General features: G+C 34.2%; 1 non-coding gene across 1 annotated transcript; it reads left to right on the top strand.

Moving 5' to 3' along the window:
- The first annotated feature begins 41,944 nt into the window (after window positions 1-41,944).
- Window positions 41,945-42,051, top strand: LOC120226009. Its single transcript, XR_005526921.1, has one exon. It is a non-coding gene; the product is annotated as a U6 spliceosomal RNA (small nuclear RNA).
- The last annotated feature ends 30,038 nt before the right edge of the window (window positions 42,052-72,089 follow it).

The raw sequence follows: 72,089 nt of genomic DNA, 5'->3' as shown, positions 1-72,089 counted from the left end.
TCTGCCCCTCCCCTGCTCATGCTCTTTCTGTCTCTCTGTTTCTCTCATTCTTTCTTTTTCTTTCTTTCTTTCTTTCTTTCTTTCTTTCTTTCTTTCTTTCTTTCTTTCTTTCTTCTCTCTCTTTCTCTCTCTCTCAAAGATAAATAGACATTAAAAATAGTTTTTTAAAAAAGAAGTAAGCAATTCAATGATGATGTGAAATCTGTGAGTGACGATGTGTTGATAGCAGCTTGAAGGGAAAAAGAAAGAGACAATAACTTGATGGAAAGCAAGAAGAGAAAACATGGTTTTTGTTTTGTGGTTTGTGTTCTTTTAGCTATTCTATTTAAAATTTTCACCATTTAAGCATTGTATCTTTCACTATAATTTTTTCTTCAATGTTAGTTTGTTGTGGATGTGAAATCTTAAGACATCAGATCTTTTTCTCAAATATTATTGCTTTCACCAATGATAGCCAAAATAATTTTATTTATGCGTCTAAATTCTTATGGAACTGTAGTTTCCATTTATATGGAAACCAATAAATTTCCCATCTATGGAAAATCTGTTCTTGGTAGGATTTGGGGAATCTATTAACCAGACAAATCACATTTGATAAATTATTAACTCCATACATATGGAACCACATAACTAAAATTTCAAAATGCAAATCACCTAGAATTTAGGAAATGTATCTCTCTATGATTAAGACAATTTTATTTACATACTTTTAAAAGTTGTCCAGGCTGTTGCTTGAATAATATTCAAACATTGAATGTGTTTCTCAAACCACAGAGAATTCAAGACTGTGGTTCAAGATTCTTGAGCTGATCATAGACCTAAACATAAGCCCCAAACTATAAAACTTCTATAAGAAAATTTAGGAGAATTTTTTTTTTTTCTTATTGGAGTAAGCAAACATTTCCTTTTTTCTTATTGGGTTAACAAACATTTCTTAGGACACAAAATCACAAAATATAGAAGAAAAACTGATAAATGAATAAAATAAAAATTAATGAGTATTGCTTTTAAAAATACAATTCAGAAAATGACAAACAACCCACACACTTGAAGAAAATATCTGCAAAACATGTATTGATAAAGGACTTATATCCAGAATACATGATGTATATTTCCAACTTAATAATAAGACAAATGACTCAATATTAAATGGGTGAAAGATCTGAACAAATACATTGGTAAAGTAGATAAATGATGGGTAAAGCACATGGAAACATGCTCAACATCATTAGTCATTGAATACAAGTTAAATTAAAATACAAATTAAATGCAAATTAAAACGAAAATTAAATGTCACTATACACCCATTAGAGTGGCTCAAATTAAAAATCATGGCTCTAGTAAGCAATGCATACTCTCTTATATTGCTGGTGGGGATGAAAAAATGGTACAGCCAATTTAGACAACAGTTTAGCAGGACATTTCACAGCTAAAATACGGTTACCAGAGTACTCAAGAACCCTATTTCTTGGTATTTACCCAAGATTAATTAAAAACTACATCTACATAAATACTTATGAATTTTTTATAGCATTCTATTGATATTCACCCCAAAAAGGAAAACAAATGTCCATCAACTCATGAATGGATAAAATATGTGATGTTTCTATACAATTGAATGTTGGGCATCTATATAATTGAATCTGTTCATAAACAGCTAAAAAAGTTACTGATACACAAAATTGCATGGATGAAACTCAAAAGCTTTTTATTTTGTGAAAAGAACAAGGCTCTTAGATGAATATATAGCATATGGATCCATTTATATGAAATTTGACAATAATTATAGTGCCAGAAAGCAGATTACGCATCTCCAGGTGGGTGGAGTGCATAGATTTACTGATCATGGCTACAGGATTATGGATGTCTAAATGTTTACATTTGTCAATAGCCTTTGAATTGTATACTTTAAAGAGTATATTTTCTGGACTAGAAAATTAAATTTAATAAGCTGTCTAAAAATATTCATTAAATATATTGGAAATATTAGTGAACAGGAATCCTTTATAGACAGAGTAATCATCAGTTTTATGCAATTATTATTGCTTCATAATTCATTATGCTTGATTTGAGAAGTTAAAAAAAGAGAGACTCAATAACAGGAAAAAATTACTGGGGCGCCTGAGTGGCTCAGTCGGTTAAGCGTCCAACTTTGGCTTGGGTCATGATCTCATGGTCCGTGGGTTCGAGCCCTGCATCAGGCTCTGTGCTGACAGTTCAGAGCCTGGAGCCTGTTTCAGATTCTGTGTCTCCCTCTCACTCTTCCCCTCCCCAGCTCCTGCTCTCTCTCTGTCTCAAAAATAAGTAAATGTTAAAAAAACAGGAAAAAATTACACGTAGAGGGACAAAAATGATACAATTTTATTCTTTTATATATCATCCAGGACATGGACTAACAAATTGCCTTTGATAAATCAAATATTCACGATAAAATTTCTAAAATAACAATTAATATAAAGGATTGTGTAATATAGCTACTATCATATAAAAGATAAATAGAAGGGGAAAATGTAAGAAACTTAAAAGCAGCAATGATATTGAAAAAGAATGTAAACATTTCCCTGGGCGCCTGGGTGGCTCAGTCGACTAAGTGCCTGACTTCAGCTCAGGTCATGATCGGGTCAATGAGTTCGAGCCCCACATTGGGCTCTGTGCTGACACACAGGCTCAGAGCCTGAAGCCTGCTTCAGATTCTGTCTCCTTCTCTCCCTCTGCCCTTTTTCTGCTCATGCTTAGTCTCACTCTGTCTCAAAACAAACAAAAAACCACTAAAAAGAATGTAAATATTTCCCTTACCGAAGTAAATTTAAATGGACTAACTAACTGTGTCAAGTTAAAGATCAGTATTACCAAATTGTATATTAAAATCAAGTTACTTATAAGATGTGCACTAAAATTGTAATAATATAGAAAGTTTAAAAATAAAGGCATGGAAAAGACATATGAAGAAAACAATAAAACAAAGCAAAATCAAGAAAAGTCAAGGCTATTACTTTTTTTTTTTTTTTTTTGCATTCCAAATGCCTGTATTTTATGAAAGGCTGTGTTATTGACCAAGGGGAACTAAANTCATACCCTCTGTAAAATTCCTAATGTTTTTAGTCTTTAAAAAAATAATAAAATAAAAAGCCACAAGCTAGAGTATGAAATACATAGACTCCATTGTAATCTTTAGTCTCAGGCCACCCTACCCCCTATTAACGTTTACCCCAACTGTTTTTAATCTCATTCTTTAACCCATTCACCGCTATCTTTCAAATTCTCCCAAGATTCAAAAAAGACAGTCTTCCTAATTTACAGCTCACAGAACTCTCCTAGATTGCCTATGTTTTCTTCCTACAGTTTTATTCTATAAATTGAGATATACTTATATATTACATGGTAAATCATTTTAAAATCAACATTTTAATTGGTATTTTGTCAACTAACTTAGAAGAAATTCAAAGCCTGATGCTTTTTCTATGTATGATTAGAGCACCAAAACATACTCCAAGATGTATTTTTTTTTTAAAATATGGCTTTTTCATTGAAATAGAGCAACTGTACTTATCCACAGTTAATCAAGTGGCCAAAGGTAAAGTATAGAGTGAGGGGAATTCAGGATCCAAAAGAATCACATTCCAATCAGTAAGATATGGATCTATATGCATTCCAAATGCCTGTATTTTATGAAAGGCTGTGTTATTGACCAAGGGGAACTAAACAATTATTAAAGAACAAAGCTGCTAATTCTAGACTGTGGATACATCTCTGAGTCTGTTCCCATCTGTTACTTCTCATCCTCTCCTTACCAGGGCTGCTGCAGTATAAAGGGTTAACAGGTCTTCCATTTTTATCAGAGCAGGCTATTGCTTGAAAGCGCATGCCTTTTCCACATTCTTTGCTTTCTCCTTGTACCCGAAATCCTCCTTGTTGAGTCTCCCTTCTACCTTCTGGAAGAATGCAATCTGACCAGTTTCCGTAAGGTTGAGATATAAATACATCACAGGGGCATAGTTCTGTTTCCACAAGAGGGTACAGGTACAAAAGAAAGGGTACAAAACTTTCAAGTAACTATTTCAACAAGTAATAAAATAGCCTAAGAGTCTATGAATCTTTAATAGATACAATTGTAGAAAACATGACAGGTTCTCCATTACATTATGGAACTGCATCATATTTTTAACTGCTTGTGTTTTGCAGATAAGATCTTAATGAAAATACAGATTTTTTTCACCAAATAATGACTTTCATTTACTGCAAATATGTAGAACTATCAATACAATAATTTGTGAATTACTTGAGTACACATGAAAAATTTGCAAATAACTTGCACTTCTTTAAATATGAGGCAAGTTCTGATAACTATCAAACATTAACACTGATATAAAACTTATTCTGTGATGATAATAAAAGTAAATTTGATGCCAATAAAAATAAGAAACATAAAAAGAATATATGTACTTGAAAATTTAAAGCACACTGCTCAGAGAAATAATTCATGGTAATAATTTATAAAATAATTAGAAATATATATGCACACCAATAAATGTGATGTACATGTATAACAATACATAGAGGGAAGTTATTATCATTAAATCTTGTAATAAATATGTGGACAATAATGAGCTTATTGTTCTAACTTAACACATTACTAAAATAACAAGGAAATATATTTTTTTAGAGAAGAAATCAATGATACAGAAGACAAAGATATAATAAAAGATTTTGGCAATGCTAAAAGTTAACTCTTTGATGTAAATAATTAAGTTAAAAAATATTTTGTTGGGTGTAGTCAAAAAATAAAATGAGAAATCTTAAGTGAAATAAGAATGTAAAGTGTTGGCTATTATTACAATTTTACCAAATATCTAAAAATATAAGAGAATACTATTGAAAACTGGATGGCAGTATATTTTTAACTTAGATAAAATGAACATGTTTCTAGGAAAATACAGTTGACCCTTGAAACACATGAGTTAGAACTGTGTGGGTCCACTTACACACAAATTTTTTATAGGACAGTATGTAATTTCTCTTCCTGTAATTTTCAATCTTTTATTTTCTCTAGCTTACTTTATTGTAAGAATACAGTATATAATACATATACTATACAATATACGTGTTATTTACATTATCAGTAAGGATTCTGGCCATTTGTAGTCTATTAGTAGTTAAGTTTTGGGGGAATCAGAGTTTATAGACAGATTTTCAACTTTTCTACAGTAGATGCCCCAAACTCCTGCATTGTTCAAGGATCAACTGTATAGTAAATTAAGTAAGTAAATTTTTTCAAGAAAAAAAATGCTTGAGTAGTGCTATAACCAATAAAAAATTGAATCAATTCTAAACATATTTTTTGAAAGAAACAAATTGATATTGTATGACAGGGAAACTCTGTTAGAATATCAGTAAATAAATCATAAATTTTATTTAAATTTCTTTTTCATAGAATCTGAGAGAAAGAGAGAGAAAGAAAGAGATTGAGAATATACCCAACTCTATTAATGAGGTCAGTAAAACTTCTCTAACATTGGACAAGTACAAGAAAAGAAATATTTTCTAAATGATTGTATCCATTCATTGGTATAGATTTAAAAAGTCTTAAACAAATGTTAACAAAGAAAATCCAACCATGTGCAGAAATTCAATATATTATGAGATACTGGAGTTAACCTGGGGATATTGAAGCAGTTTAACAAAATAGATATTTTACCATATTCACTGATTAAAGTAGAAAAACATATGAACATCTCAGTAAATGAGGGAAAAGCATCAACAAATCTCAACATTTGTTTTTGAGAGCAATTCAGTAAAAGTACTGAGCCTGATAATATGTATCTACTCAAAACTTTCAGCGTTGTAGTTCTCAATTGTAAAATTTTAGAAGGATTCAAATCAAATAAAGAACAAAATAAAAATGTGTACTTTCCTTGCTCTGGACCCAGCTATCATTGTGAGTAATGAAAATAATATAAATATTGTAAGAATGATAAAGAAAAACAAATCTGTGAGTATTGTTGAAGACATTATTATCTGCACTGAGAATCCTAAATAGTTATGGATATATAATTGAAAATAGTAGATAAATGTAGCAAATGTCTGCTTCAAAATCAGAATAAAATTTTTGTTCAATAATAGGAATCATAAATACTATAATATTTGTTGTATTAAATAAGATCTCAATATCATTACCATGTCACAAAAAATATAATTTCTTTGTTTTCTTGTTTTTTAGACACAATACTATTTCAATTAAAATTCCAGCAAGATTTCAGTTACACTTGACAAATTCTTTCTAATATTTATATGCAAGGAAGATAGAATAAAAAAATGAGCCTCAGATAAATGACAGAGAAAATCAAATGGAACAATAAAACGGGAAAAAACCCTCTGAAACAAACACACTTGTATGAAAATTTGAATGTTGTAGACTTACCTTTGTATAACATTAGGAAAATGATGCTAGAATAATTTGTTATTTTTAGAGGAATATAGAAATTAGATGATAAGTTTTCACTGTATGCTAGAGAATAATTGCTGATGGATTAATCCCCTAAATAAGATGCAACATTTCTAATCATTCAAAAGAAAGTAGTTTTTGTGTGTGTTCTCTTAGGTATATTAACCACAGTATTGAAATTATTATAATAATGCAAGGATAGAGAGAAAAATTATAAAATAAAGAGAAATGCATCAAGTGAGAACAGTGGGACGGGTTGCATAAAGCTTTCCCCAAAGTTATCTCCTTTAAGCTTAATGACACACCATGGAAATTAGTAAGGAAGGTGTTCTTTTCCCAATTCTAGAAGATAATGTGGTAGAAAAATTCCCCTGCCTGACAAGGATAACCAAGTCCTAATTCCCAGAATCTGTGACTGTGAGCTTGCATAGACTTTGCAGATGCCCTTAAATTACAGATTCTGATTAGGCCCAGTGTAGTCACATTGCCATTATGGGAGAGAAGTAAGAGAGTCAGAGTCCTGGAAGGAGATGTGGAGATATAAGCAGAGGGTGGAATGAAACAGAAAAGGGACACAAGCTGGAGATTGCAGGCAGCCTCTAGAAACCAAAAAAGGCAAGGAAATGGATTGTCCCCTGGAACTTCCAGAAGGAATGAAGTCTTGTTGACACCTTGATTTTACCACTTCTGACCTCCAGAACTAACTAACTTGAGTTTATAGTTTACCACTTAGTTCATGGAAATTTGTTAAAGCTGAAAGAGACACCTACAACAGATTAGAAAAATAAGATTCAGAAATTGTAAATAACTTCACTCCAAATCTCAGAGCAAGTACATTATTGTGCCTGGTTCTGAAGAACCAAAAATTAAGTCCTCCATTAAGAGAAACCTCGGGCTGCACGTAGCCCCAGTCCCAGTCCCAGGAAAAGCCTCAGACTGTTCAAGGCTAAAGCCATCCTCGGACCGCCCTCATTTCAGTTAATCAAAAAGAAAAAAAAAAAAAAGAAACATTCCTATGGTCTGAGTCAAGGCTGGGAACTGCAGATACAAACTAGCCAATTTCTCACCACTTGTCTGAACCCCACGTGGGCCCTTTGAACGCACTTCACAATTGGTCATTTTCAAAGGATTCTCAAAAGTCATGATTGGGTCCCACCAAAAGTAATGAACACCTCACAGAATCTGAATGATCAAAGCTGCAATTGTAATTGGTGCTTATGTGATGATGCTACATGTACTGTAACACCCCCATCCCTTACTCCTTAAAAACCCTGTTCGCTATTGTTCTTGGCTTCACCTTGCTTCCATGACACCGGCAGGCTGGTGAGCCCCTGCTCGAGCTTGTAATAAAGACCCTTTTGTACTTGCATCGGTGCCGGCTCCTTGGAGGTCTCTGGGACTCGTGATTCGGGCACAACAGTTCTAACCTAGAATGTTTTGACTTGTTTTTAGGGATCATCCCATTATACAAATAGAACTTGTATAATACAGTATAACGTAAAGAAAGCTTCAAGGGTTCCAAACAGACCTATTTTGAAAAACTTCTGTTAGGAGATGTCAAAATTACATAAATAAGAAATAGCAAAAACAGGCATTAGAAGAGCCCTTCCTGAATCAATCAGGATGTGATTATTCACAGGAACATTGATAGATGCAAAGAAGAGCATTTTAAAAAACTGATAAGAGTCATGGGGCACCTGGGTAGCTCAGTCGGTTGAGCGTCCGACTTCAGCTCAGGTCATGATCTCACAGTTCGTGGGTTTGAGCCCCACGTTGGGCTCTGTACTGACGGCCAGCTCAGAGCCTAGAGCCTGTTTCAGATTCTCTGTCTCCCTCTCTCTCTGACCCTCCCCTGTTCATGATGTCTTTCTCAAAAATAAATTTTAAAAAATTAAAAAACAAAAACTGATGGAGTCAGAATTACTTTTGAAGTTTCCCTAAATCACCAACAAGGTAAAGCTAAAGCAAATATACAGAATTTGTTCTTTTTTTTTTTTTTTTTTTTATGTGATGGTCAATCAGGTGATGACACAAGAGGAAACAGAGAAGAAGCTCAGGAAAACAAAGTTTATTATGATTACAGATCCTTGAGAAGGAGATCACAGTCCTTGCAGGGCCACATAAGGACACCAAGGGGTCAAGAGGCAGAAATTAAGAGGGAGGAGAAATCAATAGACCAGAGCCTTTATTGGAGTTTCTATGAGAAATGCAAGGCAGGACAGAACAAAGAGAGTGTAAATAACTTTACCCCAAATACATTACATTTACATTATGTTTACATTACATAAGGAGAAATCATTAGACCAGAACCTTTCAATTATTTGCTTGGGTCTTGGGACACAGGGGTTGTCCATAGTTGCCTGGCCCTGGGGAATTAGGACAGAGGGACATTGCCTGGTGGATTGTATAGGCCCCATAGAGGAGAGATGGCTCTGAATTGCTTAGTTTGCATGTCAAAGGTATGCTCCCAGCTGAGTCCTAGGCTATCTCAAAGAATTGGCCAATTGGAGAGGAAGTTTTGCCTCAGCCGGAATTTTTTTTCAGATGCCAAAACATGATAATATACCAAACAGATTAAAGATATAAAAGAATACAGTATGGTAAGAAATCTTTATGATAACAAGAGGAATTGTTACTAAATGTGTAAACCACAATTTACATGGGTTATTAAAACCAACTATTCCATTCATCAAAAATCTTTTTAAAGGTTGTGGAAAAGTAAGTCAGTTGGAAAAACCGTGTGCCAATGGTCTTGAGCATCCCTGCATGTACTCTCTGAGCATGGTAGAACGAAAGCTCTCCTGGTGCTGGGTGGTTTCTGTAGCTGATCACATAGGCAAATAGGTAGGTCAAGGAAATCAGTGTGGGCTACTGTGGAACTTGATTGCTTCACTGGGTGTGGAGAGCAGGTGAAGCAGAATGGTAGAGTGCTTGCTCTTTGGTCAGCGTGTGCTTGGCTCTTAGCTCTGAGGATCTCAGCTGGGAATCCTATCTACTTTACAAGTAGTGTGTACTGTGTGAAACGGAAAGCTGAATGCTATGTGAAGTAGTAAGGACTGATTTTAATCATTATATATTACATTAGAATGTATAATCATTCTATATTACTGCAATACACAAATAAGCCCAAAGTGAACTAAACTCAATTTTGATTTTACAGAGGTGACTCAGGATTTTAAAGAGGGAATTGAATGAATGAATGAATGAATGAATGAATAAATAGGTATATAAATAAATGTAACGTGAAGGAATAAAAGAAGGTGAGCTTGAGGGCAAGATGACTGATGTAAATATGCCAATACTCATGCTGTTTGCTGTGCTTTGAGTAGTGGTCTCTTCTCTCTCATTCCGGAACTTTTCTTGTTTTGTTTTTGTCTTTTTAGCACCCGTGTTACTGTGGTAAGCTAACATATGAACTTGCAAGTATACTCTCAGGGTACAATCTCAGACCCTTCACATTTCTTGACAACCATCAACTTAAAGAAACTATTTGTTATACCTTGAACCAACAAACACTTAATTCCCATATATATAAATATATATATAAAGAATTCCAATATAGGTAAATAATTTTTGTATATATTCCAATATATATAAAGAATTCCTGTGAATCAATAAGAAATGTAAAAACAGCAAAATAAAAATAGGCATAAGACAGGATTGGTCATTTGAAATAGGAGGGAAAATATTGAATAAACATATGAAAATATACTCTTAGCTTCATTTGTAATCTGTGAAATGGTAAATGATAACACAATAAGATAGAATTTTATACTCCCTAGTTTGGCCACAAATAAGATTTGTGACATGCAATTTCGGATAGGATATGGAATATAGAGAAAATTTATAATTTGTTATTGTGAGCATATATGGGTAAAAAAACACCTTGGGATGGAATAGCATTCAATACTCCATAATTCTGGATTAGTAGTATTTTGCAAGTAAAGGCTGGCAGAATATGTCAGCCCCAAATACGCCCTTTTTGTATAGTGATTATTTTGAGCTGTAGACTCTTGAAAAATAGCCAGTGAAGAGAGAGGCTTTCTATGATATTGAGAGGACAATTGAAATCAGCACGACTCAGAGCCAGGCAAACTTTGTAACAAACTAGTATATCTCCCATTTCTTATTTAAGGGCCCATTCCTAAAATGATTTCCTCTCCTGAATATAATTTCCTCTCCTAAAAAATAATTTCCTGTCCATAAAATTTCTAACATTTCCCCTGCCCTTTTTCTATTATGATAGTATTTAGCCTGAATTCTAAGCCACCTCAGGGACTTAACTCATTTTCCCCTGGGTATCCCCCATTGTATACATGAGGCATAAAAGTTAATAAAATACCTTTTGCTTTTCTCTTTTTAATCTGTCTTTTTTTTTATTGGAGATTCAGCCAAGAACTCAGAAGAGCAGAGGTAAAATTGTATTTCTTCCCTTACACAAAAATGAAGTAAGGGACATTTAGGAGATTATTGATTGCAATGCTATTCTTGAAGGAGAGGAATGAGTGCAATTCATTGACAAGACACAATATGTATTGTAATTTAAAGAAATATTTTATAGATGTGACATTGTATGAACCAAAGCCACACTCAGTGGCATGCATGAACCTTAGGAAAATTAATTTGAACCCTCAAAAGCAAGTCTTAGCATAATTACACCTCCAATATGCGGTCCAAAACCAGCCAAAATCTTAGAATAAAAAATATATGATAAATTAATGAAGGCATACCATTAAGCCAAAATTCAATATAGTTCTTTAGCAAAGGGGTAGGATGACAGAATTTGAAGTATACATATGTATTCAATGATATTGGTAACATTCAATTCAAATATGGCAATGTGGTCGTGGGTGTTTCGTTTTATTATGTTTATATATAATATTATATATTTTGTTATAAATCAAATACTACATAATTGTTTAATCAGCATGTGATAAAACAAACATTTTTACTAAACATATAGGGAAACAATAAATTCATAATTTGAATGTAAAAGCCATAGTTTCTGTAACATCTAAGCAGATAATGGCACCAATAATTTTACTTAGCTCTTGAATCTCATAACAATATCTTTATTTTCCAAATTGTAAGGAACCTTCTTGTTCAATTCTAGTGATTTTATACCTGTTGTTCCTTCACTGAAAACTTGAAAGACCAAGGAAAAATGTCTCCTGTCCCCCAAAATTATTTAGTTACTATTCTAACCAATGAGCTCCAACTATCTATTTTACTAGATATGCTCTGAAGTTCACATTCAAAGGACTTTTTAAAAAAAATATCAGTGATTATGTAAGATTTTGACACTGTACAAGTTTTTTCATTGACATAAAATCGACTGGTTTTAGATTCTTATTTCTATATACCCAATTCAGAAATAATATCCATACCCCTACTGTAAATTGTGACAGCTATAAAAATCTAGGACTGTCATGTATTGTCTTTTTGAAAATGCTCATTTTTTTCCTCTTCAACCATTCTATGAATTGCTCTTATGCTAAAGTGCTCAGCCTTGCAAACCTGAATAGGACTCAGGGAGTACTTTAAATCCATTCCTAGTTCATAGAAATAAAGTTTGTTAGGAAATTTGTGCATTGACTTAGGTATGAATTAACTTTCTTTTACAGTTTATATGTATCTTTACTAATTCTACCTTCTGTATCTTCTAATCCATAAAGAAACTAAGAACAATAAGTTATCATTGTTCCAAAATGACTTAATAACTACTGTACAGTGGTTTTCTTTTCATTGTGTTTCAACAAATCAGCTGTAAGTGAAGCATAGCAAGTCATTAATCCTTGTTAGTTTTCTTTCAGGTGTGGGTATAATAGAATTTGCCAACCTTAGGAATTTGGTTTAATATTAAGAATAACAACAAAAATATTTTTAAAATTCCTTTTTTATTTTACCAAAAAAAGTCTTTCTCATAAATTTTATGAAAGAGAACATCTTCACAGAAAAAATGTGAGCATTTTTTAACCCATTATTCTCTTTGGATTTTCTTACTAAGTAAAGAGTATGTTTTTCATTTTGTATACTATATGATGAGCACATTAACCACTTCATAAAAATTATAAGAAAAAATCTTAATTCAGCCTGCTATGGAAAATACATTCAATTGTATGTTTCCTTATCTCTCTACACAGCTCCCATATTTCTTTGTTTGCTAAGTGTAATGGAAGTGTTGGTCCTTCAAGGCTTGATTGATGGGGGCAATAAATGTTCTTTACAAAACAGTGAACTTTGCAAATTTCTTTTTCCCCAGTAGATTACATAGGTCTGTTTATTCTCTTAGAGACTAATAGTACATGGTAAATATGGTTGTATAATGCAGTTCTAAAAAGTTGATTTTTAACAATAATGCAATGCCTCAAATGGGATGAAGAAAGGAATATATTCTCTATTCTCAATTTATTCTTTCCCTCTGAAATTCTACATTTGCCTAGAATTATCAGCAACAGAGAGAATAAATAAGAATGTGCCTGTGACGATTCCAAGTGGAGGACACCTTCTGTTGTGATCATTTGTGCGTTTCTATTTAATGGTGATGCTAGGTTATTGCTTATCCGTGTAAATGTTTTCTGGTTCCACTAAAAAATGACAAGTTACCTCTTAATCTTCAAAGTGGTTAAAATAGTTACAAAATTTTAGACTTACCTCATAACAATAAGTACTTCCTCTTATTCACTACATAGAATTTTAAAAATACTATTTGGAAAATATGATTTACTTTAGTGTTCTATTTATTATAGAAAATAATAGTTTTGTCAGTGGCGAGTCCAGTCCCAGACCTAGGTGCTTGAGTTCGGCCAAGAAAGAATTCAGACCCAAGCTCTGAAGCACTTAATAGCAAATTAAGTGAAAGTACACTCTCAAGATGTCAGAACGGCAGGCCCAGAAGTGGCTGCTGCACCTGAGGTCCGGGCTGTCTTTTCTTTTTTGTATTTGTGTAGGTTGTGGGTCATAGGTAGGGTGGCCTCTGGCAGAGGTTGCTTCCAGTTATCTCTCCAGTTGTCCTATCAGTTGGGAAGGGTAGCTCTTGGCCCTATATGGCCCTTGTCAGAACTGTCATGGCGACTTACCCTGCAGGGGTAAACCACAGTATACATGTATAATAACGGATTACAGTTATTAGAGGGCAGTGGTCATTGGGAAGAATATGTGTGCATACTCTGGGATTTATCCTGGCTGTTTGGAACTTGGTTTCTGCCCTTTTATCAGTGGAAAGCACTCGTTCCTTGTTCATAACCAACTGTCTGCTCTATCAGTTTTTCCCCCCATGATTTTAGTTCTTGAGCTTTTGTTTGTGTAAAAGAGGAAAACTAGAATAAGCCTTCCAACTTCAGAGTTCACTATTTACCACAGATTCCCCAACCTCTTGTTATGAAAGTAGACACATAAAAGGGCTCAGTTTACAAATAAATTCATGAAGGTATCTTTAAAATGCATTAAATAATTCTGAAAAAAAAATGTATGGCCATGGAGGATACAGGGTTCCTTTATTTTTTAAGTGTTTTTATTTATGTTTAAGAGAAAGAGAGAAAGAATATGAGTGGGGGAGGAGAAGAGAGAGGGAGACACAGAAACTGAAGCAGGCTCCAGGCTCTCAGCTGTCAGCACAGAGCCCGATGCAGGGCTTGAACTCAGAAATGGTGAGATCATGACCTGAGCTGAAGTCAGCCGCTCAACCAACTGAGCCACCCAGGCGCCCCAGGTTCCTTTTTTTAAAAAATTTTAAAATGTTTTTATTTATTTCTTAGAGACATAGGGAGACAACGTAAGCTGGGGAGGGTCAGAGAGAGAAAGAGTCACAGAATCTGAAACAGGCTCCAGGCTCTGAGCTGTCAGCACAGATCCCGATGCGAGGCTGGAACCCATGAGCTGTGAGATCATGACCTGAGCAGAAGTCAGACACTGAACCGACTGAGCCACCCAGATGCCGCCTGGGTTCCTTTTTAAAAGTAGCTAAACTCTCATGATTAATGAAGAAAAATAAACATTAAACCTTCTTTTATAATAAAAAATAATAATGCTAGATAAGATTATGATCATAGCACCTACATTAGACAGATAAGCACTATAAAATACCTACAGAGAAAGTATATCAAAAACAACACAGAGTTGCATATTTGCTGTGAAAATGTCATTAAAGACTCCTTTTTTTTTTCCTAGCATTTGGAAATAATTCCTTGTGAGGTGAGAATTTTTTTAATTAAGTTATATTGTAGCCCATAACTATGGATGACACTGCAAGTATACTCTCTGCCATAAAGCTTACACCAACTGAAGCAATCATTCTCAATTCTAAGAAGTTTCCCCCCTAACATTAATACAATGTTTCAGTTTTTGTGAGTGTGTGTGTGTATGTGTGTGCGTGTGTGTGTGTGTGTTTACCATCATCAATTAAAAAAAAAGACATGAAACAACAAATTTCAAAATACTGGACAGCAGACAGTGAAGAATAATGATTCCTAAGAGATATGGCAAAAACAACCCTACAGTTGCTCCAACATAGAACATTGAGAGAATCCCCAGCCATACGTGCAGGAAGAGGAAAGTGAGGGGAAAACTAATCATCTCTTTACGCTGAAGGGTGGAGCCGAGAGCCCAGGGCAATCAAGGCGGTTTGATCTCATAAAACAGTATGTGAGAAAAGAGAGTAAGATAGGAAAGAACTAGTCAAAGGGATTAGAATAGTGCTTGACACTCAAATAGGGCCAGGAATAGTAACTTCTCAGCCAGATTGGACAAACTCATTAATTGACAAGACACTGGGTAGAGTCCTTTGGAAGGTTTCTTTTTTCTCAGTAGTGAGAAATAATTAGTCCTAACACTTAGCACTTTTTCAGACCCACCTAACAATTCATAAAATCATCCCTGAAAAGATTAAACTGTTTATAAACCATATCTCAAAGCAAAACTCAAGAAGATTTATAGGAATACAGAAGCATCTAGAACTGCAAAGTGAAATTGACAAAATCTGGCATCCAATAAAAAATTACCAAGCATGCGAAAAGGAACGTTTAAAGCAATTCATAATGAGGAGAATATTCAATCTGTAAAACTGATGAATTGACGCAAATACTAGAATTAGCAGAGAATGATATTAAAACAGCTATTTTAACTGAATTTTTAAAATTAGAGACATAGAATATATAAAGGAGAACCAAGCTGAAGGTACAGAGAATAAAGCTATAACATCAGGGATACAGTGTGTCCTGGATGGAGTCAATAGTAGATTAGATTTTGGAAAAGAAAGTATTAAAGAAAATGAAGGCAATGGCAGTAGAAACTATCAACAACGACACCGAGGGGAAAATAAAACTTTCGATAGTGAAAAAATTATGAGTTGTGGTATAATTTCATGCAGACTAATTTATAAGTAATTGTTTCCCTGAAGAAGAGGAAAGAAAAGGAATAAAAATAGAAGAAATTGTGACTGAGAATTTTCAAACTTGATGGGAACTATAAACCCTTAGATACAAGAAGCTCATTGAAACCCCACATGAGTAAAACATGAAAACATGAGTAAACTACACCAAGGCACATTGTAATACATTGTTTAATAATAGCAACAAAAATAAATTCTTAAAAGCAACCACACACACACATACAAGACTTGTTATGTGCAGAGGACCAATGGTGAATATGATGACAGATTTCTTGGTGTAAACAGTACAAACAAGAATTTGGTAGAGTTGCATCTTTAAAACAAAATTAAGAACTATTAACCCATTTTATGCCTGGCAGAAATTTCTCAAAAATGGTGAGTTAAAGAAAGACACTTTCAGACATGCAGAAGTTGCTAGCCTTGGTCACCAACATTCCCAAGCAACAAGAAATGTTGATGGAAGTCTTCTCATAGAAGGAAAATGATACCAGATAAATGTCTCATCTACTTAAGATATGAAGAATACTGGAAATGGTTACAATGGGGGTAACTGTAAAGAGTTTATTTCCTTATTATGTAAATCTCTTTGAAAGGTAAGTGACTGTTTTCCTAACATAACAATGTTAGAAACCAGTGTATCATAAGGTTTATAAAATATATAAAAGTAAAATGCATGTATGCATCATAGTAATTAAAACAACATGTATTGACATGAAGATAGAAAGATAAGAACATAATAGAAACTCCAGAAATAAATCACATGTATAAAGGCCAACTGATATTTTACATAGACAATGCAGTAAATACATTATATAGTCTTTACAACAAATTGTATTAGTACAATTGAATATCTATATGCCAAAAAAGTTTCATAGTTTGTACTATGTACAAAAATTAATTCAGAATAGATAATAGACTGAAATATAAAAACCTAAAGCTATAAAATTTCTAGAAGAAAACTTAAGAGAAAAATCCACATGAAATTGGCTAAGAAAAATGGTATTGGAGGAGAGGTGGACAGGGAGATGGGTTAAATAGGTGATGGCGATTAAGGAGGGCACTTGTGATGAGCACAGGGTGTTGTATATAAGTGCTGAGTCTAAATTCTACACCTGAAACTAATAGTACACTGTATGTTAACTAACTGGAATTTAATAAAAAATTGAAAAAGGTAAAAGTACCTTAGATACAACAACAAAAGCACCAGACATTAAAAAAAAGAAAAAACAACTCATTGATCTCTGAGCTTTTAGGCATTTTAATGTCATACACAATATAAAGTAACAGGCAATTATCTTAGTGGAATACTCTTATAGATACCTCATGGCTAACTCCTTCATTTCTAAAAGCTTTCTTAATCCTGAATATCTTATTTTAAATTAAACACAGTACTCTATCTCCTGGCACTTCCAATAACTATACCTGTTTTCTTTTTTCCGTAAGACCTTTATCCTCTACCCTATTATCTAATGTGTCTATTAACTATTCATATAATTTATTATCTACTACTCTAACATACTATATGGTCCACAAGGATGGTTGCATGGTAGATGCTTCAGAAATATCTATTAAAATAATGAAGAAAATCAACTACCAAAACAAAAAATCCACCTGAAATGTCATATGTTGTTGCCTCTGGGGAGCAGGAGCTGGGGACAGAAAAGATAAGGCAAGATCCTATAATAAATGTATAAGTATTTGGAGACTCATTTGATGTTTAATTATACACATTATTATTCTGTTTTATACAAAAAATCTTTTTAATCAAATAATGATGATCTCATACTGTTTAAAATTAAGACAGCAGGTATTCCACATATGCTATATCTCCAGCTTGCCTGGTTGACTTTTAGTCCCCCTCCTGTAGAATTCTTGCCACAGTAGAGCAGTCTTCCAAGAAAGGCTTTAACTTTGGTGATTACATAATTTATCATCCAAACCAGGATCTTTAGAAAGCTCTACCTACTAAACGGATGGTATTCCCAGGCGAAAGGCAAACATGGAGTCTCTGCTGTGCAAAACCAGATGCAAAGCCATTCTTTTTATCACATGCAGGAAATTCTGGGGTCATTTGTGCTTAAAAGTTGAGCATAGAATTCAAGCAGGTACAGTTTCTAATGAGAAAAAATAGAAAAACACTTATAGCTCAAATCCCTTGTCATCAATTCTGAAGTAAAAAAGAAAAAAAATTCTGAAAACCAGTGGGATTCTGAGCCTCTATTGTGCAAAACCTAAAGAAACCTGACCTCACTTAATTCCAAAAGCTTTAAAATCTTACTGTGAATGTTCATAAATTTGCTGCAAAAATGTTAATGTCCATGAATGTTATTTCCGGCCCAGCCAGATGTTACACTGTATATGATATGAGTAATGAAGTATCTTTATAAAATTCAGAAAATTCCAAATTCTGAAAACCATCTGATCTCAAATGTCTTGTTTAATGAATTGTAAGTGTATTCCTTCCTTAATTATCCTCTTATTTTATCACTTTATTTACTAATTATCCCTTTTTTATTACTGGTTTAAAAGGAAGGCAATAACCTTAAAAAGAAAGAGCATCATTTAGAGAAGATGAGAGCCTTTCACTGATGGTTAGGGCATGGAGGGCAGATGTGCTATTATTTGTCACCTGTTCTGCAAGTGGAGGCCACCAGGTCTCCATTGCAAGGGAGGTTATGGCAACACTCCATCTTCATAGCCAAAAGCAGAATTCCTTTGGGAATTTATATCTTGCAAATCTTTACTTTTAATGGAATGAATCCTTTTCTAATATAGAAATTCAAAACAATTCCTATAGTGTCAATCAGCGTAACATCATACAATAAACAGCATATGGTACTAGGAACGAAATGGGTAACTTATATGTAGGAATAAAAATGTCTTTCTGAATTGGACAGGATGATTCAGTGAATATATTTTTTTATGTTGATATTCTCTAAATTTCTCACATTTTCACAGTATGTTGATCCTTTCTGAGGCCTCTTACTGTCAGATTTTGGTAGCTGATCCAGTGATTTTACAGCAGCAAGCCTTCCATGAGTTCTTAACACCCAGAGCCACCTCTGTGTGTTAGCAAACCACCTACGGATCCAGGCTGTCAAGCAGCTTCCATATGAAAGAACATAGCCTGTTATTAAACCAGTTCAGTTCTAGAAGGAGGAACACATTTTCAAATATGTAATCTTTGAGTTTGGAAAACTAGATTTAAGGAGTAGAAATAAAAGTAAATTCTTATAAAACTTATCCTTGTGGGGGCGCCTGGGTGGCTTAGTCGGTTAAGCGTCCGACTTTCGCTTAGGTCATGATCTCGCGGTTCGTGGGTTCGAGCCCCGCGTCGGGCTCTGTGCTGACTGCCAGCTCAGAGCCTGGAGCCTGTTTCAGTCTGTGACTCCATCTCTCTGACCCTCCCCTGCTCATGCTGTCTCTCTCTCTGTCTCCTAGAAATAAATTTAAAAAAAAAAATTTAAAAAAAAAAAAAAAAGGAGGGCACTGGGTGTTATACGTAAGTGATAAATTACTGAATTCCACTCCTGAAACCAATATTGTACTGTATGTTAACTAACTAGANGGTTCGTGGGTTCGAGCCCCGCGTCGGGCTCTGTGCTGACTGCCAGCTCAGAGCCTGGAGCCTGTTTCAGTCTGTGACTCCCTCTCTCTCTGACCCTCCCCTGCTCACGCTGTTTCTCTCTCTCTCTCCTAGAAATAAATAAAAAAATATTAAAAAAAAAAAAAACTTATCCTTGTGGATATCATGCATTTTTTATTAAGCATTTGTTTTGGAATTATTTTTCAAGGTTTATAGGAAAGTTACAAAGATAGTGCAGCATATTTTCTTAAATCCTCTCCAAGTTCATTTTCCCATAAAAGTTTCATCATAATTATATTACCATAGTGCATGTGTCAAGACTAAGAAACTGACATTGGTACCTGATTAACCAAACTCATACTTCCTTTGAATCTCACCAGTTTTTCTATTAATGCTCCTTTTTTTTAATTTTGGGATTCAGTCAGTGTTACCACATTGCTTCTCTAATTATCTTGCTGGTGATATTGTATAATATGTCTCTCTATATACATTACCTAAACCAGAGTTCAAACTTCTGCCGTTGAATCTAGTCTATACTGTACAGTTTTTTCTAGTCTTTCATTCTGCTTATCTGTAACTTTCCTTCCCTACAGTTAGAAAACTGGCTCCCAATATCCACTGTCCATGTACTTCAATGTCACTACATGTAAAGCAGAATTAAAATTATTAACATGTGCCCCATGAAAAAAATGAGCAGAGTACAGTGTCTATGTATAGTTCCTTTTGTCTTTACCTTTACAATGTCCCATCAAAACAGCATTTTCCTAAGTGTTAGACCAGCTTCTTTATTTACCTATCTTTTCTGTGCAGTTGTACCATACATTTATAATACTGTCAGATTCATTCGTCGAGTTTGCATTCCGTCTTTCAATCCCTGGAATCCTGGTTGATTTTTTGCTTTTGTACATTAAAACATTTAGGACGTACAGTTCTACTAGTTTTAACAAATGCGTAGGGTCCTACATCCACCGTCCCCATTACTATATAGAACAATTCCATCACCCTAAAATTTTCACTGTGTATCCCCTTATAGTCAAACATTCACTCCCTTTCCCAAACCCTTAAGCAACTACTGATCTGTTTTCTGTCACTAAAATTTTGCTTTCCAGAATGTAATTTGAATGGAAAGATATAATATGCATCCTTTTGGGTCTCCCTTTACTTAACAAAATGCACTTAAGATTTCACTCATATATGGAATTTAAAAAACAAAACAAATGTTCTGGATGGTTCAGTCAGTTAAATGTCTGACTTCAGCTCAGGTCATGATCTCATGATTTATGGGTTCAAGCCCCACATCGGGCTGCGTCTCCTTTCTGCCCCTCCCCCACTCACATTCTGGCTGTCTCTCTCAAAAATAAACATTAAAAAATTTTTTAAAGAAACAAAACAAATGAGCAAAGGAAAAACAAAAGAAAGACAAACCAAAATATAGGCTCTTAACTATAAAGAACCAACTAATGCTTACTAGAGGGCAAGTGGGTGCAGGGATGGGTGAAATAAGTGAATATTAGGAACATGCTTATCACGATGAGCATTGAGTAACATATAGAACTGTTTGATTACTATACTGTACACCTGAAACTGATATAACACTGTTAACTCCAGTGTAGTTAAAACTTTAAAAAAGATTTATCCATATTGTTGCATGAATCAATAATATATTTTCCATTTATTTTTTAATAGTATTCTTCTGTGTGATTGTACTACAACTTATTTATCCATTCTCCTACTGAAGGACATCTTGACTGCAATTATTCATTATGTATCTTTAAATTTAACAAGGGAAAAAGTAAATAAAATAGAGGTTTTCATAAATTCCAAAAAATCAACATTCCATAAAAGCAATAAGTTAAATAATGTTTATTTAATAATATTTTAATTTAATAAATAATTAAATAATTTAATTCTTAAATGCCTTGTCCATTCAATTTTCATTAATGACATAGATAGCAATATCATTGACACACTGCCAGGCCACTAGCATAATCTTAGACCTTTCCACAGTTAAAAAAAAATATTGTGCTATGGATGTATCCAAATAATTATTTATATTACATATCCATCCTGAATGATAATAAACCATAACTTTGTTTAAGGGAGTATATTGAATCCTATAACAAATCAGTCATCCAACAAAACAAATTTTACTCAAAAAATACCAGAGATATCAGATGGTGAGATATCATAAGATAAAGAATTTTTGAGTCACTATGTTGTACACTTGAAAGTAGTATAAAATGGGTGTCAACTATATATCAATAAAAATAGTAGAGATATGTTATTAATGTAAATAGAAATATTAATCTTAATTAATATGAAATTATTAATTGATATATAATATTAATAATTAAAATGTTAATATTTTCATATATCCTTACATTGTAATTGAGAAACAACTGAGACAGGGTTGGGGTTTTTTTTGGTGATAATTTTCACCCCTCACACATGTTTTATCTCCAAATATAGAATTTTCTATTAACAACAACCAAAACTTGCCTGAGGTATTCATGATTTATGGTTATTTGACTACAAACCACTTCGCTTATATATCTGTGTGCTTTTGTAATAGAGGGACTTGAAAATTCAAAACATGTATGTTTAAGGAAATAATCAACTAAACTAAAAGCTTACTAAATGGAAAAAGATAGTTGCAAATGACATATCTGATAAATGGTTAGTACCCAAAGTATATAGAGAGTTTATACAACTTAACACCCAAAAATCAAATAATCCAATTTAAAAATTGGAGAAAATATGAACAACATTTCTCCAAAGCAGCCATACAGATAACCAACAGACACATAAAAAGATGCTCATCATTCCTTATCATCAGAGACATGCAGATACAAACCACAATGAGATATCACCTCACACCTGTCAGAATGACTAAAATCAACAGCACATGAAATAGCAGGTTGTGGAGAGAGACGAAGCCTCTTGCTCTGTTCGTTGGAATATATACTGGTACAGCCACTGTGAAAAACAGTATGAAGGTCCCTCAATAAGTTAAAAACAGAACTACCCTATGAGTCAGCAATCACACTACTGGTTATTTACTCAAAGAATACAAAAATACTAATTCAAAGGGAAACAGGTACCCCTATGTTTATGGCAGCATTATTTACAATAGCCTAGTTATGGGAACAGCCCAAGTGTCCATCAATATATGAATGGATAAAAACAAAAAGCATGTGAGATACACACACACACACACACACACACACACCTCAGTGGAATATTACTTAGCCATAAAATAATGAAATATTACCATTTGCAATGACAGGGATGGAGATAGAGAATATAATGTTAAATGAAATAAGTCATTCAGAGAAAAACAAATACCATATGATTTCATTCACATGTGGAATTTAAGAAACAAAACAAGTGAGCAAAGGGAAAAAAGAGAGAGAGGCAAATGAAGAAATAGATTCTTAACTGTAGAGAACAAACTGATGGTTACCAAAGGGGAGTTGGGTGGGGGGTATGGGTGAAATAGGTGATGGGGATTAAGAAGTGCACTTGTTGTGATGAGCACCCATTGATTAAATTAAAAACTGATTAAATTAAAAACAAAAATCATTCATGTTTATATGTAAGTTTTAATGATGGCAAGGAAATAGTGTCCGTGTACTATATATTATATACTGTATTTGCTAGTGCTGTCCTTCCACTTCTATTTTCTAGTCATAATAATTGAACTAAAATATTAGATGCATTTTTCTAACAGAAAAATGTAATGTTTTAAAAAGTCTTTAATGTTTAAAGAAACATGTTTAAATTAAAAAGAAATTTTTAAATATACATTTATAATCTTAATTTAATATTTAATACACATTGTTTAAAATGTTTTTTCAAATAAAATACAAAATAAAATATTTGTCAATGTTACTCATATCACAATTAGTATGTTCATGTAATGATTTTAAAGGGAAGAAAAAGGTGAAAACAAGGTTTCAGAATATATTTCCTGAAAGCGCCAACATATATAGTTGTGGAGTTTGAAGCCAACTGAAACGCTCTTATCACTTATTAGATCTATAACTTTATAAACTTCATGAACTTGATGTAGCTTTGTAACCTTATAAATACACAACACATACATATGTACTACATATGATATGGTTTTCCTCGTGCTCTCTCCCCCCTCTCCCAAAGTATATACATACTATTAAGAGTTTACATTTAATGAAGGTTTAGTTTCCTTAAGTAGCCTTCTAAGTGCTGTAAAATATTATCTTAACTGGTTCTCCTACTGATCCTTGGCTTTGGGCATCACTCTGATACTCAAGGTTTTCTGTATTTTAAGTTTTTTTTAAGTTTATTTTGAGAGAGTGAGAGTGAGAGAGAGCTTGCATGCATGCAGGGGAGGGGCAGCAAAGAATGGGAGAGAGAATCTCAAACAGACTCTACACTGTCAGTTTAGGAGCCCGAATAGGGCTCAATCCCACAAACTGTGAGATTATGATCTGAACCCAAACCAAGAGTCAGACACTTAACTGACTGAGCCACCCATGTGTTCCATGGTACCTGAGTTTTTTAATGAGAAAACTGAGGCCAGAAAGGTTAAATACTATGACTGCCCAAAGTTACATAGTTACTTACATAGCTAATAAATAAAAAGACTGTCTTAGGATTTCAAAATTCAACATTTTGTGTGTGTGTGTGTGTGTGTGTGTGTGTGTGTGTGTGTATACATATCTCCACGGTAAATGCCAAATTCTGAAATCTGGTTTAAACTTATAACTTATTCTATATATCTGAACAAACATGTATGTGTGTACAATATTATAATATATATAAATATATAAAATTATATACATATTTATCTTTGTATATCTCATAGATTTCATTCAGAACATATTTTCCTTTAAAAACATATACAACTTATTGTGTTATATTTATCTACAGTATGTATATTAAACATGTAAGTGCTGTCTGCAGATGTCTATATAACCGGTATTGGAAACAAACTCTTCAACAGAGTTTACTGCTATGAAAAAAAGCAATTAGAACTTTTAAGTAGTATCTTATATTCCTCTAAATTGAGCACAGTTATCTGAAATCGCCTTATATCAACCTGTAAGCTCTTTCTCAATAGTTCAAGGCTATTATATAATTAAATACTTTTCATCGAGATCTATACTAGTGAAGGATGTTGAGTAAGATTAAAAATAATGTTCATAAAACTGCCATTTTTCTGCATCTTGGCACAATTTCTTTAAGTAAAGATAACTACAAGTCATACCCTTGCCTTGCGAGTCTTCATTGTTTATCATTGTCCACCCTTTTTGAATGCCCACCAGATTTTAGATTTTTTTAAGTCCTCTAAATGCTTTGCTATATCCCCTTAAAAATCAAACCCTGTATATTTTGCTCTACAAATGGGAAACAGATACAAGCATAAGAAAGTGTATGTGGGTGGGTGTGTCTTTGTATATATGTTTATAATATATTTTCACACATACATAAATACATGTTTGTATGTGTGTGTTTGTGTGTATACAAATATTCATACATAAACACATTTATAAGTATATATATTTGGGCAAGTGACTAGGCTGATAGGGTGCCTAAAGATGTGAGAAGCTGCAAACAATAATCTTGTAATATCTAGTAACTATAACTCTGTAGCTATCTAGTAACATTCACTTGGGAGAGCATTGAAATCCTAAATGACATTAGTGAATGGGCATAATGACTTGCAATGATAAAAGCATGACTTTACTGAGCATCCAAACTGAAAAGTATTGGGGCACCTGAGTGGCTTAATCGGTTAAGCATCCACCTCTTGGTTTCAGCTCGTCATGATCTCACGTTTCTGAGTTTGAGCCCACTTTGGACTCTTTGATGACAGTACAGAGCCTGCTTGGGATTCTCTGTCTCCTTCTCTCTGCCCCTCCCTGCCTGTGCTTGTTCTCTCTCAAAAATAAATAAATAAACATTTAAAAAAATTAAGGGGCACCTGGGTGGCTCAGTCAGTTGAAATCTGACTTTGGCTCAGGTCACTATCTTGCATCTGACTCTTGTTTTCAGCTCAGCTCATGATCTCACGGTTTGTGAGTTCAAGCCCCACATCAGACTCACTGCTGTCAGAGCAGAGTCTGCTTTGGATCCTCTGTCTGTCTGTCTGTCTGTCTGTCTCTCTCTTTCTCAGCTCCTCCTCGCTTGTGCTCTCTCAAACATAAATAAACGTTTCTTTAAAAATAGAAAGGTATTTAGGTATTGATGACGCAAGTCAATTCAAGTAGCTTGCATCTGACCAGAAGAGATGATGTCCTTAAGCAAGAAGGTATTCAGACAGCACCTTCAGCACAGATAGTACAGTGTCTGTCTTACTATGTAATTGTAGGGTACACTTTGAGAAACTGAGGCACACAAGGACTGTGGCACATGGTTGTCTGGGGCAAAATAAGGGCTGTGCCATTCACTGGCTGTGTCACTTCAGGCACAGATTTGAGCTCCATGTACCTCACTTTCATCAGGAGGGTAATAATAGTAGACATGGTTGTTGTGAAGTCTAAATTAGTTAATACATGAAACAGGATTAACATAGTGCCTGGTCACCATTCCACCAAAGATCGCCACTATTATCTTTTACTGTAATTATATTTTTGGTTGATATAAAAATACATTTTTTGATAAGTACAGTGTGACTCCTAGTTAATCTAAAATAAAGCCTATAATTAGTGAAATTTATCAAAAGAGGTAACCATCACACCTTAGGTAATCTAAGGAATTATGTGAAAAACTTAATTTACAATTTTAATGTATATTTCTGCTGTTTGAAAAGAGTCATAAGGATCTCCTTTCCTAGCTTTGTTGTGGCACCTTTTGCCTATGGGTTTGACTAAGAGAAATTTTAGTAGAGTTTGGATTGAGTAGGAAATATTTATATTATCCCAGTTACTTCCATGTATAGTTAGTTTACTCTATGTATCCTACTGTAGAATTAGTTTTCAGGAACAATTTCCATGTATCACTGCAGCAACTGAATTGATTCATACCACAGGGTTGGGGGGCCAGAGGATGTTTCATTATTTGAATTAAATTTCTTACATTAAACATACATGAGTAATGGAGGAACACAAAGTTGAAATGTATACATCCAGAAGCTGGTTTATGAAAAAATTATCCCGCTTATCAGAATTATAAAATATCAAGTAGAGACTTATATTTCCCATAGAAATCTAATCAAAATGGAACCATTCACCTCTTAGGAATATAATGGAAAAGGCATCATACATATACATTATACAATCATCCACAAGCTGAATGTGAAACTAAGAAAATTTATGATGACATCGAGAAATAATTTATGACATAAAATTTTGATGCTGCCATTTTCAGATCATTTCTCCTCAAATAAATTTGACAAGAAGCAGTAAGTTCTTTGAGTGTTGATAATACAATTGACAAAAAGCATTAAGTCACATGACTACTTTAGAAAAAGTTTAAAATTAGTGATGAGCCACAGAATACTGGTTAGGATCAAGGACACATAAACACATAATGTGCCATTCCAAACAGATGTAGAGAACAAAATGGTTAACAAATGCATCAATTCAAAGAGTTTTAAAATTCAGTTAAGGCACAAGAAAATTTAACATGTTCTGACATTTTACAGTTTATATTTTCCCCCCAAATTTGTCAACCAGACTAAAAGTGGACTTGACATTATCAATGATGTATGTAAAGCAGGATTTGTTTTTCATCAACTAAATACAAAAGAATTTCAATTAAATATGAGAGGGAGAATACTGAGGTTTAATTCCATTTCCTCTGGAAAAATATTGTGTAAAATTATTATTATAGATAATAAGATAATATATGTTACAAAATAATTAGGAAATTAATATTACATTATTTTTTAATTTTTAATTTTTGTATATTTGACAGTTTTTAAATATTTATTATTGGCTATGTTTTCTCATTCTAATAAATATACACTTTCAAAACACTTTTGCATATATAATTTTGATCTTATTTTAAAGAATATAAATATGATCTTACCTCCAAATTATAAAAAAATAATACAAGGCCCATAAAACCTCAGTGCTCTTGGTACAAATGTCTGTATTTTTATAAAGCTTTACAGGTGACTTAGAAGTATAGCCAGGATTAAAAAGCATTAGTAAAATTATTTGAATCACAAATATTTGTTAGGGAGATTACCTTAGATTAGGGAGATTACCTTAGCCAAGAAGTTAGTTATTTCACTAATCAAGGTAGAAAATACAGAAAAATACAAGCTTTAAGAGAAAGGTTACTTTTGAACATGTTTGTTTCTAGATAATGTCTGCTATCACACTAACTTTGGCAACTCTGTCACATTTTTTCATAGCAAGCTTACTATAGACAAAATCCTTAAGATTTTCTTTTTTAATGTCCCACTTCTTAGTTTTCCTCCTTACATTTATTTGTACACTGGGAGCTTTGGATTTTAGTACCTAAAGGAGTTTACTTTTGTCTTTGTTAAATGTAATCCTGTTTGGTTCAGTCCGTTCCCAGTCTAGGCATTTCAGCAATATCATGGCCTCGTTCTGAGATTTATCTGTATGTTGGCTAATCTTTGCTTTGATATTATAGTATGTACATGTTTTCCCTTATTTTCCTTCTCAGTTGATCTCATAGCTAGAAGTGTAGATATAGTACCTGCACAGCATTTCCCCTAAGGTACCTGATAGATGTTTCAAGTCTGAAGAATAGAGAGGAGGAAGTTTGCTTTCTGCTCCTAAGAAGTGTGTAGACTGTACCTGTAATTACACACACACACGTACACACATGCACATGCAGATGAATTCTGGTATACCCAGCTTATGATTATTTTATTATAAATGCTCTTCTCTTTACTTTAACATTCTCCAGAGGGGGATGAGCTACAGCCCAGTGCTTGGAAAGGTGATATGAAAGCTGTCATTTGCTATTCCTGTATGGCTTTTCTGGTATGCTATTCCAGGAATAACTAAGATATACCACTTACAGTGCTCATTTAGTTTAGTTTTGGGGACTTGTTGAACTTAAATTGCATTTTAAATACTAGGAGACTAGATTTATAGACCTGATGAAAAGACATCTGATATATGAGACTTATAAGAGATTAACTCCTATTTCTTTCAGAAAAAAAAGAAAAATCTAATGTGAAACTCATTCACAGAGAACATGGTGATAAAAACTGACCAACAAAAGAGTTTCTAAAAATCCTGATGTTACCTCTGAGACAAATTTGGGGAGAAATGGTCTAGATATGACCTTCTATTGTCTATACTCAAATAGATTAAGATCCAGAAAAAAAATAGCATTAATCCTTTATGGCTTAAACAACAAGGACCTTGTGCTACATGGAAAACACAATTTTAAGTGGAAACAATTGGTCATAATTTGCTTTAAAGCGAATAAAATGGCCAGTAACCAAAATTGAGTTGACTAAAATGGATATTCTCTTAGGGATAATCTCAGTAATATTTTACTCAATAGTATTTTGAATACTGCTTAAACTTTCCTTAGATTACTCGTAAAAGTAAGTCACCAGAGAGTAAAACCCGATCAAAAGCCATTTACTATCTCTATGGCTAATTCACTTACTAACAAATATTTCACCAGTTATTAGATCTCTCACTGCCTCAGTGTTCTTATCTGGAAATGAAGATCGTGCTGGTATCTCCGTAGAATTGATGTGAGGATAAATGGGTGTTATACATAAAACACTGACAAAAGGGCTGGTGTGTGGTAAGTACCCATTGATATTAGTGGTGGGCTTTCTATTTGTCACTCATTAATCAATTTGTAGCATTCAGTGTGGGCAGTTGAGACACTGACCATCTTCTTGCCGTTCTTCATGTTGTTTAATGATGCAATGTTTCTTCCTTTCCAATGATAGGAGCACTTTCAGAATATTTTTCCTTCATTTCCTATTCAGGATATGCATTCTTAAAATATTTATGCAACCAGAAGTTAAGAATCAGAATTGCTTAATCTAAAATCAGTCTTGTTTAGTCTCCAGCTATTACGGGCACATTTCAGAGGATAGAGAATAGTAGCCATGGGATCACTAAGAGGAGCTGTGTATGTTTCAGGTTCCAGACATAGTCCACACTAGACAAACTTGACTGTTTTTATAAGGGTTTGTTTTCAGTGTTTATTATGAGGTCTTTAGTCTTCTATATGCAAAGAGGAAAGCTTGCCACAGTTTTGATGCCCTTTTTCACAATTATTAATAAAGACTAAATGTTATCTGGGGGGAAAAGGTTCCATCAAATCCTATGCATATGTATTATAGATACATGTGTATCTTATAATGATAAAGCAGATTTAGCAAGAGCTAAGCCAGTGTTTCTCAAAATGTGACCAAAGTGTTGCCTCAATTGTTTGCTAAAATACAAATTCTTAGGGCCCACTCCAGATATACTGTCAGAATATACAGTTGTGGGATACTGTGACTTGTATTTTTTTAATTTTATTTTAAAGAGATCCAGGGAAGGGTGCACCTGGGTAGCTGAGTCAGTTAAGCTTCCAGCTCTTGGTTTCTGCTCAGGTCATGATCTCAGTTTGGGAGATAGTGCCTCGCGCTGGGCTCTGCACTCTCAGCTCAGAGCCTGCTTGGGATTCTCCCTGTCCTTCATTCTCTGACTCTCCCTGTCCTCTCTCTCTCAACTTAAATAAATAATATTTAAAAAAAGAAATCCAGGGATTTATTTTCATATGATAGTTTATGTACTCCTCTTAGTCCTTCCAGGCAATAAACTTTCGGTATGCTTGATTTTAGATCTATCCATATTGAATCCTATTATTTCATTTGGGATTTTGGAAACAAAGTTTATACCAATGGAACAAAATAACAATAAGAAGGAGACACAGGGAGCATGGAAACTTCTTCCCATACTCTACTATGATTTTTTTTTTTTTAACCTCAAATACACTATGGAGATTTTGCTGTCTTCTAAGACATCATGCCTCCACCTGACTCCTCTTCCTGATTGCCATGTATTTTCTGTCTTTCTGAGATATTGATTATAGATTTCTTAATATTCCCATGAGTTAGGGTGCTAGATATAGCAAATAAAAATGCAGGATATTCAGTCAAGTTCTAATTCTAGATAAAGAATTTTTTTAGTGAAAGTATATCTCAAATATTATTTGTACTAAAATAGTATTATTGCTTGTCTGAAATTCTAATGTGACTGGGCTTCACATATTTTATCCGACAACTATACCATGGATTATACCATAGATTCTTTTGCTTGATTTTGTGTTTGTATTTTATCAACGAATTTTTTTTTCAAATATCTGAAGATACTAGCCTCTTCCTTCGTGACAGAGAAAGATACTCCAATGGATTGAATATTTATGCACATAGATGATGCCAGTTGGCACCTGGGTTTTGCTGTAGTTTGAAGTGGTTCCTCCATTTTGTTAGGAGACCTAATAAAGTAGTATCTTATGGTTTTCTCTCTTGATTTAGTTACAAAAGGGTCATTTAATCTCTCTGACCTGCCAGTATTCTCTGGGCTCAAGGCAAAAATGGAGCTCTGAGGTCTCAGTACAGTATGAAGATTATCTAAAAATGTTTCTTTTTTGTTTGCTTAGGGGATTTCTTCCTTCCTACCTTCCTACTTTCCTTCCTTCCTTCTCTCCTTCCTTACTTCTTTTTCTTTCTTTCTTTCTTTCTTTCTTTCTTTCTTTCTTTCTTTCTTTCTTTCTTTCTTTCTTTCTTTCTTTCTTTCTTTTCTTTCTGCTAAAAAATTCTTCCTTTAGCTATGTCTGGATTCCCTAAGTCAGGAAATGGAAATGACTGGAATTTGGAGACTTGCAGTCATTTAACAGCAGTACCTTCAAAGCAATTAACATAGCAGAAGTACAATATCATGCCATACAAAAGCCTTTGCAGGCAGAGCTGTGGACCAAGAAGGGTTTAAATACAAAGTGCTTTACATAAAAAAGTTTGGAGGGGGGATGGTAAGAGCACAGTTGACCTATAATTCAAAGACAAGAGACTTTACATTTAAAACCTGTGTCTAGACAAGAAGTTTAGCTATGGTTACTTGCATATGATAATGATAAGGAACAAAAATAATCAAAATGTAGACTTTCATGGAATTATATGCCTCAAACTTCAAATTCAGGTATGGTCTGCAAACACTTGTAGTTTTCCTACCTTTGAGGCAACTTCAAGCTTCCCAAACTGTGCGAACAGAAAGAAGGCATAGAAATCTCTGATAAAGTCTTCAAGTAATATCTTCCTAAAATAAGCATTTGAAGATTAAGGAAAAGACTGGGCCCACAGAGGATATTGAGTTCTTCCAAGAGAGCAGAATCAGGGGCAGCCATAATTACTAACTGAAAAATTTATTGTCAGAGGGGAAAACTTACATATTCTTATACAAAGAGGGAAAAAAGAATAATTCTATGGATTAAGAGTGCTATTTTCCCTTCTTCCCAAGTTTGAAGGGTTCAGCCTGCTTACACTCCCCCCCACCTAGGTGTGTTGAGTACATTGTAGGCTGATAATGTTTCTAGTTTCCTGGAATTTGCAGAGCTGTGCATAAACCAGACTTCCTGAGCTGTTGCAAAATGAAGCAACTAGATGGCTTTCTCAGTCATGCATCTTGAGAAATGTGAGATGGTTCAATGTATGAAAAACCAATGAAGTTGGATATTGAGTAAAAGGAATGGACTACCATTTTCCTTGTCTCTACATTTACTTGCTTCTAATCTGTTCTCAAAAGGGCAGCAAGAGTATTAGTGTTAAGAAGTAGGTCACATAATATCTCTCCTCAAAGTTCTCCAGTAGCTCCTAATCTCACTCAGCATAAAAGCCATGTTTCCCAGTAAGCCATACATTATCTGGCTTCTGGTTGTCTCTTTCTGTAGCCGCACTAGTGTTCTCTTATTACAGAACATGCCAGAACTTTTCCTGACTCAGAGTATTTGTACCTACATTTACATTTATGTGTTTTTTTCTTCCCCACCAAGAGAATTTAAATAGTTTTTTCTTTTCATTTCCCTCAGATTTTACACAAATGTCACTTTCTAAATGAGGCTTAACCTGATGGCTTTAATGTATATTGGAAACTTCTGTGAACATACAGAGCATTTATGATCATGACAGGTATGAACACATTTTATTTATGTATTTTTCATATTGTTTGCCTTCCTCCATTAAAAATGTAAAATCAAGGGGCACCTGGTGGCTTCGTTGGTTAAGCTTCCAACTCTTGATTTCAGCTCAGACCATGATCTCAGGGTTAGGGGACTGAGGTCTGCTTTAGGCTCACACTTACAATGTGGAGCCTACTTGGGATTCTCTTTCTTCCTCTCTCTGCCCCACCCTCACCCCTCAAAATAAATAAATAAACTTGAAAAAACGAAAGGCAGGATTACATTTTTTTTCAGATGGTGTTGGTGTAGTCTATTCTTGGTTATCAAAATACTCATAGTTTAGGGACTTTGAAATGGTAAATATTCATGGTGTGTAAAAAAGCATGCTACGTAACTGTGTGGTCTTAATTACACTAAAATGCTTAGTTGTGTAGATGTACACATGGGACATGCAGAAGCTAAACTGTAAACTGTTTGTGATTATGGATAACTTTGTTCTTTGCTTCTTGGGTTTTTCAGTTTCCTTTTATGCACATGTTAACTCTAAAATAATAATTTTTTTAAACCAAAAAAAATGTAAAGTCAAGGAAGGAGGGCCTTCCTCTCTGATTTTGTTTTGTTTTGTCTCTATTTTACTGTTGAATATTTAGTTCTTAAATTCTTAAATCTATGCCTGCACATTGTATTCATTTCACAAGCATTTAGTGGTTGAAAGAACAAAAAGAATAATTCCCACAATGTGAGTATGAGAGACAGCTGTCGAGACAGCAGCAGAATTTGCTAGTTTCCCAAAAAGATTTGTGTGGGAAAGTCTAATAACAGTTTCCTAAAGCTTTTCTTAAAAGGTCATGGGCACAGTTTATTTGCACTCTGCTTCCTTCCTTTTGCACCATCATGACAAGAATGTGGATGCAATGTCTGGAGATCCAGCCATATCTTTGGGCTCCAGAATAAGAATTTTATCCCACAAATGATAGTGTGAAGAGGTGGAAGGAGCATGTTCCCTGATGATTTCATGGAACAGAATTGCCTTACCACTTGTGATGGTTAATTTTATGTGTCCAGTTAGCTGGGCCACAGGGTGTCCAGATATTTGGCCAAACAGTATCCTGGGAGAGGTGGGTGGGTGGCTTAGTCCATTAAGTGTCTAACTTCAGCTCATGTCATGATCTCATAGTTTGTGGGTGCGAGCCCCAAGCCCTGCGTTAGTCTCTGTGCTGTCAGCTCAGAGCCTGGAGCCTGCTTCGGATTCTGTGTCTCCCTCTCTCTCTGCCCCTCCCCAACTCATGCTCTGTCTCTCTCTCTCTCTCTGTCTCTCTCTCTCTACCTTTCAAAAATAAATGAACTTAATTTAAAAAAAATTTCATCATATATGAGTTCCATGACCCACATACTTCTAATGCCAGATATCAGATTTACATAATAAGACATTTTCTGACCCTGCAGCTCTGTGTTATGATTCAATTGAGTTGTTGCAGAGAAATGTAAAATTGTTCCTGAAAACTAATGCTACAGTAGGATACATAAAGTAAACTAATTATACATGGAAGTGATTGGGATAATATAAATATTTTCTACTATTGCCAAACTCTACTAAATTTTCCCTTGGTCCAATCCATAGACAAAAGGAGCTGCAACTAAACCAGGAAAGGAGATCCTTATAAGTCTTTTCAAACAGTAGACATATGCATTAAAATTGAAAATAGGGATGCCTAGGTGGCTCAGTCAGTTAAGCGTCCGACTTTGGCTCAGGTCATGATCTCATGGTTTGTGGGTTTGAGCCCCAGGTCAGGCTGCTGACAGCTAGCTCAGAGCCTAGAGACTGCTTCAGATTCTGTGTCTTTGTCTCTCTCTGACCCTCCCCTGTTCATGCTGTCTCTCTCTCTCTCTCTCTCTCTCTCTCTCAGAAATAAAGTATTTTTAAAAAGATTGAAAATTAAGTTTTTCACATAATTCCTTACATTACCTAAGGTGTGATGGTTACCTTGTTTGATAAATTTCACTAATTATAGGCTTTTACTTTAGATGAAGTAGGAGTCACATTGTACTTACCAAAAATGTATTTTTATATCAACCAAGTAATATATAGTAAAAGATAATAGTGGTGATCATTGGTGGAATGGTGTAACCAGGCACTATGTTAATCCTGTTTCATGTATTAACTAATTTAGACTTCACAACAACCATGTCTACTATTATTACCCTCCTGATGAAAGTGAGGTACATGGAGCTCAAATCTGTGCCTGAAGTGACACAGCCAGTGAATGGTATAGCCCTTATTTGGCCCCAGACAATCATGTGCCACAGTCCTTGTGCCTCAGTTTCTCAAAGTGTACCCTACAATTACATAGTAAGACAGACACTGTACTATCTGTGCTGAAGGTGCTGTCTGACTACCTTCTTGCTTAAGGACATCATCTCTTCTGGTCAGATGCAAGCTACTTGAATTGACTTGTGTCATCAATATCTAGATACTTTCCAGTTTTGACTATCATTAAAGCCATGCTTTTATCATTGCAAGTTATTACACCTGTTCACTAATGTGTCATTTAGGATTTTAATTCTCTCCCAAGTGAATGTTACTAGATAGCTACAGAGTTATAGTTACTTGGTTTGCAGGTTCTCACATCTTTAGGTACTCTATCAACCTAGTCACTTGCCCAAATATGTATACATAGGAATATGTGTATGTGTGAATGTTTACATACACACAGACATACACATGCATACATATATTTGTATGTGTCTGTATATATATAAAAATTTATAACCACACACACACACACACACTCACTCACTCACACATACACTTTCTTGTGCTTGTTTCTGTTTCCAATTTGTAGAGCAGAATACACAGGGTTGATGTTTTAAAAGGAGATAACAAACCATTAAGGACTTAAAAGAAACTAAAATCTGGTGGACACTCAAAAAGGATGGACACTGATAAACAACAAAGACTCGCAGGGCAAAATGTATGACTTGTAGTTATCTTTACTTCAAGAAATTGTGCCAAGATGTCAGTTTTGTGGACATTCTTTTTAATCTTCCCCAACATTGCTCACTAGTGTAGACCTCAAGGAAAAGCATTTAATTATGTAATAACCTTGAACTATTGAGAAAGAGGTTACAGGCTGACATAAAGCAATTTCAGATTATTGTATTCAATGTAGAGGAAGGTCAGATATTACTTGAAAAGTTCTAATTCTTTTTTTTTCATAGCAGTAAACTCTTAGGTAAACTAATGAAGAAGTTGTTTCCAATAGTGTTTACAGAGATATCTGCAAAGAGCACTCTACATGCTTAACATATATAATGTAGATAAATGCAACACAATAAATTATGTTTATATTTAAAGGAAAATATATTCTGAGAAAACTCTGCGAGCTATACATATGTAAATATTTATATAATTGTATACATTGTGTAGTTTATATATATAATGTGATAAATAGATAACATATATATGTTAAAATATAGAGAATTAGTCAAAGATGAAAACTAGATTTATGAATTTGGTATTTTCCTTTAAGTGGCACTAGATATGTATATATAGTGTTGGACTAGAAGTCAATTGAAATGTTTATTTATTAGCTACATAACTTTGGGCGGTCATAGTATTTAACCTCTCTGGGGCTCATGTTTATCATTTAGAAGTTCAGGTATTATTGTAGTATACCCAAATCAGAGGATTAGTATGAGAACCAATTAGGATAATGTTTTTAAAAATCATAGCGGGCTACTTCATGGAAACTAAATCTTCATTAAATGTTGATTCATGTTAATAATGTGTGTATACAATGTTGGGAGAAGAGAAAACAAGAATAAAAGAGAGAAAAAAGCTATGTTACATGTGATACATACTCATATGTGTTGTATGCTTATAAAGTTATAAAGCTATAAAAATCACAAAGTTTGTAAAGTTACAGATCTAATAAATGACAGAGGTACTTCAGTTGGCCTCAGAGTCTACCACTGTATATACTGCCACTCTAAGGAATACCAAATTCTAAAACCTTATTTACATCATTTTGTTAATTTTAAAATCATTACACGAACATACTGAATGTGATACGAGTTACATTCCAAAATATTTTATTTTTTACAGGCGCACCACAGAGATATTACAGGTTTGGTTTTAGAACACCAAAATAAAGCAAATGCCACCAAAAAAAGTGATCCAAATTAAGTTTTTGGTTTCCCAGTGCTATAAGTTATGTTTACACCATACTGTAGCGTATTAAGCTACAATAACATGATGTCTAAAAAAAAAAAAAAAGAAAGAAAAGAAAACACTGTATATACCCTAATTTAAAAATACTTCATTGCTAACAAATGCTAACCATAATCTGAGTGAGCTTTCAGACAGATATAATCTTTTTGCTCTTGGAGGGTCTTGCCTCCATGTTGATGGCTGCTGATTGATCAGGATGGTGGCTGCTGAAGGTTGGGGTGGCTGTGGCCATTTCTTAAAATAAAACAACAATGAAGTTTGCTACATTGATTAACTCTCTTTCAGTAACATTTTTTTTTTTCTGTAGCATGCAATGCTGCTTGATAGCATTTTACCAACAGCAGATCTTCTTTCAAAATTGGAGTTAATTCTTCAAAACCCTGACACTGCTTTATCAGCTAAGTTTATGTAATATTCTGAATACAGTAAATCCTTGGATTGTGACAAACTTGTTCCATGAGTGTTCCTCAAGATAAGCAAACATTTTTAATAAATTTTAACTTGATAAACGAGCAATGTCATGCAATACTAGTAATATGTGAAGCCAAACATTACACAATCACAATTAAGCCAGTGATTCTTGAAATTCACTTCTATATACAAGTGCTTTGGATTGCATGCATGTTCCTAGAACAAATTATGCTCACAAACCAAGGTTTTATTGTACTTTGTTGTCTTTTCAACAACTTCACAGCATCTTTACTAGAAGTACACGCCACCTCAAGAAACCACTTCTTAGCTCATCCATAAGAAGCAACTTCTCATCCATTAAATGTTTCTCATGAGCAATTCAGTCCTACCTTCAATATCCACATATACTTCTAGTTCTCTTGCTATTTCCATCAAATCTTCATTACTTCTTCCACTGAAGTCTTTACCCCTCAAAGTCATTCATGAGTGTTGGAGTCAACTTCTTGCAAATTCCTGTTCATGTTGATATCTTGACCTCATGAACGAAAAATCATGAATGTTTTCATGGTTTCTAGCTCAGAGAGTCCTTTACAGAAAATTTTTCATTTATTTTGCCTAGGTTCATCTGGGCCCATTTATTTTGCCCAGGTTCATCAGAAGAATTACTATCTATGACAGCTATCACCTTACCAAATATATTTCTTAAATAATAAGATTTGAGAGTCCAAATGACTTCCTGATTTATGGGCTACAGAATGGCTATTGTGTTAGCAAGCATGAAAACAACATCAGTCTTATTGTCCATCTCCATCAGAGCTCTTCGATGACTAGGTCCCCTGTCAAAGAGCAGTCATATTTTGAAATGAATTTTTTTTTTCGGAGCAGATCTCAATGGTGGGCTTAAAATACTCAGCAAATTCTGTAAATAGATGTGCTATCATCCAGGTATTGTTATTCCATTTTCAGAGCACAGACTAAAGTAAATTTTTCACAATCTTGAGACCCCTAGAATGTGAAGAATGGTAAATGAATACTGGTTCCAACTTAAAGTCACCAGCTGCACTGGCCCCTAACAACGGAATTAGCTTCTTCTTTGAAACTTTGAAGTCAGGCATTGACTTGTCCTCTCTAGCTATGAATGTCTTAGATGAATGGCATCTTCTTCCAATAGAAGGCTATTGTGCATTGAAAATCTGTTGGTTAGTGGAGTCACCTTCATTAATTATCTGAGCTAGATCTTCTGTATAACTTGCTGCAGCTTTTACATCAGCACTTGCTGCTTCACCTTGCACTTTCATGTTATGGAAACACCTTCTTTCCTTAAATCTCATGAACCAACCTCTGCTAGGTGCAAACTATTATTTTTGCAGCTTCCTCACCTTTCTCAGGCTTCCTAGAATTGAAGAGAGTTAGGGCCTTGATCTGGATCAAGCTTTGGCCTAAGAGCAAAATGTGGATGATATAATCTTCCATCCAGATCCCTAAAACTTTCTCTGTATCAGCAATAAAGCTGTTTCATTTTCTTATCATTCTTGTGTTCACCAGGGTGAATTTCTATCAAAAAACTTTTTCTTTACATTCATAAACTGTTTGGTGTAAGAGACTTTTCCTTTCACCTGAACACTTAGAGGTCTTATAGAATTAGGGTTCTTAATTGACCCAATTTCAATATTGTTGTGTCTCAAGGAATAGGGAGATATGAGGAAAGGAAGAGAGACAGGGGGATAGCCAGTCTGTGGAACAGTCAGAACAGACATAACATTTATCAATTTAGTTCACCATCTTATATGGACGTAGTTCTTGGCACCCTAAAATATTTACAATGATTATATTAAAGATCATTTATCACAAGATCACCTTAACAAATGTAATAATAATGAAAAATTTGAAATATTGTGAGATTTAACAAAAAGTGACAGAGCCATGAACTGAGGAAATGCAGCTGGAAAAATGGTGCCCATAGACTTGATCCAAGCAGGGTTGCCATAGCCCTTCAGTTTCTAAAAAAACCGAGTCTCTGCGAAGTGCAATAAACAAAGTATACCTGTATATAAATCGGTCCCTGTTTGTCTTGACAAACGTTTCCCATATTTTCAAAGCACTGTATATCTCTACTTAAGAATTATACATTGTACTTTTGTACTGATTTGTGTGATCATTTGATTAATGTCTATTTATACCATTAAGAAACAGTCTCCATAGTACAGGCTGATATTGTTTATGACTGTATCTCCAAAGTGTAACATTATGCCCAGTTTATAAGTGGCCTCTTACTAAATATTTGTTGAATGAATGCAAAAGAATATAGAGCAATTATATTCAATCATTTATTTTTTATACATTTAACAAATATTTATTAAGCCTCCAAGATGTGTTAGGCACTCTTATTAGCTTTTGATACCTATCAGGGAACAAAATAATAATTCCTTAGCTTAATGCAACTTAGAATCACTATGGTGGGCAGACAAAACTTAATATATGCAAAGTGTTTCATAAGAATAGGTGATAAAAGCTGTGAAGAAAATTAGAAAAGCTGTGAAGAAAATTAGAAATGAGACATCCAAGTAGACATGACTACAAATGGAGCTATAAAGTCTAGTTTTGAGGGAAATCCATCAGGTCTGGAGAAGAAAGTTTGAGAATCATTCGTCATAAAGCCAGAATATTAAGCATGAGAATAAAAACACGAGCAAAAAGTTATTGTGGATAAAAGGGACTGAGGACCAATGTACCCTGGTACATTACGGTAGTATATACTACATTACGGTAGTAAAAGGAGAGGGAAAAAAAACCAAGTAAAGAAAACAGGGAAGGAGTGACTAGTTAAATGGGAGCAAAAACAAGAGTACAAGTGTCCAGGCAGCTAAATTCAGACTATAAGTTAACAGAAAGTATTAAGTAATCATGAACTGGTACACACACTGGGTTAGACTAAGCTGAAGATTAGAAACTATGTTTCAGTGTTTTCGGGAGTCACTATTTTTAGAAGTATGGATAAATGACTATAGAATTGTATTTATTAAAACTGTTGTGATTCACTTCTACAGAGACATAAGTAATGATGGGAAGCAGGGACTGCATCCTTTACATAATTTTATCAAAACAATTATTTAAGTGCTTTTCAAAAATGATATATTTGGCTTTCATGTGTATATCAGGAAGATTTCATAGTAATAAATATATCATTGTAGTATAATTATAATGTCTACTTGAGTTTTATGAAATATGTGATCAAATATTTAGAAATACTTAGAATCAGATAATATAATTCAACTTTCAGCAGTAACAGGAAAATATGCATTTTAAAAATTGAATTTTGATAATTATCATTATCATAGTTATTATTTAAGATAGCAAGCTAAATAAATTATTATTGAGATTAATTTGAATGAGATCTAGAATTCTAGAAAAATAACTTTTTTATTTTCTGTTACAGAAGAGTTTGTTGGAGTTCTAGGCTCTATGAGACAGGCTATCTATCTAGTGTTTGTTTTTACTTTCTCTTATTTGGCCATATTTATCTAGGGTTTGCATTGCAGTGTTATAGTATTATATGCTGGTCAATTTGTTTTTCAAAGTTAACTTGTCTATCTTTGCATTACAAAATATTTATCCATAGTCATTGGAGTTCACAATGCTTCCAATTATTCCTATAGATAAAAAGAATGCATATGTTTTTCGAGTGAAATGATAGCCTCAAAAATACATAATTAATGGATTGTGTGCAAAAATATTTAGTCTATAAGTATGACTTACTTTTAATGCATCGAAAACATAATCCAAGAATATGAACTCCGAGTTGTTTTATACAGAGTGGACACAAGTTGTATCAGTAAATGTGTAGCCTTTATTTCTCAATATCTAAGTAAAATCATTAGGAAAGAGATAAGATTTGAGTTTTTGCTTCAAAACCGTCTATTTTTATGTGATTTTTGAGCCTGTTAGCTGAAAATTCTAGCTAATAGTATTATTTTCTGAAAGGATGTGTATGTATCTGAAAGTGCTATTACATGACTGTGGTGTTTTGCCTTAGCCATTCCTGGTGGGAATCCCATTATCTGCAGCTCTGTGGCCTTATGGATAACACCTTGCTTCTCTTTGCAAAGAATCTGTCTCTAATTGTTTGCACACTGTGATGTTTTGTAGGTTTCTTCTGCCTATGACTACAGCTCATTGCCCCCAAAGGGGGCTTGTATGCTCTTGAAACATTTCTTAAGCCCACCTTCTGTTCTGCTCTCCCTTACTCAGCTTTTTGGAAAGCATTTACCTTGATACCCTGGTGTTCTGTTCTGTTGATTCTCATCATGTGGCTTCTGAGGCAAAGCTAATTTGCAGTCATGGTCTTTGAAGAATTGGGCTTGGATGCACTGACTTAAAATAAGAATTATTTGTCAACAAAAATTACATTGGAAAGTAAATGTTTCTCTGATAACTTGTATGTGATGTAAAAACAAAATAAAAGAAAGGAATAATCATTTATTCTTTTGTACCTCATTAGTTAAAATAAAGTTGAGAGGGTTTTTTAATAGGTTTTTTTCTGAAATTATCATGTTTTTTAGAATGCTTAGGATGACAGCTGATATTATATACATGCATTTTATTTGACACAGAGTTCTTATACACAAATGAAGTCAATTGTTTTTCACTGATAGGTAAAAATTGGCTACCAAATTCCTAAGTGTGAGGAAAGAAGAATAAAAAGCTTATGAACAACAACAACAAAATTAAAGATACCTGTATTTCAAATATATATTACAAAAACTACAGTAAGATAAAAAATTAAAGACAGTGCTCGCTTCGGCAGCACATATACTAAAATTGGAACAATACAGAGAAGATTAGCATGGCCCCTGCGCAAGGATGACACGCAAATTCGTTAAGCGTTCCATATTTTTAAACTGCTCTCCTGCCCTTCAAGTCTGTGAAGGAAAGGACAACTCCCATCAAAAAAAAAAAAAAAAATTAAAGACATTGATCAAGTACTATAGATGATCATAACAATATGATAAATTCTATTTATTAACACTTTAATATGAGGTTCTAGTTATTTTTAATTTATAGCAGTTTTAAATCCATGTTTACATAGTATTAGTGAAGTAGCTAAAAAATAAAAATAATTGAAGTAACCAGACAACAACAAAAGTGATCAAAAAAATGATGCCATTATGAAGAAAGCCATCATGGGAAAGTTTATGATTGTACTGCTGTTCCCTCCTTAGAGGAGAGAAAGCTCTTCTTTACTACACATTCTTATTCACTGCTTGGTGTGGTTTAGGAAGAAGATAATTTTACAAAGTATTCTAGCATTGAGGAATTTACTCTAAGACTTCTTTACCTTTAACTTCTTCATCTCTAAATCTTTCTCCAGGAATTCCATCATCCCTTGCTAATCAGTGCCTCATCAATTTTTTAAGCTTATTTATTTATTTTGAGAGAGAAAGAGAGTGGGGAAGAGACAGAGAGAGGGAGAGAGAGAGAATCCCAAGCTGGGTCCCTGCTGTCAGCATGGGAGTCCTACGTGGGGCTCGATCTCATGAACTGTGAGATCATGACCTGAGCCAAAAACAAGAGTCATATCCTTAACAGACTCCAGCACTCAGGAGAACCAATGCATCATCATTTTAATAAAATAAATAATTATTTTATATTTTCCACACAGTTATGCAACTGTTTCATTTTTAATATTTTTATTCATGTGAATTCACAAAATTACATAATATTATTTTAAGCTCTAAAAGTTAGCAAATTAAATTATGTTTTAAATTAATCACCACTAATATACTTATCACAATTTAGATCAATAATAAATTTGTGATAAAGGGGCGCCTGGGTGGCTCAGTCGGTTAAGCATCCGACTTTCGCTTAGGTCATGATCTCACGGTTCATGGGTTCGAGCCCCACGTCGGGCTCTGTGCTGACAGCTAGCTCAGAGCCAGGAGCCTGTTTCAGATTCTGTGCCTCCCTCTCTCTCTGATCCTCCCCCTGCTCATGCTGTCTCTATGTCTCTCTCAAAAATAAATAAAATATAAAAAAAAGAAAAAAAAGAAATTTGTGATAAAACTGTTATCTCAATATAATCTGTGCATGGATTCATATTTGAATTAGAGCTGCTGTTCATGACTGTATAAATTAGGTAATGACAGCACACTCTCCTTAGGTCAAAAAGATAGCATTAAATTACATTTGTTCTGTTTTTGAAAAATAATAGTCATTAAGCATATATTAGTTATAACATAACAATTACCTGTGTCTTTATATCAAACTCAACATTTATTCTGTGTAATTTAGTAATTTTCCCTCAATTGTTGCCAGGTTTTTTTCATTGATTTATTTAGTCATGCATATTTAAGACATATTCTAACAACAGATAAAATTATGATTATATTTATTCAAATAGCTATTTTAATTTCTTCAGTCAGTTAAGGGTTTTGTTTTGTTTTTTCTTTTTTTTCCTTCACTTGGACTCTTAAATTTGACCAGCAAATATCAGGTATTTATATGTATAGATCCCTTCTTGGGTAGTATGAGAAATGCAACAAAATTTAATTTGTATGTTGTCTAGACCCTTCTTCTCCTGTTCTAAATATGGATTTATCTCAAATTATTCAAGTTCAGGATATACCACTCTTTAATTTTTCTGAAGTTAAAACCCTTGGTAATATGTACTGAATCAGGTATCTGTGAAATAGAGTCATTTTTCATTTTTGTTTTTCTAACTAAACTTAGCTGAAATACCATGTGACCAAAATTCCTAGTCCAAAATATTTCTCAGTTGACAAAATTTATTATTTTATCTAATTCCGACTTCATTTATAATTTGGGTCATATGCTCTATCATATTTTGGATATCTTAAAGTGTAACTCCTCCAGGTGCCTGGATGGCATAGTTGGTTAAGCATCAGGCTTCGGCTTAGGTCATGATCTCACAGTTGGTGAGTTCCAGCTCCCTGTTGGGCTCTGTGCTGACAGCTCAGAGCCTGGAGCCTGCTTCAGATTCTGTGTCTCCCTCTCTCTGCCCCTCCCCCGCTTGCTCGCCCGTGCACTCTCTCTCTCTCTCAAAAATTTTTTCAAAAAATGTAACTCCTCACAAATCCTTTTTGAAGTGGGCTATCTATATATTCAAGTGAATAAATATGTTTCTTTAGGCCATACCATTTATTTATTTATTTATTTTGGGTTTTCAAAAACCCTACAGAATATTTGTTAAAATGGCAGACTTTGGATTAGAAAATATTAGATTTAAATATTATTCCAGACACACTATGACCTACTCTACCTTAAATCCCATTATTAAGTTCTCTGGGTCTTAATTACCATTTATGTGTTAAATCCCTAGGTCTTACCTAATGCACCAAGATTAAAAGAATACAGAGGAGACAGGGGCACAGATAAAGTTTTCTTTTTTTGAGAAGCCTGACTCCTTCAAGCACATGATTTCTAATTGTCTCTTTCTCTCTCATTGGGATTCATTTTGGATTAACACACTGCTTTTCCAGTCTTCCTCTAGCTCTGGTATTGGGAGAGAGAAGGTACAAGTCTATTTATCCTTTCTTCCCCTATGTAATAAAAGCAAATAAATGAATTAAAATGTTCTCTTGTTTTTCACATCTTTTATCGACCCATATCTTCGCTGCTCTTTTAGTTTGATCTTTCAGAACAATAGTTTATATGTTCAACAAAATTACACTTCAAATTCAATCTTCAGCCCCCTTCATAATGGCTTTTGTTCCTGTTTCCTTTTTCCCAAATTGTATTTGCTATGGCCACCACTGAGATCCTGAGATCTAACTTCAGAAATGCAATAAATCTCATGTATGATTCCTTCCCACCCCCACCCCCCACCCCACTGGATCTCCCTGAATCATTGGAGATGCTAATTCTTGCCTCTACCATATAATTATATTTCTCTTACTTCTCTGATACCATATTCTTCTTATATCTTTCCTATAACTTGGATTTTTCTTTTTAGTCTCATTTGCCCTTTCTTCCTTATTAACTGACATCTACTTTTTTGACTATATCAGAGCTCAGTCCAGGTCTTTATTTCTCATTCTACCTTCTCTATGTAAATGACCTCATTTTTTCCCAGGGTTTTAATTCCCATGCAGAAAATTCTCAAATTCTTTATTTGACTCTTACCTCTCCTGTGATTTTCAGGTTTATATGCTCAACGTATGTCCAAAACTGAAAGTCAGTACAAATATATGAACCAGAACCATGAAGCTTGTTCTTGATATTTAATTACTTATTACAGCCTGTGCACAATCAATTATATGCCCATTTTGCCTTGAAATTTGTTCATTTTTCTCTAAACCAACTTTCCTCAACCTAAAAAACCCATTTTTCATCTTCAAGGGCTACTACCAAAGTCTCCTCTTATAGTGGAAAGATTAAATTGAACTGATCACAGATGAGACCTGCAACATTTCTCTTTGCTTACCATTGTGTTTATAATAAAATCCAAATCCCTTCATTTGTCAAATCATCCTAATTATTTAGTTATTACTCAACTACTCATCTTTCTCCACATATTCATTGAACTCTAGCCACTTGTTCTTTACTTCATTCAAATCAACAAGCTCTTTTCTGCTCTCTTTGCCTGTTACTTCTTGTTTATCTTTCACATTTCAACAAAAATGTTATTTCCCTACAGAAAATTTTGCAACTCTGTAATCTTAGGTCTTTTCTGTTACTCCATACCTCAATACTTTGGCTTTCCTTCCATAAAGTTTATCATACTGTACTTCTTTCTGCATGCTTTGGGGGTCCAATTACGTAATACCAACCTCCCTGTGAAATTGACTTGGCATTAGGATGTCAGTGCAGGGGTTTTCTGTTCTCCAAAATCTGGTGCATGTAAAATTTTCTACATTGGAAGTTGAGAAAATCATAATTGATTCACTAAGTAACTATAAAATTAGATAAGATGGTATATTTAAATGTTTAGAAAAACTATTACATCATAAGACTTTATGAAATTATGTTTACTTATAAGAATCAGTTCTATGCTTAACACATCCACTTTTTAAGAATAAAGGCAATTATTTTAGAAGGATTAAAGAACGGATTCAAACTTGTCTGACCAGCTTTGCTAATTTTGCCATTGCTAATTTTAGCTATTTATCTGAGGGGAAATTACTTTGCATTTCTGTCTTTGAAATTTCTTCACTTTTAAAATACAGATGGCAAGATCCAAGAGGTTCTATTAAGAACCCAGTGAATGAATATATGTTTAAGTTATAGTGCATAATACATATATACATTGAGCATTCAATGAATGTTGACTCATTTCAATTATGAATTATTTTTGTCTACTTTAACAAACATTCAGAAGTCTTCCTTCCAAAAATTATTGTTAGTTCTAAACTCTTATGAAAACTTTTCATTTGTTTTCTATACTTTTACTGTACTTTCTTTTCTTTTATTCTCTATTAAAAAGTTTTTCAGGTCATGAAAATGATTTAAGTTTTCTTTTTTCCCCTGCACAGGATCCTCAAGTTTTTTGCTAACACTTTTTGCAGTGAGATTGGAAAAGTGAATTATGACTTTATTTTATTCTCTTTCAGAATGTCATTGTTTGGCTCAGCAAAATGTCTCTGGTCCTTCTTTCGGCACTTTGAAATCTCTACTACTTAAATCTTTTTACTGTTTCAGGACTTTAATCATGTCAGCTCATTTTAAAATCTCCTTTTGAGTCTGAAAATATCTTATAAAATTATAGCCCAGGGTTCTAAACTTGCATTAATCTGCTGGTTGTGACCTGCCTACATTACTAGGCCAACTTCATCCCACACATAGATCTTGAATGCCATCAGGTGTCCATCCTGACAGTAGTTTTGTCTTTATCTCCCACTCTTTACACTTCTAGGCTTCACCCTCTGCTAAAAATGGCATTTTAATCAGCATCTGCTAATGCACTCTTTCAAATCATGTTCTTACACCCACCTTTTCTGTTAAGTCTAGAATACTGAAATTAACACCTCCCCCAAATTCTTGGTCCTCTTTAGTTTTTATAACTACAGTTAACTTTCAAATCATATCCATATAATAGGAATGCACTCAAATTGAAATGTGAATTTTAATTGACACAAAACGTCTTTCAGATCTATTTGTAAATGAAATTTTGCAAGAATATCCAAAGTTTACTAATAAACAAAAGATTATTACTAAAGAATAGATAATGCAAAGGGTGTAAAGGGCATCTGTTTTGCATACAATATCTCTAGATTGTATGTAGTGCATTTCTTTTTCCTTTTTTAAAAAAATTTATTGCCAAGTTAGCTAACATACAGTGTAGTCTTGGCTTCAGGAATAGATTCCACATTGTTGCAGATGGCAAGATTTCATTCTCTTTCATTGCTACGTAGCATTCCATTGTATATATATATAAACCTCATCTTTTTTATCCATTCATCAGTCAATGGATATTTGGTCTCTTTCCAAAATTTGGCTATTTTTGATAGTACTTCTATAAACATTGGGGTATATGTGCCCTTATGAATCAGCATTTCTGTATCCTTCAAATAAATTCCCAGCAGTGCTATTACTCAGTCACAGGGTAATTTTTAATTTTTTGAGGAACCTCCACACTGTTTTCCAAAGTGGCTGCACCAGTTTGCATTCCCACCAATAGTGCAAAAGGATTCCCCTTTCTCCACATACTCACCAACACCTGTTGTTACCTGAATTGTTATTTTACCCACTCTGATTGGTGTGAGGTGGTGTCTTAGTATTTGAGGTTTTGATTTGTATTTCCCTGATGATGAGCAATGTGAAGAATGTTGGTGCTATTTTGGTTGGGATTGCATTGAACGTGTAGATTGCTTTGGGTAATATTGACATTTTAACAATATTCTACCGATCCATGATCATGGAATATTTTTCCATTTTTCTGTTTGTGTCTTGTTGAATTTCTTTCATGACTATAGTTTTTAGCATACAGATCTTTTGCTTAAATTATCCCTGGGTACTTTATGGGTTTTGGTGCAATTGTACATGGGATCGATTCCTTGATATCTCTGTCTGTTGCTTCATTATTGGTGTATAGAAATGAAACTAATTTCTGTATGTTGATTTTATATCCTGTGACTTTGCTGAATTCATGGGTCAGTTCTAGCAGTTTTTTGGTAGAGTCATTGGGTTTTCCATATAGAGTATCATGTCATCTGTGAAAAGTTTGACTTCTTCTTTGCCAATTTGGATGACTTTTATGTCATTGTGTTGTCTATTTGCTGAGGCTAAGACTTTCAACACTAAGTGAAACAATAGTGGAAAGAGTAGACATCCCTGTCCTGTTCCTGATCTCAGGTGGAAAGCAAGCTTTCAGTTTTTCTCCATTGAGGATGATATTAGCCCTTCATATATGGCTTTTATGATGTTAAGATATGTTCCTTCTATCCTGACTTTCTTGAGGGTTTTATTAAGAAAGGACACTGCATTTTGTTAAATGCTTTTTCTGCATCTTTTGACAGGATCATATGGTTCTTACGCTTTCTTCTGTTAATGTGACATTGATTGATTTGCGAATATTGAACCTGCCCTGCAAGCCAGAATAGAATCCCACTTGATCATGGTGAATATTTCTTTTATTATACTGTTGAATTAGATGTGCTAGTATCTTGTTGAGAATTTTTGCATCCATACATCAGGGATATTGACCAGTAATTCCCCTTTTTAGTGAAGTCTTTGGTTTGAGAATCAAGGTAATGCTGGCTTCATAGAATGAGTCTGGAAGGTTTCCTTCTGTTTCTATTTTTTGGAACAACTTGTGAAGAATAGATACTAACTCTGCTTACATGTGTAGTATAATTCCCCTTGGCAAGCCATCTGGCCCAGGATTCTTATTTGCTGTGAAATTTCTGAGAACCAATTCAATCCTTTTGCTGATTATGGATCTTTTCAAATTTCTATTTCTTCCCTTTGAGTTTTGGAAGTGTGTGAGTGTCTAGGAATTTGCCCATTTCTTCCAGGTTGTCCAGTTTGTTGGTATATAATTTTTCATAGTATTCCCTGATAATTGCTTGTGTTTGTGTGGGATTGGTTGTAATAAGTTCATTTTCATTCATGATTTTGTCTATTTGGGAGCTCTCTATTTCCTTTTTGAGAAGCCTGGCTAGAGGTTTGTCAATTTTGTTTATTTTTTCAAAAAACCAACTGTTGGTTTCCTTGATCTGTTCAACTGGGGTTTTTTTTTTGGATTCTATATTGTTTATTTCTGCCCTGAAAATGTGAGCCTTATTCCAAAAAGAGGGGAAAATTAAAAAAGGTATTAAGAAAACAGAAGAGAGAAGAGAAGGAAAGAAAAGAGAAAATAATAATAATATTTAAAAAACAGACTAACATACAAAACTGTAGGTCAGTTGCCTGTTGGTTCTTGAGACCAGTGGCTATGCTGGGTCTGGAGGAGAGGCAGTCTGGTTTTGTCAGTGTCACGCCCAATAAATAGTTACCAGGTACGAGGGGTGGGATTTGGTGTAAGTGGTCCCCCCTCTGCTGGGGGTTACTGTCCAGTTCCTTGAAGCCCCACTAATGGGGAGAAAAAAGGCCACACCCCAACCTCTCCTCCCTGGACCAGGTGTCTCAAACCATGCTGTTCAGGCAGCCATCACAGAGCAGCACAGGAAGCCAGTTTGTCCTGTTCCACCATTTCCCATGCCTACTTGGGCTTGGCTGGGATTCAAAACCCAATGTCTTAAAGTATCCTGGCTCTGCACTGACGGGTTCTAGTATAATGCCAGTCTGCCCAGTGGACAAAGGGTCTCTGGCCAGTGCCTCCTGGGTCTTTTGTCCATGGGGGGTAATATACCCTCTCCCCATAGTACTTGAGGGAAAAGACTGTTGTCTCCTAGTCAGCCCCTGAGATTACTACTGAGCCGGGACTGGCTCTCCTCCTTGTTCCACCCAAGGTAGGCATACATATAGTGGAGGCCCTGGTCTATAGCAAGTTGCATACCCCCTGAAAATACTGATCTTGACCTCCAACAGCTATTTGCAAAGTAGAAACTGTCTCTGCCCGTTTTTTTGATTGCCCTGTCCATGGTCCAGAAGGGTTTGTGTCTTGTCCAAACACAATACCAACTTTCCAGTCTCTCATTCTCTTCCTTTTGTCTCTCCAGAGAAGGGGTCAACTCCCCTCAGTGCCTGCACTGCCTGCCATTTTAGCTATCCCAATTGGCAAACACGCACCTCTGTCCTACCACACTGTCTCATCCACTTGCAGAGATTTTCCTGTTACTCTGCAGACTGGATATTCTAAGTCTTCTGACCACAATATAGCTGTGTTTGAGGGATAAGGGAAATACCAGCCCCTTTAATTCTCTGCCATCTTTAAGATGAATCCTCTAATGCATTTATTTTTCAAGACCATTAGGGGCATGGTTTTCTTTTTTATGTACTTGTCAAGATGTCATATTGACTTCTTTTGTACTCTGAAAACAATAGACACTAAATAATTATACAAATGAAGATACTACTACTAATAGATACTACTAATTATTATTATTATAGCATCTGTAGTTCTTTGAGTACTTACTTGAGAATTGAACATTGAGAGCTTGGCAATTTGCTAGTTATTTTACAAATGTGCTTGCATTTATTTTTCACAATACCAAAACTATGATAAAGTTAGTATCATTATATTACAAATTAAAAAACTATCTATCAGAGAGGCAGCTGGGTGGCTCAGTTGGTTAAACGTTTGGCTCTTGGTTTCAGGCCAGATTGTGATCTCACAGTTTCCAAAGTTCAAATCTGAGCCTGACAGTGCTGAGCCCTCTTGGGATTCTCTGATTTTCTCTATCTCTGCTCCTCTCCCATTTGTGCCATCTCTGTCTCTCTCAAAATAAATAAATAAACTTAAAAGACACAAGCTAAGCCTCAGAGTAGTTAATGTACCCAATTTTAAAAAAAATGAATAACTGCAAACTCTTGCTTTGGAAAAATTTCTGATGCCCAAACTTGTGGTAGGCAGAATAATGAATCCCAAAGAAGTCCAGACACTAATCTCTGGAACCAGTGAATCTGTTACATTAAATAACAAAGGGAATTAAGGTAACAGATGGAATTTAATTTGCTTGTCAGCTAACCGTACCTTGGGGAGGTTATCCTAGATTATACAGGTAGGTCTACAAAAGTTCTTAAACGTGGAAGAGGGAAGCAGAGTAAAATAATTCAGTTGATGTATAAGTTCTACCTATGTTGCTGATTTTGAAGGCAGAAAGGGGCCATAAACCAGGAATTTAGGCTACCTCTAGAATCTGGAAAAGGTAAGGGAACAATTTCCCCCTGGAGCCTCCAGAAAGAACACAGTCTCCCCAGATAATTTCATTTTAGGACTATTGGCTTTCAGACATGTAAGGTAATACATTTGGATTGTGTGAGCCACCAAGTTTGTGATGGTTTCTTTTTTACTGGAATAGTAAACTAATACAAAGACTGCAGTTAGTTGTAGCTTTTGATTATTAAGACCTGTTTTAAAACTGTAAGGACTTGAGAGATAATCATATTTAGCAGTCTTATTTATCAGGTGTGGGAAAAAAAAGTATAGAGATACTAAAATTAATTGCCATTAACATATTCTGAATGTTTCTATTGGCTTTTCACCTGAAATATAAACCAAACTTCATTAGAAGTTGAGTGCCTTTGTTCTCTCTATTCCTGTTTTCACAAGATGCAAGGGCAATTAGAATAATCTGTTTCTTTTGATTTATGTTTTTTATCCGATCTACAGTATCCCTCTTGTGCTCACACAATACATCAGACAGACTTATTAGCATATTAGGAAAGTAATGGATGCTGTTAGAAATATATTTTCTCTATGTGTTCTCTATATTAGTAAGTTATATAGAATTCATTTAAGTAGAGAAACTATTATGTTCTTAGCATTTCATCTGCTTATTTTTCTCAAGTCATTTTCTTAATGACAAGGTCTTTGGTTTGGAGAAGAATATTTGAGAAAATTATTGGAAACATTAAAAAATTGAGAGACATTTTGGTACTCTTTAAATTAATTGTCCAAATTAATGATAAAAATAACAATAGCTAACATTTGTTGAACATTATCTGCGTATTGGGTACTGCTCTCAAACACGTTTTGTGTGTATTATTCAATCTTATTTTCACAATGTTCCCATGATGTATGTACTATTACAATTCCCACAGATGGGGAAATAAAGGTACAGAATGATTAGATAACGTGTCCAATGTCACACCCATGGAAGCAGCACTGGCAGAAATTAAACATAGGCTATCTCCATAAAGCCTCCAGGTGTATGTGTGTGCATGTTTCGATTAGTTGGTTGTCTTGAATAATTTGATTAATTTTTAGGTGCCGCTGCCATCAAAACTCCTACCAAGTATAATAAAAAAAATCACCTGTTATTTTCTAGGTTTTATTATTTGTAGTTATTAAATTACAAGTTAATTCACAACCTTATTACTTCTAAATCTGTTCACTCAAATTTTGAACAATGCACAGGTTATGTTTAACAGATCGAAGAAACTTAATCATCATAAGCTCTAACAATTAAAACTTCTTTTGATAAAACTTCCCTCAGTCACCCTATCCAAACTGTTCCTTTTATGCAATTTAATATCAACTGGCCATTCCCATCTCCCTCATTTACTCTTCAATCAAAAAGTATATTGGAGCTTTCATGTGTCAAACTCTGCCTTAATGCTGGGGACTTGATGGTGAGGCAAAACTGAATATTCTCATGAGTCATGTGCTTCATAACTTTTAACATATCAATGAATCCAGGCATCAGATCTTAGACACAGAGTGTGGCAAGGACTTTTTTTTAATATTAAATGTGTTCAACAGTAGTTCTTTCCTTGACTGTTTTAGTCACAATCTCTTGGGAAGTAAATAGTCTGCCATTCATCCACTTTTTCTATTGGCTTGAGATATCTGGAAAAGGAAAAAAAAGCTATGGGATCCAGTCTAATCTCAATATAAACATGCTAGGGAAATACCAACTAGAAAGCCTACTATTTTTTTTAATCTATGGAATGTTTTATCAGAGCATTTTTGTGATTTACAATTACAAGTTTAAAATCTGTGGATTTTTGACACATGACTTCCTGAAATATTCCCTAATCTATGTAACCATCTGCATATAATATGGAGATGTCCCATGATATAAATTGCTCATTCAAAGCAATTAAAAACCTCATCTGATAACCTGAGTCAAACACATGTAATGCAAGAGGCAGGAGGAAGAAAGACTTGGGAGCATGTTGAAAGGGTTTTTTCCTGCTTTGCCTATGTGATGCACATTATGATTTCTTCTGTCATTGAAATCATAATTAAACTGGATACGTGTTATTTTTATCAAGCAAATGTGTAAGTTCTGCTTTGACATTGCCCCTGTGTATTATCACCTACAAAGACAAAAGAAAGAAATTTTACTATAATAATAAAGAAAGAACAAAATAAATAACCCATACAATGAAAGAAGGAAAAATGAAGTTAAAGGATTGTACTCATCTCCAAGAAAACATCAGGAAAAGAAGAAGCTAAAGACTGATTTTAATCATCACACAAAAGTGAATCAAAATGTATAAATTCGGGAGATGATAGTAATGCATTAACTCTATTTTATTTCACATTTAAAATATGTACATACAAATTTTCCCAATAGAATGTAAATAATTTAAAATTTTCAGAACTCTGAGCTTACATATACCCAAATGGTATGTGTTGAAATTTTTAAATGTTGAACTTAATATTTTCTTTTAAGTAGACCATTGATAAAGGTTTTATCAGGTACCCAGGAAGGAAAGAGCAAAGAATTTTGAAACTATATCTCTTTTTGAAGTAAAAATGAGAAAACGAATAGAGGAAAATTTATTAAAGGCAAAAATTAGCAAAAAATTTAAAAAAATAAAAAAATACAAGATAAAACAGTGCTTGCAAATTAAACACATAGTTTTCTAAATACTCTTCATGTTAAGGAAAACTTTAAACGTTACAGACTACTCAGAAATAAGAAAAATAAAATTTGAGTGTATAAATGTGATATGCAACCAAAAAGTATTCAAAATCAAATTTATGACCTTAAATATACATATTAGAAAAAAAGAAAATAAATTAATTAAATAATATCCAACTGAATCAAAAAGGGAAAAACACCTAAAACAATTATGAAGAAATCATAAAGATATAAAGAGAAGCACATATTTCAGTAATTCTTAAAAAACAACCTATCATACCAGGCAACAACCATAAACTGTCTTTGAGAACTCCAACACATTGACATGTGAATTGCTTGTGTTTCCTACAAAAGGCTACAGTACTGATAATCTCAAATCCTCATTGAAATATACATTAAGCAGTTCTTTCTCCTCCTGAATTCGCAGGTCAGCTGATATGGTTGGTTTCACACTGGAGGTAGCTTGGGATGGTTCTGCTCAATATGTCTTTTGCACTCTTCCTGAGCCTAGCAAATTAGCTAGGCAGGGTAGAATGGGAATTGCAGAGTGTAAGAACAAACATATAAGTAAGTATAAGAGTGCATTTTAAACTCTTGCTTGTGACCCATGAACTAACATTTTCCTTGGTCAAAGTAAGTCAAATAGCTAAGGCTAAAGTGAAGAGGAAGCAATATGTATCCTGTACCTTTAGCAGGATAGACTGTAAAGGTATAAGCTAAGGATGTGAATAATGGAGGGATGAAGAATTGAAACCAGTAATTTATTTTACAACATCATGTATGAGCTCAGGCACATGTATTTCCATGTGTAAGTGTGATATAGTTGGGGAGAAAGGAGTACAACATATACATATTTTAATAAAGGAATAATAACATACAAATGTATATTTACAATGTAACAGTCATAATTACCTCAGTATACTGCTCTTCTCAATAAATTGTTTTCAGATTGTTAAAGATTAAGATGTAGAAGAACGAAAAGGAAAATATTAACAGTCCTCTACTAATGAAGGGTAGAGTATCTAGGTACTGATAACATATGTGTATTTACTTTGTAACTTTATGCATAAAGCTATACATTATGTGCATTTTTTCTGGATATTTTATATATATATTTTATATATATTATATATATATATATATATTATTAGCTAGGATTCTGGGAAGATGCCAATGACAATAGTGTGTATTTTCCATCTCTCCAATACAACTAATGGGGCAAATAGCTAAACAAAATATCTACAGACAACATTTACAGCCAAACTAGGTAAAAAGGCATCCCCACCAGTCCCCAAATTCAAGCAGTTCGTCACAGTCCTACATGTGGGGAAGAAGAGGGAGTCATGTGAACAGTGTCTGAGAAAAAAGATCAGCAGACCTCAAATGAGTCAAACTGGATTCCATGAAAACCACAGATGCCTGACCAGAAGAGAAGCTGAGATTGGAGGCTTGCTCTCTCCAGGTTGGAGTCAGTACGGATACTGGCAGTACAAGGCCTGACGGACACGGAGTGCATTATTGCAGTAACTCTCAAAACTGACCTGCAAAGGTTTCCTTCTGGGACAAGGCCCCACTCTGAGGAGTGATGCTAAAAGTAAAATAAAAATGAGGAAATTAGAGATGAACAAAAGAGAAGCTCCTGGTCAAAATTGGGGAGGGAAAGAGAACCAGGATTTCACAGAAAAGCAAGTCATCACTGAACACAGCACGAAAACATCAGAAGCAGAACCTCTGGGAATATAGAAAAGCTTTCCTGAACTTGGATATATTATAAAGCTCAGGAATACTAATTTCACCTAAAATGAAAAAAAAAAAGGCATAGATATCAAATCCCATGCAAAGTTATTATAAGAACAAAGAGAATAAAGCACAAAATAATATCCCTACAGACAAGGAAAGCATTCCAGAAAGACATGTCCTCAAAATAGATCAAAACTAAAACCTACTATGTTAAAACAAACTAAAAGACATTAATAAAATGCTATAAACATGAAAGAGCAACATAAATTAGAACTAGACTGAGAATTGGAGATCATAGAACTCAAGAAGGAATTAGAAACAATGGAAAAAATATTTCAGAAATTAATACTAAAGTTTAAAGAATACAGAAACAAAGTGACAATGAATTAACGCCTTCAGATAAAATAAAAAATAAGAAAACTTAAAATATCCATAAAAATTGAAGAAATAGAAAAGAAGATTTAAGAGGAAAATGGGCAAGATATTGAAAACAGACATAAGAAATTAAATATAGATAAGAAAAATGACAAACGAAAACCAAAGCAAGAATATAGAATACATACTAAAAGCTATAACATAAAAGATTCCTGAAAACAATTGAAACTACATATTGAGAAAAATGTGTATGTGTGCCTGGGAATATTGACTCTGAATGATCAACACCAAAGCATATTCTAATAAAATTGCTGAACCTTAAAAAAATAATAAAAGAAGAGAGACCATGTTTTGGGAACACTTAGAAAAAAGAGCATGCAACTTATAAAGGGAAAAATAGATTATCATCAGACTTTTTCACAGCAACACTGAGGTTCAATTAGACCTGTTAATGGAAGTTATGCTGTTCCTAAATTCAATGGAAACTGTAATTGATGATTTGAGTGCACAGATATTATCACACAGATATGAAATTATATATAATTATGAAAATTTGATAAATCTGTTAGAAAATTCTGTGTATAACTTTTAGTTGGTAGAATGAGAAATAAACTTACTTCTTTCTATTTTTATCATACTTTCGATACCTGCAAATTTTCAATTAGGTATTAAAAGTTGACTTCAAATGTGTCATCTTGATATATAAACTCCTTAAAGGATAAGAAAATGAATGGTCAGACATTTCTAAAGTGGAACACTTTGCTGGATCACTACTATTCCTTTCCCTGATAATTCAACACTTCCTAAAACCACTCGAATCTGCCCAAGGTAAAACATACTTTGATATGTTTTATATAACACATAAAAGAGAGCTCAGTGTGTACTAAATAACACAGTATATATTGTTTCAGCATCACTACAAATAATAAATCTTTTTTCCCAATACCTCAAAGCAATTCATAAATAATGAATTTTTAAGAGCTCTGAGATTAAAATATGAAGTCAGGATAGGTTTTAATGAAAGAAAAAGGGAAGTTCACAGCGGTAGCATAAGCCTCCCAAACAAATTGATCTGGTTAGAGTGAAGGCTGAAGATAGGACCCAAGACTCACATCTCTCCATACAGAGAACAAAAGAGCAAGATTCTTTTCTTAATAATAAAATATAAATTCATGTTAGGATCACATGCAGGTGAATTAATTAAGTTCAAGAGAAAGCACTAATCTAGACCAAGAGAGAAAAACAGACAACATAAGAAAAATTAGTTCTGATCATTATAAAGTTTAGAATGATGTTATCAGTTGTTTAGTTCAATATGATTTAATGTTTCAGCATTATGAAGTGTAATCAACTTCGACAATGCATGTCATAATGGAGGAATATAGGGAAAGGCTATCTATCAAATAAGAAAGTGTTGGATCCCAGCAAATATTTTCTCTGGCATCTACCAAAGTATTCCGTTTATATGAGAGAATACCAAATCCCCTAAAATTTTCATGTAATAGCCATTCCTGATCAGTCATAAGAATAGAAAAGTGTGATATAATAGACCTGGATGTGGTCAGGAAAATAGGTGCTAGCTTCATAATAATTTCTGATCATCTAAAAATTCTCCTAATGGGCCGACTGGGTGGCTCAGTCAGTTAAGCTTCCGACTTCAGGTCAGGTCATGATCTCACGGTTCGTGGGTTCGAGCCCCAAGTAAGGCTCTGTGCTGACAGCTAGCTCAGAGCCTGGAGCCTGCTTCAGATTCTGTATCTCCCTCTTTCTCTGCCCCACCCCTGCTCATGCTACCCCCCATCCCCGTCTCTCTCTCTCTTTCTCACTCTCTCTCAGAAATAAATTTTTTTAAAAAATCCAAAAAAATTTTTAAATGCTCCTATTAGTGAACACTACTGAACAAATCTGAATTTATATATCAAACTTCATTAGGTAACCTAATAGTTTATCTAAGATAATATAAACAGCAACAATGCAGTTACGGTTACCATAGAATTGTCACCCTATGAGACATGTACTCCTTACCAGCAATGGAACATACACACTACTTTATATCTGTCAACATTTTTACAATTAAAAAAAAACACTTACAAATATATTATTTAATGAACTCAGAAGGTTAGAAATCCATAACTCTGATGAACAAAAGGGTAGAATCAAATCACCAGAAATCAGTTCCTATAATGAAATTAGCAATTCTGAAACCGTGCTTTCTCAATGATCATAGTGAAAAACAAAAACGTGATCTCGAGGTAAATGTGCATACAAGGGATAATGACTTTTCAGGCAGTGACATGTTTTTTAATGCCTCTTAGTGCCTTGTCTCCAGTCTGTGTCCATCAGAATAATTTTGACTGTAAAGCAGAGTCAAAATCATTTCTTTTTAATTTTAAAGAAATAGATATAGAATAAGTATAGCTCTAAAACAGGAAAGACTGGGAGGAAATGTGAAAAGTACTCAGTCAGGGACACACTGTGTTTGAAATTTTAACTCAGAGATTCTAACTCACTCATCTCTTGTAGAGGAAAATAATCCCAAATCACACAGGTAAACTGTCAGTGCTGTCAAATATCAATGAACAATTCATCATCAATCATCGACACTTTATTTCTCAGGAAGACTCTGAAAGTGGTCCAAAATATCATTGAATGACCCCCAGACTACCACAAATACTTAATGAGATCTTCATGAGATCTTTTGAAATTTTTCTTTTAATGCTTAACGCCTTCCTTGTTTCCCTCTCACCAGACTCTTTTTTTCAGACTTTTGCAACTCCACTTTAATAATCGCCTTTATTATTTCAGGACACAGTGGAAATGAAGACAGCCTTTGTACATGCTTTATAAAGTGCATATTACCATAGCAACCATACTGTAATTTTGAAAACAGACATTTTTATAAGAAACGGGATAAGTATAATGAGAAATGACAAAAATGGCAGTACAGTTTAATTTTTAGCTTATTCTATTCTCCACAATTGGCTTCTTTCATTTGTGTTATCAAGTAGTCTACTAATTTGCACACTTTCACTAATAGTAGATTCAATCTAGTTTTATCCATTGTCAGCTGATTCATGTAGAAGAATTGGTTCCATTTTTTTTTTCGGGGAGACCTCTATCTAAGGGAACTTAAATAGTTTAAATATAACTCGATGGGGAAACATGAAATCTTTAGTCTGTTTCCAGGACAATGCCCAAATATTAAAAATTAAGGGATGCTTGACATTGATAAAAATAAAAGCCAGATTATTGATTAAACTGTTTCACAGCAAGGCATTTCTTTTGTCTCAGTGAGTGAAGTTGGCAAGAACACTCCTATAGCTAAGTCAGGCAGGCAATAGGACATCAAAAAAACAGCTGAGGCTCACAGAGGTGCCAAGTATGGAGATGTATCTTGATATAAGCAGATCATTTGGTATTGCAGATCTCTAGATAGACAAAGAGATCAGGACTCAAATCCCTTCATGAAATAAATACTGACTGCACATTTATGATATGCTAGACACCACACAAGCCTCATATGACAGTAATGAAAAGATGTAAATTCATTGTAAAGAGCTAATTCAAAGGTTTTAAAGTTGACAAAATTTTAGCAAACCACGTGACATCACAGCTGTGCTTTGTTCTTTGTTTTGTTTTTTGTTAGATTGCAGTAACTGATCCTATATATATATATATATATATATAAAGTTATTTCTCGGTGTTCTATTATTTGCATGTATTTCCTCCAGGTTTTGTATCTATATATGCTGCCCTTCTTTTTACTTTTCATATTCAAACCTGCATACTCTTTGAGATTAATCTAAAATGCCTTCTCATTCTTAGAGCCTCTCTTTTCAATGACTTTCATGTCATTATCTAAGTAAGACTCATTAAAATGTTTTTGGAAAATGAGAAAACATTTTGAATAACAAAATTAATATATATTCATTGTAGAAAATATAAAGAGGACAAAAGGAAATACATACACTACTATACACCTAATGCGGCGACTTGTCTAAAGAGGCATGCAGTAACTGAGTGTGTGTGTGTGTGTGTGTGTGTGTGTAATGACAGAACCTGGCTCAATATCTGTACATTTTGTGATTTTGATTCCTCATTGTAGACCTACAGACTTAAAACACTGTGAGTTTTGCCTTTCTATCTTTATCAAGATAGGGTGGATAACTTCAACATAAATGTCTATATGCTCATGCTTGCTAAGACTCAGCTGAAGTTTACAGGTAACCACCCATGTGTGCATCTCAAATTCTGACTCACTGAGCTGGTATGTGGCCCTTGACTATTTGGACAATGAATGATCCTATTGGTGAGTGATAATGGTTTCTCACGGTTGCTTGATATCTACATCCTGTATCACTATTTGTTTCCTTAACAGTGTCCACAAGTCTGAAAACATTTTGTTTATTAAACTCTCTTCAATTAAACACTTTCAGCGGGCGATTTGTGTCCTGTTAAGCTCAACTAATTAGAAATGAGAGTAGCCCAAGGAATTAGTCCTTCAAATTGAGATTCTGGCACCAAGTTTCTAATATAAGTGATGAAATAAAAGATCACTTCCTTGCAAGGGAGAGATGAGATGCTCATAATTCATCACTTGGAGTGGCATCATGGTTACTTAAATCATAGCCTATACTGTTATAAAATGGCATCCTCACTGATGTCAAAACATTAGAAAGATACTTGCCTGTGGTGCTTGATTACTCTAGCAACAATGTAAATTAAAATATCTGCCTCTGATTGCCCTGGAAAAAGTACTCAACGAAGAAAATAAATAAAATAAATAAAATAAATAAAAGACTTGAATTCTCAATTACAAGGGTTGGAGACTAAAAAATTCTATATGTCAGCCTTAAAGAAATCATTCCCTATAACTACAACAGGCAAAATGGAGAATTTCAGCAGAGAATAAAAATCAATTTTAAAAATCAGATTAGAACGCAGGACTCAGGGAGAGGCAAGATGGGGGAGAAGTAGGGAGCTCCGTGCATTTCACTTGCCCCCTTATCTCAAATGGAGAAGGCCAGAAGCCATAGGACACTGAACCGCAGGAGTTTGGGAGGAAAAGAGACAGAGTCTGCTGAGAAAACAACCTCATAGAACTACCTCAAGAAAGAAGCCAAAGTACACATGGTGGAGAATCCCAAATACCACTACAAGTAGGGAAATAAAATAACCAAAGTCTCAACAATAGAGACCAAGAGACACCATTAAAAGCACACTTCCTGAGCAGACAGGCCCCGGACACTCAATGAGCCTTAATATAGTAGTACTCACAGGTGCAGAGCGCAAAACAACCTTTTAAAACTAACAAGAGACAGAAAGCTAACCAAAATGACAAAACGGAAGAACTCTCATCTAAAGAAATTCCAGAAAGAAATGACAGCGAAAGAATTGCTCAAAACGGATATAAGCAACATAACTGAACAAGAATTTAGAACAATGGTCATAAAATTAATCACTGGGCTTCAAAAAGGCATGGAAGACATTAGAGAAACTATTGCTACAAAGACTCTAGAGGTTAAAACCTGTTGTGATGAATTTAAAAATTCTATAAATGAGGTGCATAATAAAATGGAGAAGTCCAATGCACGGATTGAAGAGGCAGAGAGGAGAAGAGGTGAATTAGAAGACACAATTATAGAAAAAGAGGAAGCTGAGAAAAAGAGAGATAAACTGATCCAGGCACTGGATTTCAAGAAAGGATTTCAAGAGCTGAGTGATACCATCAAATGGAACAATATCCGTATCATAGGAATTCCAGAAGAGGAAGAGAGAGGGAAAGGCACTGAAGGAGTAACTGAACAAATTATACCTAAGAACTTCCACAATCTGGGGAAGGAAACAGACATTGAAATCCAAGAGGGACAGAGAACTCCCCTCAGACATAACTTGAGTCAATCTTCTGCATGACATATCATAGTGAAACTGGCAAAATATAAGGACAAAGAGAGAATTCTGAAAGCAGCTAGGGATAAAAGGGCCCTAACATAAAAAGAGAGACCAGTCAGAGTAGTTACAGACCTAACTACTGAAACTTGTCAGGCCAGAAAGGAATGGCAAGAAATCTTCAATGTGATGAACAGAAAAAATATGCAGCCAAGAATCCTCTATCCAGCAAGCCTGCCATTCAGAATAGAAGGAGAGATAAATAAGAGTCTTCCCAAATAAACAAATATTGAAAGAATTCGTCACCACTAAACCAACCTACATGAAATCCTAAGGGGGACTCTATGAGGGAAATGTTGCAAGGAACACAAGGTGCCAAATACACCACTATAAGCATGAATCCTACAGAGAACACAGCGACGCTAAACCCATATTTTTCAATAATAACACTGAATGTAAGTGAACTAAATTCTCCAATCAAAATACATAAGGTATCAGAATGGATAAAAAAACAAAATCCATCTATTTGCTGTCTACAAGAAACTCATTTTAAAACTGAGGACACCTTCAGATTGAAAGTAAAGAGATGGAGAAATATCTGTCATGCTACTGGAAGTCAAAAGAAACCTGGAGTAGCTATACTTATATCAGACAAATTTTAAAGTAAAGGCGGTAACTTTATAACTTTATAAGTATATAACTGATATACTTATATCAGACTGGATTTTAAAGTAAAGGCAGTAACAAGGAATGAAAACGAGCATTATATAATAATTATAGGGTCTATCCATCAGGAAAAGTTAACAATTATAAATGTCTATGCACCAAATATGGAACCACCCAAATACATAAAACAACTGATCACAAACAGAAACAATCTTATGGATAAGAATGTGCTAATCGCAGGGGACTTTAATACTCTGCTTACAGCAATGGATAGATCAAGTACACAAAAAATAACTAAAGAAACAATGGACTTGAATGACACATTGGACCAGATGAATTTGACAGATACATATAGAATTCTACATTCTGAGGCCATGGAATTTACTTTCTTCTCAAGTGTGCATTGCAAATTCTTCAATATAGATCACATACAGGGGTATAAAGCAGCCCTCAATAAATATACAAGAATTTAAATCATACCATGCACTCTTTCAGATCACAATGCTATAAAACTTGAAATCAATCACAGGAAAAAGACTGGAAAACCTCCAAACACAAGACAGTTAAAGAACACTCTACTAAAGAACAAATGGGCCAATCAGGCAATTAGAGAAGAAATTTAAAAATATATGGAAACAAGTAAAAATTAAAACACAATTCAAACTCTATGGGATGCAGCAAGGGCAGTCCTAAGAGGAAAGTACATTGCACTCCACGCCTATTTAAAGAAATTAGAAAAAGCACAAATATAAAATCTATCAGCACACTTAAAGGAACTAGAAGGAGAGCAACAAGAGCACCCCAAACCCAGTAGAAGAAGAGAAATAATGAAAATCAGGGCAGAAATAAACAATATAGAATCCAAAAAAAAAAAAAACAAAACAGTTGAACAGATCAAGGAAACCAAGAGTTGGTTTTTTGAAAAAATAAACAAAATTGACAAACCTCTAGCCAGGCTTCTCAAAAAGAAAAGAGGGAGCTCCCAAATAGACAAAACCATGAATGAAAATTGACTTGTTACAACCAATCCCACAGAAATACAAGCAATTATCAGGGAATACTATGAAAAATTATATGCCAACAAACTTGACAACTTAGAAGAAATAGACAAATTCTTAAACACACACACATACTACCACATGGGAAGAGATTGAAAATCTGAACAGACCCATATCTAGTGAGGAAATTGAATCAGTTATCAAAAGTCTCCCAACAAATAAGAGCCCTGGGCTTCCCTGGGGAATTCTACCAGATATGTAAATCAGAGTTAATATCCGTTCTTCTCAAGCTTTTCCAAAAAAATAGAAATGGAAGGAAAACATCTGGACTCATTCTACGAAGCCAGCATCACTTTTATTCCCATGCCAAAGATCCAGCATAAAAATAGAACTACAGACCAATATCCTTGATGAATACCGATGCAAAAATCCTCAACAAGATACTTGCAAATCAAATGCAACAGCACATAAAAAGAATTATCCACCATGATCAAGTGGGATTCATTCCTGGGTTACAGGGCTGGTTCAACATTCGCAAATCAATCAATGTGATACATCACATCAACAAAAGAAAAGATAAAAACCATATGATACTGTCGATAGATGCAGAAAAAGCATTTGACAAAATACAGCATCACTTCTTAATAAAGACCCTTGAGAAAGTCGGGATAGAAGGAACTTACATATATATCATAAAAGCCACTTATGAGAAGCCCTTAGCTAACATCATCTTCAATAGGGTAAAACTGAAAGCTTTACCCCTAAGATCAGGAACACGACAGGGATGTCCACTCTCACCACTGTTGTTTAACATAGTGCTGGAAGTCCTAGCATCAGCCATCAGACAACAAAAGGAAATCAAAGGCATCAGAATTGGCAAAGAAGTCAAACTTTCACTTTTCGCAGACGACATGATACTCTACATAAAAAACCCGACAGACTCTACCAGAAGCCTACTAGAAATGATTCAAGAATTCAGCAAAGTCGCAGGGTACAAAATCAAGGTATAGAAATCCGTTGCTTTTTTTTTTTTTAATGTTTTATTTATTTCTAGGAGAGAGTTAGAGACAGCATGAGCAGGCGAGGGTCAGAGAGCGAGGGAATCACAGACTCTGAAACAGGCTCCAGGCTCTAAACTGGCAGTCAGCACAGAGCCCGACGCGGGGCTTGAACCCATGAACCACGAGATCATGACCCAAGCGAAAGTCGGACGCCTAACCGACTAAGCCACCCAGGCGCCCCAGAAATCAGTTGCTTTTTTATACCGATAATGAAGCAACAGAAAGAGAAATCAAGAAACTGATCCCACTCACAATTGCACAAAAAACCATAAAATACCTAGGAATAAACCTAACCAGGGATATAAGAGATCTGTATGACGAAAACTATAGAAAACTTATGAAGGAAAGTGAAGAAGACACAAAGAAATGGAAAAACATTCCATGCTTATGGATCGGAAGAATAAATATAGTTAAAATGTCATTACTACCCAAAGCAATCTATACATTCAATGCAATCCCAACCAAAATTGCACCAGCATTCTTCTCAAAACTAGAACAAACTATCCTAAAATTTGTGTGGAACCACAAAAGACCCCAAATAACCAAAGTAATATTGAAGAAGAAAACCAAAATGGGAGGCATCACAATCCCAGACTTTAGTCTCTACTACAAAGCTGTAGTCATGAAGACAGTATGGTATTGGCACAAAAACAGACACATACACCAATGGAATAGAATTGAGAACTCAGAATTGGACCCACAAATGTATGGCCAACTAATCTTTGACAAAACGGGAAACAGTATACAACGGAAAAAAAGTCCGCCTCTTTAACAGATGTTGCTGGGAGAACTGGACAACAACATGCAGAAGAACGAAACTAGATCACTTTCTCATACCATACACAAAAATAAACTCAAATGGATAAAGAATCTGAATTTGAGACAGGAAACTATCAAAACCCTAGAAGAGAAAGCAGGAAACAACCTCCTTGACCTCAACCGCAGCAATTTCTTACTCAGCACATCCCCAAAGGCAAGGGAATCAAGAGCAAAAATGAACTATTGGGACCTCCTCAAGATAAAAATCTTCTACATGGCAGAGGAAAAAATCAATAAAACTAATATTTAGCTAATTAGTTCCTATCATTAATAAGTGGAAACAGTTTTTAACATATTTTAATTATGATTGTAAAACTTGATAAGAACATTACATGAAAAGAAAGTACAGATCAATACCCTTCATAAACATAGATGCAGAAGTTTACATTAAACATTATCAAAACACTTTTAGCACTATGTAAAGATACTAATTTATGACCAAGAGGATTATCCCAGGAATTAAAGATTGATTTGACATTCAGAAGTCAAAATCTAGTATATTGATAAAGTAAATAGAAAAGCTGCATCATGAGACATTAGATACCTAACTTCTCTTTTTTTAATTCTTCTTTTTTCCTACTGTTATATCTTCCCTTGTGATCCTAGACCAGAATGATCTTAAATTACCTTGGCTATACAATAATTTAGACAACATTTTTATCTAATATTATTTAACTAGCATCAATGATCTTAAGTATAGATTAAAAATGAATCACAAAAGACACAGAAGACCTTACTCAACACCAAGTTTAAATAGCTATTTAGTGGAAGCAACAGCATGCACAGCATCTGCAAAGTAGAAATTTCATGACTCACAGGTCCATCTTTTGATTTTGTAGAAACTCCATGCTACACTTATGATGCACAACCAAAAGAGAAGAATCAGAGTGGACACGAGCCAGTTCAGGGAAACCTTCACTAAATTTTCCCAGGCTTTATAAATATTTAGACCCATTGACTACTTAGGTATACAAGACTTACTACCATTCGTGGGGATAGTTGCAAATCATCAGTACTGGTTACTCATTTTTTAATAAATCTCAACAAGAAGTTAGTATTTGTTTCAGTAAATGGTCTTCAGCTAGATTGGTGTTTATATTAGACCTGGTAGAAGAAAATTCCTGAGAATTCTTTTGAATTAACATCTCCAAGAGAACTGACCAAAGATCCTCCTGGTATCCCTGAAGCTACAAGAAAGCTCACAGAGCCATCTATTGGATCTATTAATTCTTCAGTTCACCTTAAATGCATTCTTTTATCATTACTATAAGAACACAAGTATATCAACATCTATATCTAAAGGAAATATAGGTCAATGACCTCTCTTGCTAGAATTCTTTAAAAGGATTCACGTTTAAAAGGATATTTCATTTATTAGATATGATCTCTTTAAAAAGATGAATTAAAGAAAATTACTTCCTACTTCAAACTACCCTCATAAAGACAGTACCTCAGTCAAGAGATACTGTGTAAACTCACTTTTCTCCATTATCTTATGAAGATCACAAGTATATGTTAGCCTATGTCCAAAGTGAAAAATTGCTAGGGCCCTGGATTTTCACTACTAACGGATAGGTAATGTATTTAGCTTAAATATCAAAGTTAGTCAATTACAAAAAATGTTTATTACTCATACATAAGATATTAAAAGATAGATTTCACACATTTTTAATTTTAATTAATAAAGATCTATGTATAAATAAAAGAAAACTTCCAAAGAGTTCCTATAAATTTAAGAACTTATTAGTGATTGTATTATAAGTCCTATTATTCCTAAATTTATAATCATCAAAATTCACATGAGGCAGAGTTTAGCCTCGAGGGAAGTTATTATTTCTACATATTATTCTGAAATATAATATCTGATTATTTTAAAAAAGAGAACAGGAAGCTTCTAAGAGAGAAAGGGATGGAAAGAAGGAAAACAATAGTATTTTATACATTTAACATTTTAAACTACTTTTATTTAAAAGAGGATGTTCCAGACATCTATTCCAGACATCCAGTATTGTGCAACAAACTATGTTGCACATAGTTTAAAATGTTATTTCAAACACCAGGATTTTATTATGTCACAGTATTGGGGGACTGGAACACTGAAGTGACTCAGCTGAGCACATATTCAGCTCCTATGGTAGATGCTTAGATTGCTGTGACAGTGAATAAGTTCCCTTCATGGCATTCAGCTGTTTATTATACTAATCTGGGAAATCAAGGTAACTTCATTCACATATCTGGTGCTTTGGCAGGCCTGGCTGGAAGCATGAGCTCAGCCAAACCCTCCTCTCTCTCCTTGTCTCTAGCATCTCCCTGCGATCTCTAATATGGTAGCCACACATGTTTAATGACTGATCAGGGCTCTTTGAACAAGTGTTTCAAGGTGCCCAGGGAAAGGATTCAAGACTTCTTTTGCCAGCCTTGGAAGTTCATAAACTCACATCTACCATATTCTCTTGGTCTGGCAAGTCACAAAGTCCAGCTCATTCAGGGAAAGAATATTAGACTCATCTATATCAGAGGAATAGCAAATAATTGTGGACATCTTTAATCTTCAACAGGGACCTTCTATTTTATCAATGTAATTTAAATAATGTCAAATCAGACATCATGGTTGTTTATTTTGACCTTTTTAATTAATTGGCTTTATGATATATAATTTTGAATTTTTTTATCTATATAATGAAATGCCTGGATTGGATATTTATAAGATGTCTTTGTAATTTTAGTAATGTATCATTAACTCACATTATTTTCATTTAATAAAATAAATTTACATATTTTTAAATCTTACTTTTTCCGAATCTCTTCCATATCATTTATTATAATTTGACCTAAAATTATTCTAGGAAACAAGTAGAATTTTAAGAGTTTCAAGAGTTGTAAGGTTCTGTAATTTTACCTTGCTTGCAAACTAACAAGTTAGATTTTTTCTGTTTCATACATAGGTAGAAGACAAGAGACTTCTTGGTCAGATATGAAAGATTTTTTCACCAATGGTATAGCCAGCAGCATAAGGTTCATATTCACATTAGTTGCTCTGTTTCCTAGGTCCCATGAACGTATGCAGGTGGATCAAGGTAAATGCCATGCATAGGGAATGTATCAGAGCTAGGGATCTTGAGCTCTGCAAACCTCCAAACTTATGAGGGGGCTGGTAGCAAACCTGACCAAACTTTTCTCCAGAAAGGAACATTATATTTACTATATTATTCCAAAACAAATAAGGAAAAGCTATCTCCATCTTCCAATACGTTATACAAATATTCTCGAAAAGATAGTTTTTAATAAGAATAAAAGAAGTTTGCTGAGAGGTGCAGACATGAGAGTCCCATGGAGAACTGTATCAGTACAGTAAGAGTATTAAAAAATCATCATGATAACTTGACAGAAAATAAGGATCTCAGAAAATACCTTAGCTTCTTATTGTTACAAAGTACAACTCAACCTAACATGCTACCATTTATAGAAATCAACCTGTACTTTACAGGTTGAAGGCATGGAAATAATGGAATATAAAAATCTTAGCATTTTGATGATTCCTAAATGTTTATAAAATGAAAACAATAAAGAAATAATCCCTGAAATAAACAGAGATCTGAAATATATAGAAATACAACCACTTATTCATAAAACATTATATAGCAACTTTGTATTCTTCAATTAAATATCCATTTGGGCAAAATTAATGCATATTCCACAGGTGATATTTAATAACTTCATATTATTTTGATAAATTTAGCATTAAAGTAGAGTAAAGGAAAGATAATATTAAGGGGCAGATAATTAGTTTGATCTCCGTTCAGGACATTTCCATCAATATATTTTAAAGAAAACCATTTCACATTCATCTCAAGAGATAGTTTCTCATTTATTTAAAAACATTTTTTTTGTTTGATTTATTTTTGAGACAGAGAGAGACAGAGCACGAGTGGGGGAGAGGCGGAGAGAGAGGGAGACACAGAACCTGAAACAGGCTCCAGGCTCTGAGCTGTCAGCACAGAACCTGATGCGTGGACTCGAACCCATGAACCGTGAGATCATGACCTGAGCTGAAGTTGGTCGCTTAACCGACTGAGCCACCCAGACGCCCCAGTTTCTCATTTAAAATGCTAAAACTTGGGGGCATCTGAGTGGCTCAGTCAGTTGAGCATCCGACTTAGGCTCAGGTCATGATCTCACAGTTCCTCGTTCAAGCCCCGTGTCGGGATCTGTGCTGACACTCAGAGCCTGGAGCCTGTTTCCTATTCTGTGTCTCCCTCTTTCTCTGCCCCTCCCCTGCTCATGCTTTGTCTCTCTGTCTCACTGTCACTCTCTCCCTCTCTCTCAAAAATAAATAAGTGATAAAAATTAAACACCGATTTAAAAAATAAGAAAATAAATGCAAAATCTTGGTGACTGGATGGTTCAGTCAGCTGAGCATTGACTCTTCATTTTGACTCAAGTAACGATCCTAGGTTTGTGGGATTGAGCCTTGATCAGGCTCCATGCTGGGTCAATGGATGAATGGATACAGAAGATGATATATATAATATATAATTATATATGTGTATATAATTAAGTCTTGCCATTTGTAACAATATGGTTGGAACTTGAGGATATTATGCTAAGTGAAATAATTCAGAAGGAGAAAGACAAATACTGTATGATTTCACTTATATGTGGAATCTAAAAAAACAAAAACAAAAACAAGCCATACATATGGAGAATAGATTGGTGGTTACCAGAAGGAAGGGGATTGGGGGTTGGGCAAGAGGGGTGAAGAGGTCAATTGTAGGGTGATGGATAGTAACTAGATTTTGAGAGATGATCACTTTTCTATGTATACAGATATCAAATTACAATGTTACCTGAAAATTACAATAAAAATAAGAAATAAAATATTCCATATATCTAGACTGCAATCCAGTCCATAGCAGCTTGGTGCATAATTGATTTAAGCTATTGTCATACACTTACTAATTCCAAAGTGCTCAGGGAAAAAAAAATCCTAATATAACTTATGCAGCTATGTTTATTTTTGTGTAACTGTGTGTGTGTTTAGTAATATAATATTACTGTCGTAATAAGTATAGAATGGACATTTTAGTAATGGTAATTACCAGATTAAATTGCTTTATTTTTAAAAGAAAATAAATGAATTTAATGTAACCTATTTCTTCATATGTGTTTAAATACCTTGATTCAAAAAATAAAATGTTTTCTCTAGAACCACAACAAAACTATTTTAGTACCCAAGAGTTGCAGACAAAAATCCTCAAAGTTAATAAAATACCTCAAATCTGAATTATAAATATGTATATTTTAGTGGCAGTATTTGTGAAGACCTCTGTGGCTTCAAAGATCTGATTCTAGAATTAAGAATGATTAATATTTCACAGATTGTAAATATGTCCTATATGGATAATCATATCTTCTTTACTTCTAAATATTTTCTATATGGAGAATCAAATCTTTACTTATTGGACATAGCTACCCTTTGCAAGTATTATAAAGCTAAAATGTGAAAAACTTTTCAATTCTATCTGATACATAGTTCTTAAAAGTCTCATAAGTTTGAGGATAGAAGTTTTTTTTTAATTAATGGGATATTGTTTTCCTGAAGCAAAAAGATTGAATTATCATACCAAATTCTCATAATGTTTCCAAAACATCTATTAGAGTTTTTTCTTCAAACTAGAAGGCAGTTAAGTCAGTTGGTCAGCAAAGGTGTTCTGGTTCTCTACAAGGCTAACTCTAAATTGAAAGTTTCCTATCAAAGTAAAGAATGTTTTCATATTACTCTTTATTTTAAGAACGATTTTATTTTTTAAGGGATGGTTTGCTAAAAAATCTAAATGAATTTTATTCTATTAGAAACAGAATATTACTAAAGTTAATTCTATATGTTCCTCAGTGCATGTTTTCTTCTCTCTCTCTCTCTCTCTCTTTTTAAAATACTTACTGAAATGCTTAACAACCTAATGACAACTCCATGAGCATGGTACCGTATGCATGAAAAGTTAAAATACTCTTCTTTACTCTTGCTGGAGTTTTCTAAACCTGAGAATAAACTGGTCTCTATTTTAAGGGATTCTATAATTAGCTGTTTTCTCAACAATTTGGATTAATACATCTGCGGATTAAGGAACAATTTGTTTGGACTCAGTGATATGCATTTCAGATAATTTGATCACATTTCAATTACACTGCATTGTTCTCATTCACATGACTCACATGATCTGGGCAGTGGTGCAGTGAATTGAAGATCTGTAGTCAGGAGGAACCATTTACAACAGTGCCTACCCATCCTAATGCTTAATGCCTAATGTGCATTAAGGTTTAGTCACAGCCAGATGAACAAAGAGCAAAACAACTTCAAGACTGAATAAATGGAAGCCTTTGTTATTCTTTAGACAATTCAGTAATGATGTTTTTGCCTCATGATGTGCTCATTTTTTGGATGGCTATCCTAGGA

This window comes from Hyaena hyaena, unplaced genomic scaffold (assembly GCF_003009895.1).
Source record: "Hyaena hyaena isolate Hyena2069 unplaced genomic scaffold, ASM300989v1 scaffold_1556, whole genome shotgun sequence".
NCBI lineage: Eukaryota > Metazoa > Chordata > Mammalia > Carnivora > Hyaenidae > Hyaena > Hyaena hyaena.
This window is presented reverse-complemented; position numbering and strand designations above follow the sequence as displayed.